This window comes from Diadema antillarum, unplaced genomic scaffold, assembly GCF_040938485.1.
Source record: "Diadema antillarum isolate AM-2024a unplaced genomic scaffold, OU_Dant_1.0 scf00000147, whole genome shotgun sequence".
NCBI classification, from domain to species: Eukaryota; Metazoa; Echinodermata; class Echinoidea; order Diadematoida; family Diadematidae; genus Diadema; species Diadema antillarum.
In genome coordinates, this window is record NW_027271036.1 from 1,510,165 (window position 1) to 1,582,253 (window position 72,089).

General features: G+C 38.4%; 2 protein-coding genes across 2 annotated transcripts; one reads left to right on the forward strand and one right to left on the reverse strand.

Moving 5' to 3' along the window:
- Positions 1 to 14,508: 14,508 nt before the first annotated feature.
- Positions 14,509 to 34,760, forward strand: LOC139721690 (uncharacterized). The gene is made up of 4 exons (XM_071633020.1): positions 14,509 to 15,206; positions 15,246 to 15,432; positions 32,290 to 32,500; positions 33,613 to 34,760. Exons 1-4 carry the CDS (start codon positions 14,509 to 14,511, stop codon positions 34,758 to 34,760), a joined length of 2,244 nt encoding a protein of 747 aa, XP_071489121.1.
- Positions 34,761 to 45,699: 10,939 nt separating this feature from the next.
- On the reverse strand, positions 45,700 to 52,279 carry LOC139721691 (uncharacterized). Its single transcript, XM_071633021.1, has 3 exons — positions 51,518 to 52,279; positions 50,347 to 50,557; positions 45,700 to 47,534 (listed from the first exon to the last, which is right to left on the reverse strand). The coding sequence occupies exons 1-3, from the start codon at positions 52,277 to 52,279 to the stop codon at positions 45,700 to 45,702; spliced, it is 2,808 nt and encodes a 935-aa protein (XP_071489122.1).
- Between the last annotated feature and the right edge of the window lie 19,810 nt (positions 52,280 to 72,089).

Consider the following 72,089-nt stretch of genomic DNA (forward strand, 5'->3'; position numbering starts at 1 on the left):
ATAGAGGGCGTATATTACGTGACCTTAGCAGTGCTGGTGCTGTAGGCCTGCAGCACTGGGCCCTAGATATGGAGTGATTTCTGTCTCCCTCTCATTTTCGCCTATTTTAAGGGGCACACAAAGGAAGATTAAGTACTAATAGTAAGGATCTCATTTTTTCATACAGAAAATCATTACAAGTGTAAAGGATGACATGCAACTGAAGAAATGCCCTTTTCCAATCTGCAGTCACACACATTTTTAGCTTACGTTTACTTACCGTGGCATCGGGCGTATCTTCATTTTATATAAACCATCGTGTTTTGGGTTTTTTTTTTTACGTTTCAATTACAGTGTATCAGTGGTGTGCATGGCAGTACTCACAGAGCTCCAAGATTTACTCCCCGCCCTCCCCCCCCCCCCCCCCCCCCCTCCCCTTGGCTCCCTCTCCCGGCATCCTTAAAGGAATTTTAATTCCTTACAATTCGTATTCTCTCGAGTCCCCCTCCCCCTTTTTTTTTTCCCGATCCAGTCCCAAGCCCTCAACGGTTTGTAACCGAAATAAACGCCATTGGGCTCCATGTTGGGCTCCATGGCAGGTATGTTGATCGTTTATGTACGGAGCCATCCTGACGAATGTTCATGATAAAGGTGTTTGCGTGTGAAATCGCGAAAGTACACCCTCTTAGCGCTTCTATATAGGGCTTACACCTGTAAATGTGGAATATCCCTGACCGTGACCCCGCCACACAACACTAAAATAAATGAAGAAAAAATAATAAAAAAATCAGAAAAGGCAATCTGCTCGACAAAAGAAGGGGTGCACGTCACGAGACCAACACCCACGAGTCATACAGCCCATGAGTTCGACACTATTAAAGGGAGCAAAGCCTACGAGACAGACACAATTCTAAGCGCCGCGTTGTATCTTTCGAACTCATGGGCTGTTTTTGCCCAGTGTCGAACTCATGTACTGTATGATTCGTAGACCTGTTTTCAATGTCAAACTCGTGGGTGTCGGTCTATATAGTGGGATGATTCCAAGAGAAGTAGTATAGGTTCAAATGGATGGTACTTCAGATTCCTCTCAGCCTATTGGTATGCTATACAGAATGTACAATGTAATTCTTATTGCATAAATGATTTTTAAAACTCAACAAATTCTTTACTTTTTATAGATGGTATAAAGCAATCAATGTATGCAGTGGCCACTTCAAGGAGGAGGATTATGTATTCTCAGAAGTCCAAATGTACAAGAGGGGGCTGAGGAAGAGATCGCCATCTCTTCTCAAGTCAGCCATTCCGTCCAAAGATGTAGCAGAGCAGCCGTTCCCTCCTGAATGGTTCACACCGATAGTGCCAGCTTCTCCCATCCTCGAGGTGCCATGTGTTGAGGAAGATAACATTGAACGACATAGTGGTGCTACTGAACCTGAGGATACTGAAGGAACTCAACCAAAAAAGAGGAGGGAATCGAGTTACTCAAGAAAGAAGGTAGGCAACTAACAGAAAAGGGAACATTATATCCAGACTTCAAATATTCTCAATGGAATTGAATTATTTCAATCTAAGGAAACATGTAGGCAATTTGGCATCTTTTAATTTAAAAACGAATAAAATGCCAAGATCTTTCTGTAGTCACAGCTGCAGTATATGGACTATGGTACTTATAGTGGTGTAAATTTGGTTAGATAGAGCTACTACCCATTCATGCAGCTAACGCAAGGACGTTTTCTGAACGTTCTTGAAACATTCCAAATTCGTTATTTGGACGTTTTGTCACAACGTTTTCAGAACGTCTCTTTGTGGAAGGTTTTCGACGTATTTAAATCGTTTCAAATTGACGTTTTTTAAACGTTTGGAAAACTGATATAAACCTTTTGGAATTTTTAAGAATCTGCAGAAAACCTTTTGAACGTTGTGGACGTCAGTAAAACCTTTTAAGAATATTCAAACGTTCTGTGGACGTTTTGCGGACGTCCAGAAAACCTTTGAAAACCGTCTGGAACGTTCAAAATACGTTTAAAGAACGTCTAAAAAGTCTTATGACCCTTTCCAGAACGTTCAGAGAACCTTCCATATCCGTCTAGAACGTCCAGAAAACCTTTTAAGAATGTGTAATGTTTATTTTTATAGGGCATTTAGAAAAAAAAATTATAGTTATGAGATTACAGACACAATCTGAGATCAGTGTATCCTAATCCTAATCCTATATAATCCTATCCTAACCTATTATGTTCTACCACCTATACTACACCCTATTCCCTATTGACGAATCTGTGTCATATCCTTTTATATACCACCAAAATGTGATGCATGAAGACATCGGTACTTAAATTAGATTATAATTATGCATGAATATTCATAATAAAGAGACATACAGAGGACGACATAAAAACGTTTTTTAAACGTTCATTAAAGACGAAGTCGACGTAGCAGACCTAATAAAACGTTTTGTGGACGTTTACAAAGAACGAAGACATTGCAGACATGAAAAAATTGTAATTAACGTCCGTTGATGTTTCTAAAACGTTTTCCAAAAAACCTGTGCTTTGCAGTAAATGCTAAGTCTCCAATTTGACGTTGTATGTACGTTTTAAAAACGTCCACTTTATACGAAGACATACGGAACCTAAAAAAAAAAAACGTTTAGGAAACGTTCTGAAAACGTTCTGTGTTTGCTGGGTACAGTGTATATCCCTATAGATGTCGTCCTTATTCATGGAATAGTACAAAAGTGTAGATATACATAGAGTAGATCACTGGCTAATGAAATAATATTGGCTTCATACGACATCAGAAATAATATTTTACCAAAATGGATTTTATATTCTATTTTAGGATGCTGAGAGCACATGTGAAGAATTCTTCGAAAGCGCAGAAGAAGGAGTGTACGAGGTGGTGTACGAGGTGGTGTACGAGGAGGATCGAGAAGAAGGAGAAGGATGAGAAGGAAAGGAAGATGCTAATAAATCAAGTAATTAATTATCAAAATACTGAAGAGAGAACATTTACGGACAAAATGATACTGATGGAGTGGCTGCGTTTCATGATATAGTTATCTCGATATGGAATAGGAAGTAATAGTGATTCAGACAATATTTACAAAAACATGAGACAACTTATCGTTTTGGTCTACAAATCATACTTGATCCACTGTTATTCCTGCTGTTTTGAAATCATTTTCCAAAAATCAGGTATAGTTTACTCTCATTCAACCTTTTATTTAGCTAAGGACACAAGTGTGTTTCATTCTTACCAGAACTGTTCTGTACTTGTGACTTCCTGTTGATTCTGAATACTAGTAAAATGTTATTATTGACAAATTTTCTGCAATGGATAAAAGCTGACAAAATGTCACTAAATATTTCAAGTGTAGTAATAATTATGTTTTCAGTAAATGCAGTATCAATTTACCTTCTGTACATGTGATTTGCTTCTCCATTTTGGATCTTTGATGTTTCACACGTATACGTGAGTGATTCTCCAACTGCAGTTTCAGTTATATACTAGTAAAAGAAAACTAGAAATGTCGCTATTGCGTCTATGCCACTGAGATATTAGTGGTCTGTATATGTTAGTCCCTGTGTCTTGACAAAGTGAGACAAAAGTTTCACCCAATTATCAAGAAATAAAAGTTATATGTTTGTTACAAATATTTTGAGTGTTTACTTTCCTTGGACTATATGAGAATCATCGTCGAGCAGATCTACGTCTCATTATGTTGAGCTATTTCTGAGATATGGAAAATTAGTGGCATTTTAGCATTGTCACTTGACCTTTGGCCTTTGCCCCAATAGCCCCAAGCTTTCCCAGAGAATCTCCAGCAATCATACGAAGTTTCTAGAAAATACTTTCGGGCATGGCATAGATATCGGGAAATAGTTAAATTGTGTGAAGTTCACCTTGACCTTTGACCCCATGACCCCCATGATTATAGAAACGCTGTCAGACATTACATGCATATGTAATAAATTTCGTGATGATACATTGACCAATTTCGAGATGCGGAGAGAAAAAAAGTGAAATTGTAGAACTTTAAATTTTGACCTCATGGCTTATGACTTTCCCTTATAACTTTCCCTTAATAAACCAGGTGAAACATGCATACACTATATAAGTTCCAAGAAATAAAGTAACTTCAGGCATTGCAGAGATGTTGGGGAAGTGATTTTTTTAGTATTTAAACTCGAGCATGCGCTTCCAAAAGTTTATGTAGGCATAACTTCGTCCACTCATACGCTGTCTGCCAAGTTTCATCAGGATATCTCAAACTGTTTTTAAGTTATGCTATCTACAAACTTGGTAACGGACGGAGGGACGAACGGATGAACGGACGGACAACCCCAAAACATAATACCTCCGGTGACCACTTCGTGGCGGAGACATACACGCCGTCATGCCCTCTTTTATTATAACTCAATTACGCTTCCACGAAACTTGTTCCTTACTCCTCATCCATGCACCACTTTTGCTTAAAAAAAGAAGAAAAAAATTAGGGCCTAATCAATTCTTGTCCTAAGCTGTGGAATGATTTGCCAATCGATGCTAACCCTGCATAGCCCGGGTTAATTTGACATTTCTATAGCCCGAATTTGGGGGGGGGGGGGGGGGGGGGCTAGTTTCAAATGGCCTAATTTGTGCTCTAGATATTCTTTTAGCATTTTTGAAAAAAATACATGAAAAACCGCGGTATCGGGTATTGAGTGTATATATAATATATATATATATATATATATATATATTCATATATTATATATATATATATATATATATATATATTCATATATTATATATATATATATATATTCATATATTATATATATATATATATATATATATATATATATATATATATATATATATTATACATGGGAAAAACAGGGGTATCTTACCCTTCATTCATCTTCTTATACCCTTCTTGTAAAACCCATACATTGTATACACGATATTCATTTTAAACTGTCACTTTCGGTGACATGAGTTATGAAAACGTGCTATACTCGACCAGCGTACCCCTGATTTTCTCGAATATGGTCTCAAAATGTGCGTCTATTTATATGCAATGAAAAAAAGTCATAAGATTTCAGCGTATTAGGGCATAACATGTCGAGGTGGAGGTAATTTAGCCTCCCTCTCCCGCTCCAGTTCATCTGTATTCAATCTGTATTCATCTGTATTCAGCGGTATTCAGGGGTGCCCCCCCCCCCCCCATCCCATCCCGGGGGTGGGGGGGGGGGGTCGGTGAGAGGGATGCAAATGTGGGCCTTAAGTGTGCATTTTCATCTTCTTCTTGAAAACAACATGATGGATTTTCTCCTAACATTCAGGCAACATTCCTCGGGGGATAGGATCTCAATTTCTTCCTATGAGCATTATGCCCCTTTGGGGCCCCATCGGGCCCAAACTATCCAAAGTAAGGCATTATTCAATAATGTTCTTCTCTAGAATCAGAAGTGATAGAGCTTTTGAATCTTGTTTTATTTTTCCAAACTGCATTACTTGCCAGGTATTTTCTACCTGTGTGATGGAATATGCGAATGGACACAATGCCTCCAGCTCTCAAAGCTGTCCCCGCCTCCCAAGTTTGCAATGTTCATAAGTAAGAGTGTGCAAGAACGAATGGAAGGCGAACTTGTGACGGTCGAGTGAGCGCGAGAAGCCCGGGTCTCTTGTTCAACAAGCTTTGCTTTATTTTTAGGTCCCATACACCATTCTATGTATACATAAAACCTTCAATTTTACAATTGATATTAATTGCATGTATGGGCATACGTCACGAGTTCGCTACACCCAAAGATCATACAGCCCATGAGTCATACAGCTCAGAGAGTCATACGGCTCACGATTTATACAGCCCACGAGTCATACAGCCCTTGAGTTCGACACTATAAGCAAACAAGGCCTACGAGACCGACGCATAAGCCCCGTGTTGTAATCTCGAAGTCGTGGACTGTTCTTACCTGTATAGTGTTGAACTCGTGGGCCACCTTATTAGTGTAGTGTCGAATTCATGGGTTGCGTGTCTCGTGGGCTGCAGGTGTGACTCATGGACTCTGTTTGCAATATCGGACTCGTGGGGGCTGTATGACTCATAGGTCACGGTGGGTGACGGTCTCGTTGGATGACCCCGTATGTAGGCCTACATAATGTTATTCCCATGACGTGTATACGTAAATGCCGACTATGGCCGACTATGTGAATGCTTGTGAAATTGCTTATAGTAGTGTCGCCCTCTGCATTAAGCAAAAACGCATATTTCTTTTTTTTTCTTTCATTGAATATCTATGTATGGCCTACATCATCAGTATTTCAAAGGTTTTATGTTTTATCACCTCGTCTTTTTTATTGCATACATTACTGTCCTTTCAATAATCTATAGTGAAATAAATACAGGGAAAAAAGAACTTGCAAGGGAGCGCGCAAATCAAGATACAGTGGAAACTCGGTATAACGAACACTGCTATAACGAGATATCGGTTATTACGAGGGAATTTTCCCGGTCACAAATTTCCTTCCACACAAGTCTATGTAAAATGCTACTCTTAAAGCGAGATCGGCTATAACGAAGTAACTGCTATAACGAGATAAATTTTGTGATTTCCAAACAAAGAAAAACATAGCCTGTTATAGTAAGGTAAAGCAAAATGTCTTCGGGTAAAGCTTTACCTCGCCTGTGCTATCATCATGTTCCGAGATTGTAAAGCTCGATGCGCCAAATACTGTCTTGTGTTTTCTTCAGTGCACTCCAAGACCAGCTAGCAGCGCATGTTGTACGTGTATATTGTGTGTGTGTGCGCGCACTGATACATGCAGAAAATGTGGTGGGACGGCCGTATGCATACATGACATCATCATGACGTTTAGCAGGTGTGAGGCAATCTGATGCTGTGATTGGCTTTCTATGTAGGGAATTCCCCATCTTCACACACACGCAGTCATAATGTACATACAGAATGTGTCACATATACACACACAGCATTGTGCAGACCATATTCAAGCTTTCACACACAACACACACCCATACCATAGATAACCACATACAACTGTACCAATCCACAGACGATCTTGACACAATCGCAAGCTGTATAAATTTACTAAGTCAAACATCTACAATTGATAAGAAACACATTCTTGATATTGGATTTCAGGCATTGGGGAAAAATATCTTCTTACCCATAAAGGTGAGTAATTCCCTCACACACATTACCAAGTTATCAGTCTTGATTGGAAGATGATGGGTAGTCCCACAGGTGCAAATTAATGTCTCTATGTTATGCTTTCTTTTATGCCTACTGATATTACACAAATGATGCACAGGATAGAGTGCGTTAGTGGAGATGTAGCGCACTCGAGGGTATTTACAATTGTGAAACATGCACGAGGCGAAGCCGAGTGCATGTTGCACTACATTGTAAATACCCGAGAGTGAGCTGCATCTCCACTAACGCACTCTATCCTGTGCATCATTTGTGCATCATTTGTTTTATAAAATGGGTCGAAAACTAACAGCATTTTTCACGTACCTTTGTGGGTCAATACCAGTCAGCTACATGTAGCACTCGTTCAAGAGTCAAGATGTCCGAAGATGTTCGTCCCAAACATTTACGCACGTCGCACTCAGAAATCCAGCACAAGTACTGTACGTATAAGAGTATACGTACGCCACACATGATATGCACACAAGAAAGGCCGGCCGGCAGCCCGAACTAGAAGTTATTCACAGGATTGACAGCGCGTATAGTAGCGCGCGACGCACTTGTAACAACTAATTGAGTGCGCACTGCTAGTGTAAACATTGTGACGTCAGGCCGTGCATGTTAGTGAAATTAATGCACGCACACGTGACTCATTTCAGCGCTTCCAATTGGCTACATTCTTGAACCCATTTTATAAAACGAGATATCGGCTATAACGAGGAAAACGACTCGGTTCCGACCATCTCGTTATATCGAGTTTCCCCTGTATATCCTCGATCATACTCACTTTATTTTGGGGAAGCTAATAGGTCAAAGCTCTCTTGGTGTTGTATGAAGTTATTTTTTTATCCTTTGTACATTTTCTGATATATTTTGATACAATTACATATTGTATCACGATCGACACACAGTTTTTGTAGTTCCTATATTTAGAGAAGGCACGAAATGAAATCGTATTCAAAACATTTCGAATAGACTGCGTGCGTTTTCTCAGACTCTCGCTAAGAAGTGTACCAAAAATGTTTTCGTATCTTTCTGCAAATTTTGCAGGTGATTGTTTGGTTGTGAAAAACTTCCCCTGGAAAATCATTTAGGTGATCTTATTTCGACGGCATTTAGAAAACTTTTACTCTGCTTATTTTCTTTAGGACTAGTTTACATCTCTCACAGTGAAAATTGTAAATGCTAGAACTAAGCATTGCTTTTTTTTTTAACTCGACTCTTTTCATAATATTATGATGCACACGCGTTCATATCCAGTCAAAATAACGACTATATAAAACACGAGGCCTATACTATACAATACCAGTCTTTTTTGCTTGTCATTTTATATTTTGATTTTGATCGATATATGTACAAAATAATGAAATGCATTCTGTTTCTAGCGCTTCACAACAGTGTTCACAAAAAGGGTAAAACAGTATGTTTTCTATTGCTTTGGCAAATTAATCTTTGAACAATTTCCCATTAGAGATGTTTTCAAACATTGCAATTTACAATGATTGCCATGGCAACAACTCTACTCTTTGGCACCGATAGCATACATCTTTACGTGATTTTTAACATAACGCATATACGGATCTCGTCCAAATTCAAGTTTATTTCCACAAATTCGTTAAAAAAAAAGTGCACACGGAAGCAATGAATCATACAGTACACCAAGGTGTATTGTACACACTGTATAGATGGAAAAAAAGGGATCGCATCCCTCAGATATCCTGTAGTCTGATTATATTGCTGCCAAATTAATTATCATTAGTGTATAGCAGTACACACCATGTACTGTGCAGTTTTTATTGTATACCTTTATGACAACGGCCCTGGAGTGATTTTTCATATACCTGTAGTTCGAAAGGTTTTCATTCAATGAGCGTTACCTGCTAAGGACTGCATGGTTGGGGCATCCAACCTTTGTTACTGGATCGTCCAAGGTTGGGGGGGGGGGGGGGGGTCAGGAAATATCCTGATTATACAGTCAACCTTGCCTATAAGTCGAATATATTTGGACTGAAGAAATAGCCTCGCCTCAGAGAAAATTCCACTTACGAGGAATAAAAATCAGTAAAATATAAAGAAAAGAGGACTTGAAAAAAAAAACAACGTTCGACTTAAACAAGCTTGACTGTATATACATATATATATATATATATATATATATATATTACTAATACTTGTACGTCATTCGTAATAATTTACCCTATAGATTATACTACAGTACAGAGAGCTATATATACTCGGAACTATTTCTTGGTAATGAACAGGCCCTATATGACTAACTAAAAGAAATACCATTTTCGGATAAGCGAACCATCGGAATAACGAACTTTTTGGTTTTGTTTTCTTTTCGGATTAATTACCAATCGACAGCATTCTTAGCAACAGAATTCATTTCATTTTTTTTTTTTTTTAACCAACGAGCATTTGGAATAACAAACCTTCGAAATAATGAACTCAAACCGTCGATTCGACCATAAGCTTGAGCAGAGTATTTCCTCAAGCATAATAAAATCCCCAAACCCCAGACACCATGTTAAAAGGACCTTCCGATTTCAATGGGACAAGGATTAAACGAATGCACGTTATTCCCATTGAAAGACAGTTCGTTGCAAAAAGAGGGCAACAACCGATTGAGATGCAAGTGCGAGATGGATAAATCTGGAATGAACAAACAAGCAAGACGGTGAAAACTTGGTGAAAGGTTCTTTAACATCGGACGAAAAAAAGAAGAAGAAAATGTTGGAAAATTGATGTTGAATTTGATAGCTGCTCTCAAAGATTGTCATCGATGATAATGGACTTTAAAATTCACATCGACGTGAACAAAAATCTGCATCTTAAATGGCATCTATAGGCCTAGTTCCCTGTGTCGCAAGAACTCAAAATTAAAAAAAGATTCTAATCTCGTCATCTTGTTCTATAGTTGTACTCGAATACAATCCGACCTCTGTAATCCGGCCATGTTGGGAGAAGTGCCTGCCGTGCCTGTCCGGATGAGCAATTTGGCCGAATCTGTACTTTTATAGCTGTCGACCCAATGCCGACCTAAGTAGGTGAGCGTACACAGCAACGATAGTGTGAGCAATATAGCATATACTTCCGGTGACTTCGTTAATCCAAAAATGAACTATGCTGGTTTGTTGTCCAAGGTGTTTGTCGATCTGAAAATGAAAGTTGTTATTTTATTCGTTAATCAAAACATGAAAAGCAGATGCGTAGAATTTTTCGGATTAACGAGCCTTCGGAATAATTATTTGTTTTAGGACTAACAAATCTACACACTGCAAAACCGGATGTTTGCTTATTCTGTAATGTGAAAAAGAAAAGTATCTGTCAAATATAAGTTTATTACTTTGAAATGCATTTGTGAAATAGCTGACGTTTATGTTTATAATACCACAGGCTATATGTGGTGGGTCGAGAGCCCTTCTGTGCGACGAGAGGAGTCTATATTTAGGTCAGTGATATGCGATTGAGAAGCATGTCTATTACATGAGCTGGGCTGACCAGATTTTGTCACCATCATGGTTGGACTTATATTTCCCTTTAAACGTCTGAGAGCAGACTTTTCCCCACACAGAAATTAATCACTTGATAATTCATTGATTTTTTCTGAGATATTCTTCTTCTGTAAAGTATCGAATTTATGAAGATAAAGGCGAAAAGATGAAGACCTGAATATAAGAACGACCCAAGTCCAATTTTTGACCAAATTCAGTTTGACATGGGAAATTGTAGCTTATGCATGGACTCATCTTGTGTATAAATGATAAATCCTAATTACCCCCGGAAGTGCCTGAAATAAATGAGTTAAATCTGATATGAATGTAAGAATGAAGGACTTGGGTCATTCTTACATTCATATTATAGCGCCCTCTCTCGTCCTCTCATCTCTATAACAGAATATCATGTATATGAATCAAAGAACGACCCAAGTCCATCACACAAAATGGCCTCTCCACAATTAATGTAAATGTTAATTGTCATAATAATATATGTTCTAATTTGTATATACAATGTTGCCTTCCCATCACAGTTAAATAGAATATTATTGGACAAATAAAAGAGATATGAAGTTTTTTTAAGTTTACTCGAAAATGTCTTCCACGGACTTGGGTCGTTCTTATATTCATATACTCAAATATGAATGACCGGCCTCTTAAACTATACCAGAACAATAGATATGACGCCATTTCGTCTAATCCAATCTGAACATGCATACTTAAACAATAATACAGCGATCGTTTTTGATCGGCACCCAGATACAGGGCAAGGCAATGTTTATTACACGTCGTTTTAAACTGTGTCAACAAATACAATGAAAAAAGCAATTATGTCCCTCATTATTGTCATATGCACAAACAAATTAGGCAGATCTATAGTGCCCACTGTAGTCACTCTAAACGCAGTAACATTCAAATGATGGGGAGACTAAGTGACGAGAGGGGTCCACAAGGGTAATGTGTTGGAGGAAATTACACACTCTTTTCTCTTGTTTTGCAATCCATTCATGGCTAGATCAATCTATGGTAGCATTAATATGGTGCGATATAAAATTTAGATGAACAATAAAACAAGACTAAGACTTGGTATACTGTTGAGTCACATGGAGAACACCCCTAACACTGAAAGGGGGTCAAAGGTGAGAATACATAGAACAATAGGCCTATATACATACACAATTATCTATATAGCGATAAAAAAAAATGATTGAAGCGATAACGACACAAATATTTTGATAAGGGCATGTACAATTGATGTATTGGTTAGGGCTCGAAATTATGCGCACTATAGAACAGCATATCAACTAGAATCAACGAAGACGACAGACAGACACAAAGCACTTTTCAGAGTGAACAGATCAGGGGCAGATCCAGGAATACCGTAAAGTCGGGGGGGGGGGGTGGGTGGGATGGGCGCCAAATATATATATATATATATATATTACATTATATTTTATATCACATACAGGTACTTCTCTCTAGTGCCATGCACTTCCGGGTTTAATCAGCTGACAAGCGAAAAGAAGTGCTCCTGTGCAACTTTGTGCGGTTTTTTTTTAGTGCCACTTCCGGGTTTCATCGTACAAGCAAAAGGAAAAAAAAAAGAGAAAAGGCTTTGACGAAATTTTCCGGTGTCACTACAACAAAAAATCAAGGGGGGGGGGGCACGTGCCACATTTTTCTTTTTATTTCTTTTATTTTCAGAAAAATTTCATGGGTACGTGCGCCCCTCCTCTGGATCCACCACCGAGGATGAAATTCACGACATTTTTTTATGGTGAATTCAGCAAATTTTATTCATCATTCACATATACTTGTATCAACTGTAAAAACAATAACAACGTCAAATTATTTTGTTGTTCAGGGAGAGGCGAGAGGTTTGGTCAGCCTGAGAAAATGAAGAAGGGATTTTGTTATGTCCGAAATAATGTTTGGAATTGATTGAGTTATCATCTGTATTTTCCATTACTGAATTGTATTAATGCGGTGTGTGATAATGTTATTTTATGTTCATCATTATTTTGCAGTTTATGTAGAAAAATTATATACACCATATATATATATACATATATATGTATGTATATATATATATATATATATATATATACTATATGAATTCATCATTATTTTCCAGTTTATGTATAAAAATTATATACATATGACTATTTGTATATCTTTTTGTTTTTACATCACGTGTATCAATCTTCAACTTACAAAGTTACAACTTTTTTGTGTACCCTGTCACATTCTCACCTGTATAGTCCTCTTTAAAAAAAGATTTAAAAAAATACTCCTGGATACTTTGCTTTCATCAAATGCGTTGTATTTTTAGCACACACGATTTGTCCGTTGCATCGGAATTATTCCATCCATTATTTTGTTATACATGTGTTCAGTATTTTAGAATGAAAACTTATTCTCTGCCTGGATTCTGAATTTGAGCTTGCTCCATTCGAATCATTCTCTACACACTCGACTGCGGCACACCACGTATATTGACCTTTGGGCTATATCCCTTCTTTTGTGCTAATTGTTGTTTATGTCGCTTTTAAGTTATGTAATTATGATTATACTGTAAGAGTTTATAAGAGTCGTATAGAATTCAAACGGGAGTGAGAGATAGATAGGTAGATATATATATATAAAGATAGAGAAATAATAGATAAATAATAGATAGAAAGATAGATGGATAATAGATAGAAAGATAAATAGATAATAGATAAAAAGATAGATTGATAGATAGATAGATAGATAGATAATAGATAGATAGAAAGATAGATAGATATAGATAGATGGATAGATTAAGATACAGAATTGAAACTCATACGTCTCTTGAAGACGTGGAAGCATAATCAATGCTTTGCAGATGATTATAATGATACGTCTTTTTCTTTCATTTCTTTTTATTCCTAAACATACCATGAAATAATCATGAAAGAGAAATGAAGGTTTTGTGCAGCTCCTTAATAATTCATGCGTTAATGGCGAACGAGTAAATCGCCAATGGCACTACCGTATTATATACACAATAAAATGTATTTTCTTTCTCGGGACCGCTCAATATTTTTTTACATGTACCTAATATTATATGCCCCTCGTCATTCATGTTTTAAAACGAATAATGGATATTCCAAGAACACCATATGCTCACATTACTTGTAACTCACCAAGTTTGGCGGGACTTATCTGGTTGAATCATTGTTATACCAGGAAGAGTACGTTACCTGGTGTAATGAGGATGTTCATTTATTATTCAATAAATATTTACGAGGCTTGATGGCAACTAGATGATTACGTCATCACGATAGCATATAGTGTCAGGTTCTTCATATCATTTCTTTAAACAGAAAAAAAACACGGTTAACAGTCTGTCACCAATCCCCTTGATCATTTGGCGATGTAACGGATGATAATAATGGTGCCAATAAGGCGGAGAAGTGGTTAGCCATTTTAATAAAGTCAGTCGAGACCAGAGTACACCATTAGGACAGAATGACGCCGAGTGTTTGTGTGCTGTGTATAGATTAGTATAGCCGCGGATAGCTGGGGAGGGGTGGTTAGAGCATCGCCCTGGTACTTAACGAGAAATGGACGCTGTATATACTAGGACTATAACACTGTATTATTAACGCTTTGTGATCACGATAGTGCAGAATGACGTTTTTTGTGTGTATGTGCGCAGTTGTGTGTGTATACGTTGACAGACGACCGCTCAGTGTCAGTTAACCATACAGTGCGCAGTTTGTGATGTCACGGTGTAGGAACTCTCAGCTCCCACCGATAGTCGAATGAGCGTGGCGCCACTTTCACAAAGTCGCCACAAAACAAGAATGGGGACCGAGAATACATCGTCACCGGCCTCACTCGACCCGCTCGACGAAATACCCGCCGTCGTCGATGCAACCGTCATCGTTGTCCTGGCAGTTCTGGTGAACTTTATGAGCTTCTGGACGCTGCTCGTCGTCCGCTCGTTCAGATACATCACGAGCCCAGATGTTCTGATTGGGGGTCTGGCCTTCGTGGATTATGTTTCATCGTGGACAATGTACCCCCTGATTGCTTACGTTTATCTTTCCAATGGGCCATTTGGGCCTCTTGTTTGTGACTTCTTCTACGCCATGTGGGCATTTTTTCAACTCGTTTCCATGTTTATAGTAACTCTGATGGCCACCGACAGGTATCTTGCTATTCGTAAACCCATTTTCTATCGAGTCAAATTCAAAGTGGACTCTGTCAAGTACGTTATACTTTCCTTTGGAATCGCTGCTCTCTTGGCTTGTTTTACACCCACCATTATTCTAAACTTTGCGAGATCGTCGGAACGTGATGGAACCAGATTGACTGCACAAGCCTGTGTTGGCACCAATAATCAAACTTATCGCTTCCTCCAAATAGTGATTCTTGTCTTCAACTACAGTCTCTGCGCAATCGGCCTTTTTTGTTATATGAAGTTTCTCGTCGGAATTCGCAATTTTGTGAACCGCTCGATGGGGAGCTTGGAGAAGAAAACTGTCTCCGCTTCTGCAGTGTCGGGGAAGGGCTTTGGCCGCGGAGTCTCGACCAGGAGATCGTCATCGTACTGTCTATCGTGTCTGTGCTGTCAGGAGCAACCGCAGAGATATCTCACCAGAGGGGAGTTGGTGGAGCACACTCTACAACTGATGAAAACCATTCACATCAAGAGATGCACACGAATTACCAAAGCCATTGCGGTAGCCGTCGGCTTCTTTTATCTGACATGGCTACCGGCGCAAGTAAGAGAAAATAACGTGATGTGTTAATGTATATGTTTATGTATATACATATGTATGTATGTATGTATATATGTATATATATATATACATATACTAGTATATGTAATGTATTGTATATGCAACGCTGCACACTGGCACTAGCTGGTCCGACGGTCAAGTACCAGTAAAAATCAATGTTGGACCAGTAACTTTTTCAGGAATGGACTCGTAAGAAAAAAAAAGTGTGCAGCCATATATATATATATATATATATATATATACAATATTCATGCATATATATATATATATATGTATATATATATTTGCATATATATATATATATGCATATATATCCAGCTTTAGGAAGACATTGTGTAGATATGCAATGTCAGCTTCGTAAAGTATGCGATCGAATAGAATATGAGTTGAAAATGTTATTTAAGAGGACACAAATTGTCTTCCTAAGGTGATTTGTAAATATGCGCATAAATTATAGATTTAATATTGTCTCCCTTGAGATGGATATGAAGCTGATTTATGTACAAAATCATATATTCTTCTTCTTCTTCTTCTTCTTTTTCTAAACTATACTCCGGTACAAGACTATGCATGTATAAGCTGCGATAGAAATGCATTATGTGTTTCTATCCATGTGCTGCCTTGGTAATATTCTCTATTCTCTATACTGTCCACTGAGAGCTGTATATTATGTGTACTATATACCCGGGTACAAAGCTCACAACTGGTTCTGCTGTATCACGAAGCCTAATAGAAACGACCCTCCTGATTTAGCGGTACCGCCGATTTGCCATTAGGTCACTTAATCGTTTCACCTTGTCACATATTCAGTAGCAACCAGGGAAAGAGAGTAATTATTAACCTATCAAATAGATGTCTGCCGGTTAGATGTCATGAAGCCAGCCGGATACAATCATCATATCCCTCCCTTTAATATCAAAACAATGAAAACAAAACACATCATATTGCATCTCAAGCAAAACTTAATTTTCCTAGTAATTTCCCCTATATGCTCGCTCCATCATTAGACTTTCCTTGCCGCTATATCGGAAAGATCTACAAAGAAGCTTGTTTAGCTGGCGTGACTTGCCAGGAAATCGAGTTGTTTTGTGGTATTTTGAGATCAGAAGGGTGTGAAATACACTGTAATAAAAAGTCGGTACACCGACTTTATCTTCCGGCAGCACCCTCGCTCCTCCATTCTGTAGTGAGTGTGTAGAACGCTGCTTCTACAATGTTGGAGGTGATGATGGAATCGTGTCCTATAAAATAGCAGTAGTACTGAATCGCACGCAGAATAAACTGCACCCATGAATCTCGCAAGCGATGGATAACGCTATAGTATGATGGTCCGATACATTGTAATCGATGTTATCGAATATGTCTGTGAATGTTCTCAGTCATCCAGGTAAAGTATCTCATGAACAACATTAGTAAATCTGGTCAACTGGACTTACTTGTAATTTGGAGTAGCGACGTTTGACGTCGTCTCTGGGACGCTTCTATCATCAGGCCGACTGATCTTTGGCGGCAATTGGTTGTTGACCCGTAACAGGGTCGGGGGATTTCGGAAAGCGCCGAGGAATCTTCCGGCTAGTTCGGAAACTTGTTCGTAAACTCTGAAACTGTCTAGAACTTTCGGTGAATTTCTTTGGCTATTGTTTAGCATTTTCGTCATTAAACAATGACAATCGTAGATATCATGGCGTTTTTTCCACACATTTATTTCCTTATGCGTAAGTGTATAGATTGGAGCAAAAATCGACAGTAGTTCTGCAAGCACGCGAGAACTATGTTTTGGCCTTAACTATCACATCCGCTCTTTAAGTCTGCCGGTAATCCCTTCACCAAAATTGTGCGCTCATTTGACATTTCCAAAGGTTGCTCTATAATCATAATTCACATGCAATCCTTATATAGAGACTAAAAAAGTGCCCAATATGCTTCATAAAAGTGACTTTTACAGAAATGGCATTTGATTTCAATAATTTAATTCAATTCAAACAATATAATATCCATTTTGCTTGCCTATATAATAGCAAGCCACAATGACGCTTAGTTACTGAATTCATTTTGATGTCTCCCTTTCCAACAAAATGATTGAAAAATGTCTTCATTACAGCTTATTGACAAATGCCCCTACATCGACATAAATAAACACTGAATTGATCAGTTCTTTAGTAGTAGCCATAATAAAAAAAAGTCATAGGCGTACGTACTCGAACCTACGACCTGATCTCCGGACAGGCGTCATCTCCACTAGACCACCGAGCTTCCGCCTGACAGCAAGTGTTGGTTGTGATGCTTATAGCATGCAGCCGGTAAAAGCCCTCATGATGTTTTTGGCTTGATCATTGGAGAGGGCTCGAAATGATAAATTTTGGGTGGAAGAAGGCTTCACGGCGCACCACGTATTCTTTCTGGAGTATGTGAGTGTAAGTGGCCCTGAAAGAATACGTGGTGCACCTTGAAGCCTTCTACCACCCAACGTTCCACCACCACGGAAGCCTTCAAAGATTTCAACTCATGAATTATTCTTCATCGTGAAACTATCCTTATTGCAATTAGCCTTCCTGAAGACATTATTAGTAGCCTCAGAGAGTTTCTGAAATTTTAAAAACATACATTGTAATCATTTATGTGACTCTACTAAAATCTCTCTTCTGCAACGAAAACAAAGGAACTTAACGCCCAAAAACGGCGGAAAAAAAGAATGAAAATTGCAGAAGGTAGATTTAAAGACAGGAGTGTATTGACTCACAGGGATTCCACCCAGACAAACTTTGCACACTATAAACAATAATTGCACAGAGAGAGAGAGAGAGAGAGAGGGGGGGGGGGGGGTCAAATACACGCTCCACCCTACTCTGTGTGTTATAGTTACGTACCATTATTGGTTTCCTGGATTAACTTGCTAAAAAATATTGAAGGCCTACCGCAGAACGAAAAGAAACGCGAAAAGCAATGATTTTTTTTTCAGCTAATGACCGCAGTATAATATTTCACGATACTCGTCTCCCAGACATCGCTTTTATGACTACCATAAAGAGATATTATAATGGATGAATTAGTAGGGTTATGATCATCTTAGGTAAACCCGCGTCGGAGATGAACTAGCAAACAAAGTAGATGTTGAGATTGAACATAAGCAACTGCTCCTGTCCAAGAGAGCTGATTATTAAACGCAGACACATCAATCAGGTATATAAATCTGAGACAACCTAATACCATATGTTACATAGATTTCGATTGCTCTCCAAATATTAATCTTTTCCCAAAATCTCGAAGAGAATAGATTTTGATATAAACCAAATGTAAGAGCTCGATCTGCAATTCATGATCACGTGTCTACCTACGTTGCAAATCAAATACTCCCCTTCCCCCGACATCTCCGGGAGATTAGTGCAAATGTAATGCTCTTTGCTTTGATTTCGAAGCGAAAAAGAATACAATGGTAGTATTAATATTTGAAAGGTTTGAAGAGGTTTTATATGAAACCACTGTCGAGTTGTTATTCAGATCAATTTGTCAAATATAAGTCATCAGTGTCAAGATTTTCGTTTACCTTTTAAGCTCCCCTATCTCAGACTAAATAAAACCCTGTGCAATTTCTTCCTTACACGGTATCAATTAATATGCAGATCATAATATCGACGTTTCTTTGGAAAAGGCCAATCAGAGCTCCTTCCACTGTCCATTGCGTCAAATAGATATTTTTATTTCATTTCTGTTCAAACTACTAATGTGTAGCTTTAACTCATTGCTCATGGGGACAGAATGTATTTACCACACCCATGAAGCAACTTATTTTCAGGCAGTTGCTTTGCCCTGCATCGAGAGTATTTAACTAAAATACTGTCTACCAAAATGCCTCACACCCTCCGAAAAAGATACAGGCAAACACATAAACCAGCGTACAACAGCGATATTGATAAAGACACCAGCTGTATCAAATTACGAATTTTCTCGGCCTCAAATTTCTAAAGTGCGCTACAGTTCGAATTCTGATTTCAAATTGCCCGTTTAGTTTTTCGTGCATGCGGCCGTGCAATAAACAGGATACAACTCCGGGGTACGCCATTCAGCTGGTACAGTATTCTGACCTTGGTGAATACATTAGATGTAAAATTTGGGCTTTGTCTTTACCTGCGATGGATCAATGCACACGTTGTGTATATTACTACGTTTATCGACTCGACGTTCTCGATAGGATGAATACATGTGTATAGTGTGCGTGGTTGTACACGTGTGTGTGAAGGACGTGGACTGGGGAGGCGTTTATAGGTAGGAATAAACGATTTTTATACTCCACATAGATTGCGTTCATGCCAGTTCCTGTCGTGCTTATCAATGTTCATAATGATTGATATGATAATCAAGCTGATTGACTGTTACCGTGGTATGCTTAATTGATTGCATATGTATCCTGAGTTAGCGCATTGAAGATTTGCTGTGTGGACATAGAGTAAATTTACAGTACTATGCTTTTAATCAGAAACTCTTTCACACGTAAAAAAACCCCATAATTTCATGTTACGTATAATTTTGGTGAAAAGCATGGATTGTATGAAACCGTAATATGCAATAACATTGAAAATGTTAAGAACTTATATTTGTATACATATTTTTCCCCGGAAAATGACTTATAGTATTCAGAATTCTCACATAATAAATGATCGGGGAAGTGAGCGAGTCTTCACCGGATTTAGCAGATCTCTCTAGCTGACTGAAAAAGGCGTATGTTTGTTTGTTTGTTTGTTTGTTTGTTTTTTTAATGGAGCAGACGATATTTATACGTAGATATTCATACATCAGAAAGGAATTACTGAAGCGAAACCGGTAAGAATACAGTCTTTAGTTAGACATGACTTGATTTATAGAGATATTCACTTTTCCTTGTAAACATGACGTTAAACATGTATTAAATGAATGAACTCTGTATCTCTCTCTCTCTCTCTCTCTCTCTCACTGTATATAATTATATATAATTATATATACATACAGTATATACAGTATATAATAGGCCTTTTTAATATGTATACAGTATACATACGTACAAATCTTTGTGTATGTTTGCGTTTGTAATAAAGATACAGTTCACGTCAAAATTTTGTTCATCTAAATAATAGGAGCAGCCGAAATGATCCTAACGTCACCTGCGTACAAAAGGCGTAAGATCGTCAACGCCCTATACCGTTGTGCTTATTAGTGATAAGAGCGTATAGGCCTAATATAAAGCGTATCATATGCTAACTGTGCAACAATTACAATCATATCACTACAAAAATGCATTATGATATTGTTTTTCTAATATAACAGCGTTATATGCTAACTGTGCAACGATAACAATTATATCACTACAAAAATGCATTATGATATTGTTTTTCTGAGAATTCCGGGGAATAACTAATTGTCCAAAATCGATGTTAGACACCGACGCTAATTAGTAGGTTTGTTATACTCATTACGATGGGCGACATCAGGCGCTTCGACGAGTGGACGAGGACCATTTGTTTAGTGCCATTACTATTGTCAATGCCATTCATGACTAAACAAAGGACAGGTAAAAGTTCCTCTATTTTTTTTTTGCTTTAATTTCTCTGTTGTCGGAGAGTATGACATAAACTGAAGAGCATATCAGAACACTCACATGTCAAAGTGTTCTGAAGTTACAACGATTGAATATCGATGATTTTTATTTGATTTGTGACATGATTTATATGATTTCTGCATTCATTCTTAATACAAAAATGTAACACAAAGTTTATCGAACACAGTTATTAAGTAATATTTGAATCTAACAGCCACATCGTTGCTTGCAATGGACACAAGATATAATTGGGAATCACCAAAATGAACTAAAGTCTTTTGAAACGATTTTCAAAGAGCCAACTCTCCTTTGCCATCTCTTTTCCTTATATTTAATTTTTGACCCAATTTGCCCAATACGTAATATTTTATATTAAATTTCCATTAGAAAGGTTAACTGTGGCAAATGGAAATATTTTCCCTGGGTTTCTTCGGCAAAACAACAAGTTGCAAACTTGATTCCAAGCATGTAATTGAAGAGCTTGTTCGCAAAAACCGATAAGTCCTTTTTTGAAGATTTTGAAGTACGATCTCTGTCATAAAGTACAAAATAATACCCTTTAAATGATATATTGGTCACTACCAGTCATATAAAGGTACATTTTTAAAGTTATGGTCAAAAGAAGCAAAGTACCGGTAACTTGATATATTCTAGATTCTAGATTCTAGATATATTCTTCTAAATAAAATGTTAATATATAAGATTTGCCCTTGATACAGGAATATAATACTAAGAACACCCCTCTTGTGCTCTATATCTCACCTTCCCTGTCATCTGAAATTTGTTTTCTTCAGCCCCAAACACGCCATTTTCTGGTGACAATGATGGAGGTTCATTGCCTATTATAAAATGACAAGAGTGTACAGTATACACGTGCCACTATGCGTGTTCCCGAATGAAATGGATCAGTGACGTCGTGCTATCCTCACACTTTTTAATGGAGGGAAAGCAACCCTAAATATACACTGAAGCTATAGCGGTGACATTGGGCTTTACTCGAGCTGAAGCACCTACTTCAGAATCACAGCGCCTGCGAGATCAGCCTTATATGACTCCCTCACTATACAGGCTCTTTAAAGGCAAAGATAAATCGTCGTTCATGATTACCGATGAAGCGACTTACCGGTGACCGACTGTTCATTCTTGGGTGACCCTAAGGCAAGTAATCATCTGTTATTCAGGAGGCAGGGCTAGCGTAGTATATTGGCGAATGGAAATAAAATATTCAACATTAACTTTAACCAGAATCTTTGATTACCAGTTAGAAGGGATGCAGCTGTGACTGGAGTATTTTCTTTTGTATTGTCTTCCTTCTTAAAGACATTATTTACCATTTGCAGATGAAACAAAAACCCAGCTTTAGCGCTTCAAAATAGTTCTAAGATGTGAGTTAGGGTTAGAAACGACCAAAGTAAAATGTTAATCGGTGTTAATCAATGTTAAGTATCGTTAATATATGCAGAATATGAACAATAGTTTTACCAAAATTGTTACTACATTAAACTGTCCATACTATACAGTTATGGTTTATTGAGAAAAATAGTGATATCTACTTAAATTTTAGGCTTTATTGCGAAATTTTACATGGCAGGATATTTTGTGATACAACTGACCTATGCATCAATGTGATACACAGTCTGTAACTCAAATATTTCTTGAACCATGCTGCTCCCAATGGTAAACAAACCTAAGAGTCTTACGTATAATGGTTGACAGTTAATTATCTCCTTTCACAGTGAGGTTAGCAACTCAGTAAATGCTAAAGTCAAATTTAACAAACAGCATCCAGCTATTGACCAACTAAGAAAAAAAAAGAAGTCTCCTGTTCGTCCCTGATTAACAGCTGATGGTGACACAGCTGATCGGCCTGCCTATTGATGACCATTCAATATCTACTGATTATAAGCTGATTAAGCGTTTGCACATCTGTTCCTTTCCATATATCATATGCTTGCTTGTTATAGTTATTTTGATTGTTATTTTCTTCCCTGTTCTTACGTTTTGTACATGTATATTTCTTGAAACGCCATGAGCACCTTAAGGTGGATCCCCAGCGTGCCCGATAAAAGTAGCTACTTTTATGACTATTCATATGGTTACATACTTCCACATGTAATTCTGTATGTAAATACAAAATATAAAGAATTTACTGTATATACAAAACCCGATATCCATTTTATTAACTTGAGAAACAACTTGAAAAACAAAATACATATTCTTTAATTGAGTTATTTCTGATAATTCTGATGATATCTTCAAAAATGTATAAATCTTACAGTCTTGTATTGAGTTCGATATTACTGACAAGATATTTTTTTCCCTGTTGGGAAAATATTCATAACCAAACAACAAAACGTTACGAACTCTCTTTTCGTTCAATTTCCGTGATACAAAGGAGAGACGCAAGGACATGTTTTAAAGGACAAGTCCACCTTCATATACGTACATGGGGATTGAGTGATGGTAGCAACATTACTCAAACACATCAGTGAGAGTTTAGGGACAAAGCGTTCAAAAGTTTTGAATTTTTAAAGTATCTGCGCAGTCACTGCTGGAAGAGAAGACTACAGTGTCTGATGTCACATGCGTAGAAACATATAAAGAAAATATGAAGAGAATTTCACAAAATTTCATTTTTTTTTTTTTTTGGGGGGGGGGGGAAAGTGCACATTTCCTTGACTTGTCACTGACGTATATGTTAAGGGTGATATTGTTCCCCCTGACTTCTGAAAGAGGCATGTCAAGTATGCGAGAAAAGTGAAAACATGTTGAATATTCTCTATATTTTCTTCATATCGTAATACAAGTGTGACATCATAAGCTGTAGTAGTCTTCTCATCCAGCAGTGACTGAGAAGAAACTTCAAAAATTCATAAATTTTAAGATTGTCTAATTTTCCCCAAACTCTCACTGATGTGTTTGACTAAAATTGCTGCATTCACTCAATTCACATGTCTATGAAGGTGGACTTATCCTTTAAGCGCGTTAAGTTTATATACCTAAATCGGCCAAAGGTACCTCAGGTCAAGATGGATATCATACCGGCATAAATCATCGAACAATGTCCTTCCGACAAATCCCGCCTATATAAACACGCAAAACACAACATAAGTGAAGAATACATGGCATGGCACAGAAATTATCAAATATGTAGGAAGTGGCATATAGGCCTATTCCAATCAGCTAGAAAAAAAAATGAATAAATAAAATAACGTCGGGCCACCAAACTTGCAAAAAAGAGCTATTTATGCAGCTAGCCTAATCAAGCAGCTTATATTCAAAATGAAGTTTAGAATTTTTCCTTTTATTTTAGGCCACCACCTTTCTTTTTCGGGCCACCAAAATTTAAAATTCAAAGCTTTCAGTCGTCCGAATGGGCCACTAGAGAAAAAGGATAGTGTCGAGTCCTGCGTATATATGCATATCAAAAAACAAACATACAAACAAACAAACAAACAACATTGATCATCAGCAGAACGGTCTTGTTTCAGTGAGCAAAGAAAAAAAAGTAATATATAAGCGAGGCAAAGTCATTGAAGAGGTAAATATAAACAGCAATGTTAATCTTCTTTCTGTTTGTACTCTTTCTTTTCTCACTGCATAGACGTGAATTTTCATTATGTGGTCTTCCAGATTCTTCATATCAGTGAAGCCGCCTTTCTCGAAGGCCCTGACTCCCAATAAACCCCTCGTTTATTGTTCTTCTATATAGTTGTTTTTTATTGCAAGCAGCTTATTTGAAAGCATAGCTTTGAACTGAGTCTCTATAATTTCAATTTGGGAAGCCATGCCAGATTCATGCAGTCCTTCAAATATCTAGAGGGAGGATGGTTATAGGCGCTGCATATTTATTGATTAAATATTTGATAAATGTTCCATATTTGTGAGACCTTCCCAGCAGCAGTGCTTTTGTGTGGGACTCTGATTTCATTTACGGTGTGAATCGCCCCGAAGGCTGGTGATATCGTGATGCCCGCGTTAAATCAAATTGCTCCTTAATGGTTCCAGGGTGAAGATTCAAGGAAGAAACAGAATAAAAAAAATGGTCGCACACGTTATGCTATCATACCGCCATTTCGATCAGTGTTCTTCCTGTTGAAAAGACAATAACGATCAATGACTAATTTCATTTAGATCCATACGAGATATGATTATGATGTCACTGACTTATTGAAATCATACTCGCTGAGGTAATTGTTATTTGTTATGACTCCAACTCTCTCTGCCCCTCCCCCCCCCCCCCCCCCTCCCCCAGTGGGTGCGAGCGGCTCCAATGAAAACAAACACTATGTTGTGGATTTAAAATGAGAGGTGAAGGACTTCAAGTTTGGGAGGTTTGGAAGAGAGTGCATTAACTCATCTCATCTTCTAAAGAGTTTACCTCTAGGAAGCTGATCAGCAGTAAACGATATGAAATTCTATGCATTTTATTTTGATCTAAAATATGGCCAAAAAAAAAGAGTCAAACCTGTATATAGCGATCACCGTATGTAGCGACAACTTGCCCTATATGCGACCATTAAACACAGTTCCTCCAAGAGAAAACCATGTGTTAACGACCCTGTCACCTGTCTACAACGGCCACTTTTTTCGTCTCCTTTGGGTGGCCGCAGTAGACAGGTTTGACTGTATAGTGTCTCACGAGTGTACCTGATACTCCTAGTCTATCGAGGTAACAGGTAGAATATCATGATGTAGATATAAAACGATTAAAGAAAACCATGACAAAGAACGTCTTTAGTTTAGGCTATTTAAAGTGCACAGCATGATGATAATGGCGAACCCCGTTTATAGCGATATAATCAGGACGGCGAAGGTGTCTCTTATTACAGCAAGATTTCGTTAAAACGAACATCCATACATATAAGTTGCTGCATGGATACACACAACATCCCGTGTTGGATCCAGACGTTCACGACACACAAAACTCCTATAGTAATCACATTCTAAGCATATTGTAATTTTTTCTTTGTGAGTCTGCGAGTGTAGACGGTTACAGTTTGTAATTCAGAAGGTTCCTCATTGCGAAGGATCGCTAATCCGAAAATGAAATAGTGTTAATCACTCCGAAGGATCGTTATTCCAAAGGTTTGTAGATCAAAGAATGGAAGAAGGTTCGTTGCCCCGAAGGTTCGTTAATCCGAAACTGATTAAGAGGTGTATAATTCCGAAGGTTTGTGAATAAAAATTAAGGTTCGCAATTCCGAATAAGGTTCATAAGTGCGCATTTTCTTTCCATTTTCGGATTAACGAACCTTCGTATAACAACCATCACTCGTGTAAACATAATAGAGAGAAGGTTGAAGGAGGGAGAGAGAGAGAGAGAGAGAGAGAGAGAGAGAGAAGGAGGGATAGATGGAACGTTCTACTCATTGCCAATGTCAAAGTTTCTCGGGTTTCCTTCCACTTGTATACGGGGGTGGAAGCGTCCGCTCATCCTAGCCTATAATAAAAACGGCTCACATGCTTACCCACGTGTCAATGTCAATCAATGCTATAACTGGTTCGCATCGGCAAGAAAGTATCACGTCATTTGGGAAGTGTCCTGGTTTTTATTATCATTATTATTTTCATTGCAGACGGGGCATGAGATTTGTTAGATCGATACACTTGCATCTCTCAAGTTTGTATGTTTGGCTGACTTCACACTGTTCCGAAATTCACTCAAGATGGCCATACGAATATACAGTGATATACTAAGTATAAGATACATTGTATTTTCAATTTCGCATGAAGTTTGCCTATATCCTGTTCAAAAGCCGATCAAGAGCCGACGAAAATACGATGTCCACAGAAAGTCACAAGAAGACACCCGAACCGTATATAGAAGGCTTCAGTGTTCACGAAGATGTGATTCCTTATCATAAAATGAACCTTCGCAAGATCTTTGAGCTTTTTTTCGGCTTGTCAAAGACTTCGCTCACGAAGTTGCTGCGGTAGAGCTTGAGAAACTCCATAAGCGGTCCTACAATGACTTTAGAAAATGCCCTCACAAATGATCCGATGTTTATACGATTAGAGCCAAAAAAAGAACATTTCCTTTATCGCGAGTCCTTTTTTCTTTAAATTCGGGATAGTGGGAAGCCTGAATCAATTACCGCATTTTGGCTGATGAGTGAACTGATTGGCTATGAGCTGTCCTGCGCCTCACAACCTGTAATGCTTCGTAAACAATATCGTTAACATTATCCTTTAGATATCCGGGACACTTATTACCTGTCGCCTTTACGTTGTAAAAAAAAACCAACAATGACAGTAACCCGCTAACCCTGATCTTTACTTAGAAGTTTCTCTTCTTAAAAACAAAGAAGAAAACAGATAAAGCTTACCGGGGGGAGTTATCTAATCATGTTGGTAAATGTTATATTCTGTGTAGTCATTACATTGGTAGGAAAGGTTTCATTCTGATTATGATATGCCAATTTTCAAATTTTGATAGATTGACCATAGTATTATTCTATGTTAGTGTTATTAATAATTCTACGACCAAGTTGAATAATATATATAATTCTATATGTTTTGTTATAATTATGATGCTCTTTTTGTCCCCGCCGAACGAGTTCGAGCAGGGGACTATGAAACGGGCTCTGTACGTGTGTGTGTCCGTGTGTCCGTCCGTCCGTGTGTCCGTGCGTCCGTGTGTCTGTCCGTGTGTGCGTCCGTGTGTGATCAAAATGTTCAAAATGCTACTCCTTCGCCATTTCTAACCCGATTTTGATTCTGCTTGCTTTATATGATAGCACTACATGAGAGCTTTGAAACTTCTATACAGAATTTCAGTTGTGACCTTTGACCTTGACCTTTGACCTATATTGTACATTTTGCTTCAAAATGCTACTCCTTCGCCATTTCTAACCCGATTTTGATTCCGTTTGCTTTATATGATGGCACTAGGTGAGGGCTTCAAAACTTCTACACAGAATTTTGACCTTTGACTTCTTTGACCTTTGACCTTGATTTTTGACCTATATTGTATATTGCCTACAAAATGCTACTCCTTCGCCATTTCTAACCCGATTTTGATTCCGTTTGCTTTATGTGATGGCACTAGGTGAGGGCTTCAAAACTTCTACACAGAATTTTGACCTTTGACTTCTTTGACCTTTGACCTTGATTTTTGACCTATATTGTACATTGGCTACAAAATGCTACTCCTTCGCCATTTGTAACCCGATTTCAATTCCGTTTGCTTTATGTGATGGCACTAGGTGAGGGCTTCAAAACTTCTACACAGAATTTTGACCTTTTACTTCTTTGACCTTTGACCTTGATTTTTGACCTGTATTGTACATTTTGCTACCAAATGCTACTCCTTCGCCATTTCTAACCCGATCTCGATTCCGTTTGCTTTATGTGATGGCACTAGGTGAGGGCTTCAAAACTTCTACACAGAATTTTGACCTTTGACTTCTTTGACCTTTGACCTTGATTTTTGTACCTATATTGTACATTGGCTACAAAATGCTACTCCTTCGCCATTTCTAACCCGATTTTGATTTCGTTTGCTTTATGTGATGGCACTAGGTGAGGGCTTCAGAACTTCTACATAGAATTTTGACCTTTGACTTCTTTGACCTTTGACCTTCATCTTTTTACCTATATTGTACATTTTGCTACTAAATGCTACTTCCGGCGGGGACATATATTACGCACCGCGTAATTTCTACTTTTCCTTGTTTCATTGAGAAAGTATAAAAATGATGTGCATTGAATTGAATTGAATTGAATTGAATTGAATTGAACGTGTTTCCCGTCAACAGTCATTTATTGATAGTAGTTTGTTATCATTATTATACTACTAAATGATCTGTTCTTTCAATGGATATTTTCGAGAGAAAAAAAAGATAAAGAAGAAGAATAGTAAAGCTGCATTAACGAGTTAGCACAGACTTATGTGACAATCGAATCGGCATAATATGGAATAGTAGCATAAAACGAACAATGCACAACCATGGAGCTACAAACCTTGTACCCTCATCGCACAACCAAAGGGACGTTTTAGGAATGGGCCTATATTGTAAGCTCTTGTCAATAAACTTCGAAATTGTCGTTGCAAAGAATATGATGGTTGATGCGCCTTGCTCTGTATACTGTACCATGAACTAGAACCCAGCAATGCATGCCTGCATATTCTTTTACCGATCAATAAAAGACACGTGATAAAACATGGGTGAAAAAAAATAGAAAGACAGAAACACAGACAGAAAGACAGACAGACAGACAGACAGACAGAACGGGGAATGAGAGTCAGAGAAATGAATGGATGGAAGTTAACTTTTCGACATTGCAAAATGACAGTCGTGCCAGATGAGTTTTTCCACGTATTATGAAGTGCATGATGGTCGTGGTTTTCACAGAATAATTCCTGCTGACAAAATTTAATGCAACAACATGAATAATGCCATTAGCTGTGCCTGTATTGTCACTCCGGCTCTCTTTATACTGAGAGAATATTTTGGCCCGAATTCACGAAGGTGATACAATCTTTATCCATATTTTAAACCATGGACAAATACCGTAGTTTTGTATGGGGCGCCAAGTGTCGCATGGCCTATTTCGTTAAGAAATCAGTCATTACATCGTCGACTAGATGACCATTTCGTTAACGAAATGATCATTTCGTAATGAAATGACTGATCTTGACACCCACTACCATGACTACACAGTTCGCGTGTTATCTTTGTATTGGTAACACACAGCCACACCAAACCGAAACAATAAAAAAAAAAATTACATTTTCAAAACAAATGACGCAAGACCGGTTGAATCATTTACAAACTGTCATGAAAAATTGAACGTGCAAGCTTTTACAGAAATTGATCTCGGAATATTCAAAAGCTTGACTGACTTTGCGTTTGTCGATGCATTTTATTTGGATTCTGAATTCAGCAAAGAGCGATGTTCAAGACGAATTCTAAGATTGTGATCCGGGCAACTGCCGACTCGCTTAATTTGCATAAATTCGACAGACGTAAGTGACCAACATCAACTTTCTTTTTCGGGGGGGGGGGGGGGTTCATTTATCTAAATTCCGAATTCCATCATTTGTACGTCAGATTTCAATTACTGTTGCATGGAGTACTTTGTTTAGGCTGATTTTACTTTATGAACAAGGATGAGCCTCTTCCACCCCATTTTTTCTGACCATTTCTTTTGAAAATTCTAATTCACTAAAAAAAAAAAAACCCGCTATGCAAAATTTCTATCAAATACACGTAATTATCACCTTGTAAGTTTCAGTGAAACAACAGCTTCCTCAAGACTGTAACAAAAATACATCAGTTAAGGGTTTGATGTACACATTGGATAATATGATTACATAATTAACAAGTTTTTTTTTTAATTTTTGGGAAAAAACTATTTCCTCCTGTCTTTACCCAATCTCCCTTAAAGCAACAACAACAACAACAAAACCCACACAAAATGTATATATTAATATTGCATTCAGTGCAATACAGTGTATAACAGGCAGATTAAATTCGATCTAAAATGTATCGAACATCGAGATGCGAGATCAAGCATCCATGACATAATGCGTCATTGTGCACATCGGTAATATTTCATTTGCTGCAGCCATGTGACAGACACACCCTTCTTTAAAGGAGCTACATGTATGCAATGCAGATGCATGTTGACTTGCATTCACACATATTACGTAGATGATCATAGAATATCTTGATATGTGCCCTATTTGTTTTATGATATTTTCTATTCTGTCAGATTACTTGGATTCGCCCGCAATAAAACTTTCCAAACCAATATTCTGCCACTGACATCATCTGTCAATCATTACCGAAGTACTAATGTGATTAACAAAAGATATCGTAATGCACTTTCCACTGTATTTTGTTAATCATAATTATTAGTAACAAGGAAACATCCAAGTTATGTTCAATCTAAGAAAAGATGCATTCCTATCGCTTTTATCGATCACATTTTAATACTAAAGCAATTTTTGACAGATGATGTCACGGGCAGAATCTTGGTTTGAAAGGTTTGTTTTTGAGTGGGCTTATACAAGTAATCTGAAGAAAAAAACAAAAAAGAAATTATTATAAAATATTTATGGCACGTTTTTATATTTTCATTAGGCCACATAATTGATGCTGAGGATATCGAGAATCTGCACAAGTCAACAAGTATAATTATTTGAATTGCATTGGTCCTCTCATCACAACTTGGAGGCAAACGACGCACCCAAGCACCACTCTTACAAAATGCAAAGAAACATTCAAACGGACCCAAAAAACAAAAACAAAAACCGACATGTTCGTTGCAATAAAATTGTAATTGCTTTACAAATTTATTCATGTTGCTGCAAGCATCCGACCAGCATCACGATCAATTTATCTGCAAGGCCGTTTGCATAGCTTGCCATCATGTATAATTCGAAGATCGGCAGCAGGCGCCTCTTACTTGTATATGTTAAAACCTAATTTCTAATCCTTCCGTTTCCTCACCTACAATTTTAACGTTATTGATCTTTTTTATTCCTGTTTTTCCTGGCACAGTGTGCATTTGGAGTGTTGTTCATCATCGATCTCGTTTTCTTTTCTGCTTGCGGGAAAAAAAATTCATCTATTCAAACACCGGAAATGTACTTCGCTTCCCTTTATAGAAAAACGTAATTTCCAAAGCGTTTGTCTGAGCATAATATATTCATATATGTATGTATGTATGTGTGTGTGTGTGTGTGTGTGTGTGTGTGTGTGTGTGTGTGTGTACTTGAATGTGGGCCTACGTGCCCGGGATGTGTGAGTGTTAGGTGTAAGGCTATGATCATTCTCTAGTATTATCAGATTATTGCAATGAAAGTTTTTCAATTCTTTTGTTATCATGTTTGTTCGTGAATGTTGCAGTGTCCTGTTTAAATGTATTTAAAGGGATAGTACAGTATCGGTGGTGATGAGAATTGGGCTTTTAACTTTTTGTGAAATACCAAGCAAACACTCGTGAAATAGTGCAGAGCATACCATTTTAAGAGGAATTCAATGTTTATTTGATGAAAATGGGGTTTGGAATGACTGAAACATCCAAAAATAAAATAAAGCAGAGCCATCGTAATAAAATGTGGGTCCCACACTTTATTAGAATTGCTCTGTTTTGGATATCTCAGCCATTTCAAAACCGATTTTCCTCATCGAATTTTATGCTCTTTCATTTCTCATATGAGGTTACTCATTATCTCACAAAAACTTGAAATTAGGTCTCAACCAAAACTATACGATCCCTTTTAATTTGTCTTTATTATTTCCATTCTCACTACTCAGATTTCTGTAACTCTTCACCTTGTTGCATCCACCCACGTGCCGATTTTGGACTACATCGTCACGAGGCTGATTTTGGCCGGGCCAATTCTAAACCCTCTGGTGTTCGCGTTCTTCGCCAAGAGTTACCGCTTTGGCTACCAGCGGGTCCTCTTCTCGCCTCTACGCTGCTGCGGCTATGAATGGCGGTCGCGGAAGCCTCTCGGACTCTCAGGTACCGTGATTTTAAAGAAGAAATCCACTCAACAATAGTATCAATTTCATGAAATAGAAAAAAATACTTCTTCATCAGTCGTTATGAATATTCAAATAAGCAAGTTGTTGACATGCTCTCACAACTTCTTATTCATTTCATACTACATGTATATAGAAAAAAAAAAACCCTCTTAAAATGGGAATTCAGCCCCAAACACACAATGTCAGTTAGGTACAGCAACTGGAAAATGCAATAATTAGAACACATCATTCAGCGTTTGGAGAGTCATAAGATATGTTCAGCAGAATGGGGGTAGGGGTGGGGTAACATTACCCTTAGCACTTAAAAGTTACACGTCAAGGTATACCATAATACCAGTGTGCATTCCTTAAATTAAAAGATACAAATTTAACCTTTAAACAATTCAAATGTTAGTATACTTCGTAATAGTTATGACAAATTATCACATTTTATAGCCTGATCATGTTACAACACTAAAGACGAAGCAAAGAAGAGTTATATTACTGAAATAATAGATATTTGATATTAATAAAAAAAGAAGAAGTTAAAGACAAGCTGTTTCCTGTCGTAATTTCATAGCCATGTCAAATGTTACGAAAGTTGAGCACATTCGATGTACTATCGGTTGTAATGAAATTACATAATTGGTATGGTGTGTTGTTAAGTTACACAATTGATTATACTTTGATCATACAATTTGTTGGTATTTAATCTGCGAAAAAAAACATTAAAGGGGATGGCTAGTAACTGATCAGTGGGAATCAACGGGAATGCTGGGGGATGATTGTTGCAATTCTTGTGGGATTCATTTAAGATTACATTATATAACTATTGTGTGAAAAATTATTTGCTTCAGAACGGTCTCATGTTCAAGTAATATGCAGTTTAATGCCCCGTCACTGTACAGGCATGCTAATCTGGAAACATTGAACTGCACATTACTTGAATATGAGACCATTCTGAAGCAAATGATTTCCACAGAACAATAATGTACTCTTAAATGAATCCCACAAGGATGGGAACAATCATTCCCCAGCATTCTCACTGATTCCCACTGATTAGTTACTAGCCATCCCCTTTAAGTTTCATTGTATCTGTTTTGTTTGCAGCCAGCGAGATGCAGCGAATATCACATCGCATGGCTCTCGAAGAATGGCAAAGCCCTGGACTGATACGGCGGCAATACAGCAAGCGGAAATCGGTAAAAAGGCGCCAAGGAATCATCCGCTGCCATGGAATCTACAACGTAAACGATGAAGCCAGAAGCACGGATAATATGGAGATGAAATCGTATGAACAGAGTACCCCTACTTCTGAAGATGCAGTGACGCTCATTGCGTCTAAAAGTACTGACGTTTCGACGCCTCCATACCATGACAACCCTATGTCATGTGATGGCGCTCTAACCATGTCTGGGGAAGATGCAAATTGTTCCGCGACTGTCGCCGTCTCTGGAAGCGATAAAACCGTCGCGGACTTTCAATACACCAGCCCTGACGACGGTACACTAGTCGTGTCGGCTGCAAGCTCTGAGAACTGTGTATCCGATGGAAGTAGCATCGATGACGAGTCCGGGTATGGCGACGCTTCTTCTTCAAATGAAAGTCCGAGTAATCCTAAAACAAGAGTTGAAAAATCAACTCAACTATCTCTCGCCAACTCTGAAACTAACCACTGCGGCAAAGGAGTAGCAGACAACCAACTAGAGCGAAATAGAGCGGGCCTGGCCGCCCGAAGCGATAGATGCATCATCCGAGCCGTCGTTAATGAAAACGGAGCGTCCGCGGACGGACTCGCGAGGATAAACGTGGAGGTAATCGAACTAGTCAGTCGTGATGAGATGAGACAGGCAGACGGTTCAATTACGGACAGCTGCAGAAATTGTCGATTGTCCAGCAATGCACGGAGCTATCGGCGAAGCGTGTCGCAGCCAGCCTCATTTGTGTTTTCATTACGCGAAAACCGATTCGTTCCCAAACAAGAAGATGATGAGGAGGAGGTCTCGAAGAGTTTTTCGTGCTCGTACAGTGACGATCTCTTCCCTCGATGCCGCGCCACCCTACAAGATTCGAAGCCAATCTCAAACCCTGTCTTCAGGAGCGACGAAAGGGAAGAGCAGGGTTCTGCTAGGAAGGCAAGGCAACTAAATGGCCCTAAACGAACGAGCAAAGCTCTCCGCGACAGTACTCATTACGTTGACGACATTGTCAAGCTCAACGACTTGATTCAGCGGCGACAGAAGGCAGAAGAGCTCTGAATATTATAACATGTCGACTGGTCTGTGACACTCTAAAAGTCGCTTCCCTCCCCCACCCCTCTCCCCTCAGAAAAAAAGCCTCCCTCATCTCGGAGTATTGTGTATAGTATATAATTGACTGAAGGATGATGACGTTAAAGTAAAAGGAGTTTGTATAAGTGCTAAATGATGAACCAAAACTCATACGAGAGTAACTCATGTACACGCAGAGGCGGATCCAGAGGAGGGCGCAGCCGGCGCACGCCCCCCTTTATTTTTCGTTAAAAACAAAAGAAATAAAAATAACAAAATGAAATGAAATCCGGAAGTGGCCCCAGAAATATTAGTTGCGCCCCCCCCCCCCCCTTTACAGAATTCCTGGATCCGCCCCTGACACGTATGTGTCGATGATATGTCATCAACTCATTTATTTCCGTTATGATTGCAACTTTTTGTGGAGAAAGTAAAACGGAATACACCTAATGTTAAAACTACAGAGAATCGAAACATTCTTAAAATATGCTAATTGTCTAATCTGAAAGAAAGTTGCACTATTTTGTTTAGCTTGTTTTTAACTTTATATGATAGTCACGAAAGTCAACCGGAGCAAGAGAAGTGGAGCTTTTACGAGTTTGCTGCTCTGCTCATGAAGACTAGCACCCGGGAATACTTCACACCCAGTTTTTCAGAGGATAGTTTCATGCCTTATTGAAAAGTCCACTCATTTACATTGGTCACACGAAGTTGTATAATTAGCATCGGACAGCTTTTATTATTCTATTCTCTGCTTCATTGTAGGTTTGACGTCATAATCATATGCAACTGTCAAACACTTATAAAAACGATGAAAACTTAATGGATCGTGAAAAATCTTAAACATTTAGATTTATTTAAGTAATAACATTTCGAGGGGATGCAAATTTCGCATAGATGATATCAATAATGATAAAAATATAAAAAGTTTATAGCGCGTAACTATAAAAAAGAATAAATCAATGTCTCTTTGCACATTGAAGGGAGGAAAATATGAAAATAAAAGTAAAAAGACATAAGAGAGAGAGAGAGAGAGAGAGAGAAGAGGAGACAAGGTTACAAAACTTACGACATACAGCGCAGAACTTAATCCAATGTTAAGTTAAAGAAATATGTTTTCAAAAGACTCTTTATCTACTGCATTTATATATCAGCCTATTTAAGATGTCTTTGCGATTTGTTCTATAGCTCTGCGGCTGCCAGAGTGAAAGATCTTGCTCCGTAGAAAGAAAAAAAAAAGTAAATAAATGAAATTAATATTAATTGAAAAAAAACTAATAAAAATGATTAACATGCAACTTCACAAGTGAAATCATCTAATTTCTAAGCTTCGCCCAGAAGTCGTAAGTTTTAACAAAAGGGGATATATATTTCATACACATTAGATTTCAAGAACGCATTGATAAAGTGATGAGCTATGACGCCGTAGGTGAGAGCTCATATACATTAACAGCTTGATAAAAGTAGAGAACGCCCTCTGCGGGAATACCTTTATTTTCGGGATGTCAGACGTGTCGACTCTAATTAATATAGCTCTAGATCTACTGTATTATAACTAGGGGCTAAACAGTGGATTATTAAAAAAAAGTGGCAAAGATAGCTACAAAATTTGGTATTAATTCAAGGCCAAGAATTTACGGATATGGTGACTTAACATAATTGCAAAATGATAATTGTCTGAACAAAAACGAGTTCTTTGTGCGGTCTTATGAACGGTACTCTTTATGATCATTGTATATAAATAATAAACCACATTGTATCTTTCAAATGGCAACTTTCGATGAATGTGTGTGCGAATTCATAATCCTTTGGGTTTTCCAAGTGTGCTATTGTATATTAAACGGAACTGCGAAAGTGCAAAAAGTCATGTTTGAGTTGGAGATAAACTCACGCAAAACTTATTCCCAACAAGAAATATTGCTATCGATTACCCCTATGGTGTGATATCGAAAAAATCATTAAATAGCCACCCTATACTCATTTTGACACAATATGGCTACTCCCTGTGGCCCACTGTGCGTGCTCGTGGTAACTTACACGATTAAAAGTAAAAGAAAATAGCAAAAAGAATAAGAACAGACAGAAACAAAACCAAGAATAATGGAAAACGGAGGAAAATAAACAGCCTCATTCACTTTAACAAGAACAATGAAAACAACACAAAAAACAAACAAACAAACAAACAAAAAACAAACGCAAACTGAATACCGCACAAGTCGGATAGAAAATTAGTGCTGTGTAGTATGAATAAGCGTCACATCCATCGCCGGAAAGAAACAATGAAAGAAAGGAGTTTTATTAGACTTTAAAATTCATAAAACTGCAAGGAAATCCCAAAAGGGACTATGGAATATTAATTTGATTCGGCGGTCGTTTCTATGGGTGCCTGGCCAGGATTATCTCATTTCTGTGGAATATAATCATAGAAATTAGGCTCGTTAATCATCCGTGATATTTGTCTCACCTTTTAATAATAATCCATCTTTTTAATTGTCATTGGTCATGTTGTTCGTGGTCGTTAAAATAACAATATTTGAAGAGCAAAATCAGGGGTTTTTTTAATTCTTTTTTATTTGAGAGCGGAAGCAATTTATTTCTTGTTCGACAAAATTTATTGCAAAGTATAACTTCAAGTAAAATAGTGGTTTCTACCTCTCGTGCTATCGAGAGCAATAATTGTGTTCAATGACTGTGTGTGGTTCAGGTAGGAAATAATTCCCTACATTTCAACAAGGCATACTTCCGGAAGATTATTCAACATATTATATAGGTCATCTTTTTTTTCTTTTTGAAAGCAGTTGGAGAATGGCTGTCAGACACGTTATTCACTGCTATAAATAGATATTTCTGTGAAAGAAATTGTATATTGTGTATACGAGATTGTGTATAATCGTGAACGACAATAAAAGAAGGAAAACAAAAGAAAAGACCCTCTCTTTCCTTTAATATGATCTCAGATTCAAAGTCAACCAATGAGAAACTTACTCATTTCATACACCTCTTTACCAAGTTAAAGGAGACCTCCGGATGATTTTCAGATTTTTACATTTGAACAACTATAAATTAGTTATACTGAGGACAGAGTTTCAGAATTTGTGATGATTGGGATGAAGAATAAGAATGTTTTCAAAATTTACAACAAATTGCAATGAGCAAGGATGATGACATGGCAGAGTCACCGTAAGAATGCATGATTTGGGGCTCAGGGAAGCAGAACAAAAGAAGAAGGCATGCATAGATTATACGCAGGTGAACTTGCAAGCAAGCGGTATTGTAATGGAATTACACTGCTACAATTCTGAAATATGTGAACCTCCTATGTCATCATCCTTGTTCAGTGTAATTTGTTTAAGGTTTTTCAAAGTATTGTTTCTCTGATCAAGAACCACAATAAATTCCACAAATCTATACATGGAGTTGTCGATTTATGTACTACATGATGTGAAATTATGAAAATCGTCTGGAATGTCCCTTTATTAAAAAGTAGGAAATGATAGTCTTATGTAGCCTGTAATGTCGTGACGATAATGTTTGTATTTTGTATCTTATTATATCATCGCATAGAGAAGCATGTGCTTATTATGTCCTATATAAAATGTATTATTGTTATTATTATTATTATTATTATTATTAGTAGTAGTAGTAGCAGTAGTAGTAGTAGTATTAGTATCATCAATATAACAACCAAAGGCAATAGTCTTTATCTATATATAAACATGTTGTGTATCTCTCTCTATCTATTATAATAGATAGATTTATATGTTGTATATATTTTGTATGTTTAGTATACATGATTATATTATACATATATATGTATATATATGTATATATATATATATATATATATATATGTGTGTGTGTGTGTGTGTGTGTGTGTGTGTGTGTGTGTGTGTGTGTGTGTAAGCTTTGTGTGTGTATGTTTATATCTGCCTGTCTCTTTATCATATGAGAATGGTGAATGTTTGAGGATAATGTACTGTATATAAGAATGATTTCGTATAACATTATTTGTTTCATTCTTCATCAACAGAATACACGAAACACCATCAGCATGATCAAATCAAAACACACATGGAAACACGAAACACCATCAGCATGATCAAATCAAAACACACATGGAAACACGAAACACCATCAGCATGATCAAATCAAAACACACAAGGAAACACGAAACACCATCAGCATGATCAAATCAAAACACACATGGAAACACGAAACACCATCAGCATGATTCAAATCAAAACACACATGGAAACACGAAACACCATCAGCATGATCAAATCAAAACACACATGGAAACACGAAACACCATCATCATGATTCAAATCAAAACACACATGGAAACACGAAACAATGCTTTTTAGCGTGACGTCGTCTGTAATGATTATGATTACGAAGATTGCATTTTGCTGTGTAGACGAGAGAACGCACAACCGATTTACCCGTGACATGCAGAGTTTGTATCGACAGCTCTTCATACGACATGATGACGACATAACAACATTTCTTATACGGATTTAGTGAAATACTGACGTATACAAAGTGGGCAGTGGGCGAGTTTAGAGCTTCGGTTTCAAAGCGTACCAATTCCCACAAAATCTGGTCTTACCAGCCCAGTTTGGTTCCCGAGTTTCATTCCCTGCAATTATAAATGGTAGTATTTCGGAATGTGAAAAATGCTTTCCGTAGCTTGCGGGAGGAATGCTTCAAAATCGAGCTGATTATTGACTTGACCAATGTTTCATGTTACTTCACAAAGCGCACATCTAAATACCATTGCCACATCAGCGCTGTAACCAAAATATATGTTGCGTTTTCCATGATGACCGTTAAAAAGTGCAGTAAATGATTGTGTTTTGTTTGATATACAGCAAATCAGAACGGCTCCAGAGATATACAATTTTCAACGCTCAGCAGAGTGTGGCCTACAAAGCGTTGTCCCAGATTATCAAGATACATGTTTGAGGCACAAGTTGAGTCAGTAAATGTCTGATTATCTTTATAATCATACATTATGCCGCAGGTGATTTCCATTTCGGTTTGCATAGGATTGCATACAATACACTTGACAACGACAGCACATTCTGCGCACACTGATGGGTGTACCAGACTCATACGTTGTATAAAATGCAAGAAAAAAAAAATGATATTCGCAAGCAAACGGACACCCTTACTCATTTAGGCACAGCTTGTGATTTGCCAGGGTTACATTTCTTGTGCAGTACTTGCTTCACATCGAGGGCTACGCATTTTTTTCGCAACTTACTATTAATTGTGAGATTTTCGTCACTTCTTTCCCTTGAGAAAATTAACTTCCAACCTGATGATAGCACCTCAAGAACGTCGAACATGACTAAAACTAATATAAACATCGCTTTGGCGACTGGTGTACCTCCGCCATATCGCGTTATTCTCCCAGTAGGTCCACAATATTTACATCTTGCCAATGTGAGACGAGACGACAGTGTCACATGACTGATAAGAAATCATTATCTTATAACAATTAATACACCAATTTTCATGGCCATGCTTTGATTCATTTTCAAGATATATATAAAAACATGGAATTTCAGCATTTTCATTTGATTCTGACCAAGTGGCCGAATATTTCCATGCAGGAGCAGTGTGCGGTAATGCATGTATGATACCACGTTTGATTAAGTTGATTCATTCAATCATATCCAAGGTATGTGGAGAAAATAGTGTAATATCAGTATCAAAACCTAACCTTTAACATTTGAACCTATGACCCTAAACTTCTAAAAAGAATCATTGTTAGCCAATGCATGTACATATTGAACATACTAGATTTCATGAAGATACCTAGACCCATTTCCAATACGATTATAGAGGGAAAAAAGTGGAATTCCAACAAATTCACTTGACTGTTGAACTTTGACCTTTGAACTCATGGCCTAAAACTTTCTCTGGAGAATCTTTAGCTGGATAAAGATATATACACTAGGTTTCACGACAATGTCTTTAGTTATTGCCGAGATATTGGGGAAAATGGGGGAAATTTACAATTTGACATGGACCTTTGACAAGTAAGGCACATTCAGTTATATAAATACATATGCCAAGTTTCATTTGGATGCCTTAAACTGTTCTGAAGTTACGATGTCCACAAAATCGATTGCCAGACGGACATACGGACGGACGGATGGACAACCCGAAAACATAATGCATCCGGCAACGCTTCTTTGTGATGGCATAAAAACATTCGATGAGTCACGGATATGTTTGGGAGATATTCGTCATTTCCCTCCTTTGAAAAATAAAATCAATGTCCAACGTGATCATAGCACCTTGAATAACGTCAAACATAACAAAAACAACAACAAGATCATCCAAAGAGTCACGGATGATGCAAAATGACTTTAAAAAGGACTCCTTTTACACGCAAATGGTTAGAAAGACCACGCTTTTCCATCAAGCTTCCCTATAATGATCTCTAGAATTTGCGTTTACTTTTCCCTGCATTTCTTTCAAGGGTGAGAATGTTCAAAAAGGCAGCTTTGACAAGGCTGAGGGAAAGGGGAAAATAATTGTTCTAGCTCGTCGTAGCTACAATAGCATATCTTTATTATCTGCTCAGGCGAAAAAGAAACATCACATTAACATGTCTTCGATATCCTATTTTACCTGATACCAGAGAATTGTCTTGTAATTGATGGGCAGTATTATCGATCTACATATCATTATTATCCTTATACATTAACTATTGATATTGTGACGAAATTTATTGTGTTTTCGTCATGAGACGCAATGAACTGGGATCGATTGAACACCAATCAATTTCTCCATTCGCATGTCTTGCATGATCCTTGCATGCCTTGCCACTGGTTGCACAGCACACCAGTACACTACGTTAATATACCGATCGGCCTTGGCAGAAAAGCCGCCATTACTGCCGTGTCCCATGCGCGCACGCGCACGCGAACGCGAATGCATGTTACATTGTACAACTAATAATAGGGAGCTTTAGATTTTCGCGACGGGGACGTTCAGAGGGGAAAAAAAAACATGTTCTGAGCATGCGCAAGTCGTTTTATTAATAGCTAGCGTCGTCTGAGTTTTTCACTCTGCGTTCTGGGCTATTTTTACGTCCGCTCAATTCACGACATAGAGAGCTACCTAATGTACCGATCATAATTATTATTTATGGGGCGCCATTTTATTTTTTATACGTTGCGTCCCAGCGTAATCTTAAGCTACTTTTCAACACGACGCAGGGGAGAGGAGAACGTCCAGCGCAAGCGTCATCTCAAACGTCCGCGCCGCAAATCTAAAGCTCCCTATACATTGCCATCGGCTCGCGCCTGCCACATTCATGCATTAACCATTATAGCAAACTCGTGCGCGCTAGGGATACCGTAGCAGTGATGGCGAATTTTCTACCAGTTCGGATCGGCCTCTCTTGTACGCGCTACGCACATGATAGGGCTTTTTACACTTGTAAATTTTTGCTTAGCCCCGGACCAACGGTGGGGCTAAGGGGGGGGGGGGGGGGGGGCTAAGGGGGGGGGGGCCTTAGCCCCACCGTTGGTACGGGACTATCCTTAGCCCACTTTAGGGCTTTTTACACTTGTAAATTTTTGCTTAGCCCCGGACTATCGGTGGGGCTAAGGGGGGGCCTTAGCCCCACCGTTGGTACGGGACTATCCTTAGCCCACTTTCTGTTTACACTCGTTTTTGCCAAAGTGGGCTAGCCCCACCGATAGTACGGTACTATCTGGCCCTGCAAAATAGCAGGGGTTAGCACCGCAATTGCGGTGCTAGCACCGCAATTGCGGTGCCAAGCAAGTGAGTGTAAACAGAACGAAAAAATAATCCTGGGCTAAGCGACGGAGACGAAGTCCGACCCTCACTGACCAATCAGAAACGAGGCAATCAAGTGCTGCCGGTGCGTGCGTGTACGTGTACAGTACACAGCGTAATTATGAATATTCATGTGGTTTGGAAAGTCCGGGGCTAAGAAATACGAGTGTAAAAAGGTCAGTTTTCTCCTTAGCCCCGGACAAGAGATAGTACGGGACTAATTGGCGAGTGTAAAAAGCTGAAAAAATTGGTACGGGACTAACGATAGTCCTGGGTCAGAGAAAGTCCGGGGTTAAGAAACACAAGTGTAAAAAGCCCTTTTCTGTTTACACTCGTTTTTGCCAAAGTGGGCTAGCCCCACCGATAGTACGGTACTATCTGGCCCTGCAAAATAGCAGGGGTTAGCACCGCAATTGCGGTGCCAAGCAAGTGAGTGTAAACAGAACGAAAAAATAATCCTGGGCTAAGCGACGGAGACGAAGTCCGACCCTCACTGACCAATCAGAAACGAGGTAATCAAGTGCTGCCGTTGCGTGCGTGTACGTGTACAGTACACAGCGTAATCATGAATATTCATGTGGTTTGGAAAGTCCGGGGCTAAGAAATACGAGTGTAAAAAGGTCAGTTTTCTCCTTAGCCCCGGACAAGAGATAGTACGGGACTAATTGGCCAGTGTAAAAAGCTGAAAAAATTGGTACGGGACTAACGATAGTCCTGGGTCAGAGAAAGTCCGGGGTTAAGAAATACAAGTGTAAAAAGCCCTTATGTTAATCCCAAATGTGTTCATGGCAAATACAAGCAGACGGTGTTATGTTTCATGTCGGACTGCAACAGGAGGTGATGAACTAGAGCTCTGAGCTACCAGCGACGGTACCAGTAATCAAAACAATTATATTTGATTTGCTAGCAGGGTTACATGAATATGGCACATTGCTTCACATTACAAATGTCCAGAGTAGGAAAAATTAGCATAAGTTCGCATACAAGCCCTAAATATATCATTGTATAAACATGCGATACCAGCGCACATTCGATATTTACAAAGTTCAGAGAGAGCATCAATTGCATCTACAATTAAGTTATAGTCAGTAGAACAATAGATAATAGATCGTTTTGCATATCGCCGTATATTATACCTTTTTATCTGCCGTAGCGAAACACACACATAAAAAAAAAATAAACAAACGAAAAATCGATATTTACAGCAAAACTGTATAAAGTCTCACCATCGGAAATCGTCAACTCAATGAGAAGAGAAAAGATAACAAAAAAGAAGATGAAGAAGCAAAGTATGAACGGTTATAGAAAAAGATGTGATGATTATATACATTTCAAGTCTTACAAGACAGTAGTGTAATAATACGTGCATGATTTCAAATTTGTAACAGGAACAACCAACCCACATAATATACATTTCGCATCATATCATTGCCATAATTCCGTTAAAAAAACAACAAAATGAACGCATACATAACCTTTCAAGAACTGAAATGTTGTTGCCATCGTTGCAACTTTTTGCAAATTTGCCCCTTTTCAAACCGATTGTAATCATGATAATAAACATTATAATTTTCCTTACAAGAAAACACTCAGATATGTTTACATAATCAAGGCACGGTCAAATTACACGCATCTTTATAATAGGTGTTATAGGCAAGACATGCAACTGACTTTACAGTGCCATCTGGTGTTAAAACGTGTATACCACAGGTTAACATCTCATTGGATAAAAAATGTGAAGTAAAGGAATCAACGGGTGAAGGGGAATGTTGAGCACTGAATAGCATAATAAAAAATGTGAAGTTGTATAACATAGACGGTTTGTTGGTATAGACTTAGCGAGCACGGAGGAGTCCCGTACTAAGGTCTCATCTTTATAAGTTTGGTGTCAGCTATGAACAGCGCTATTTAGCTGTATCATGCTAATAGTTTTACTATCTTTTCTTGCGTATACTCCTGTGCAGCAAATATATGAAAATATTAAAGTAATCCTCTACGGCACTTTTGTTTGCAATGAAACAAATGTTAACATGAACGTCTATATAGTCAACGTCAACATAAACATGAAAGATGAGACACCTACAATTAATAGATTGAGAAATTTAATGAATCATAAGAAATAAATTGATATCTATATAGGATAGTGGGATGGTTAGAACACCGCTTTGATAAACTGTAAATAGGTTATTACTATTCCCTGAGGTGCTATCTTCCGGAAAAGTTAAAATCTATACACGCAGTGATTGTCAATAAATCCAAGCATTGTATAGAAGCAAAATAAACTAAAAGGACGATGTGTTGAATAAGACCGATTTACAAAGACATAGAATGTCGGGCGTACGGGAAATGGGACATTCAAACACAATGGATCAGATTAAACGTCGGTATATAGAATTATGTTCTAGTAAAAGAAAATCGATATTTAAATAGGTTTTGACCTTCGTTGAACTTGAAATTCGGAAGTTATATCAAATTCAATTTCTGATGAAAAATCTGCAATTTTCGTGTTGGATTGTGAGGAATCATTTTCCTGGCAAAGTTTTTTATTCTTATTTTTTACTACTATTATCAAATGAATATGATTAATTGAAGTATATTTCATTTGTCCTTGTATTTTTTTCTTTGAAGTTTCTTGGAAAATCAGCGGAGGTAAAGAGCAGTACCTGCCATTTTGTAACTTGATTAATTTCTATCATGTCGGGGAAGGCACATTGCTTTGTCTTCTTTCTGCTGGAAACTAAACATAAAAACTGTCTTTTCATTCAAAGGGTGCCTATCTGGGAGGTGAAGGTAGGAAATATAGTCGCGAAGGCATCATACCAAGGTTCCAATTGAATGTAATGTGCATATTCTGTCATCGATCATTCTGACAAGAATAAACAGTGACTGAGATACCAAGTCATTAATACTTCTACACGATCAGCGACGCACATTATCATACCATAATAAAATACGGTGGAATTCTACTGACGAAATTATCATTTAGCGCAATGCCCAACTTACATGTTGAAGAACATTTTTGTTTGTATGGATTTGCATATTGAAATCAGTCGCAGTTATAGGCACAAAGCTTTTCCACTGTACATTCTTTTTTTTTTTCTCACGCTCACAAGAAGACCACTTCATGTGAATCGTCACGAATGCTTTCAAATATGGCGGCCATGCTGAGATGTGACTTGCGATACATTTCCCTCATGTCCTTTGCCGACGGCCGGCCGCCCGTTGAGCTGCTCTTGCTGAGCTGAGCTCGATCGTCCTGTAAACCTTCGCCAGTTAAGTCATGATCTGAGGGCGTCCTAACCAACAAGGACTGCACTTTCACAGAGGTCCGCTGCTCCGAATCCTCCTCGCCAGGTCCGAAGCCATCTAGGTGGGAGCCACCTACGGCAGGTGGGAGGTTATCCTCGAGAATGATTCCCTCCGCTGCATCCGGGCTAGTTTCCCGTTTCCTGTTTTTACGCAAATCTTTAGCAATGTAGTACGTCGTCTGGTCATCGTTCAAATCACTCTCGGTCAGATTGATGTGCAGTGTCGATAGAGGAGTGTTTCTCTCTTGATCATAGCTGAAGGCGCTCGTTGAGTCTCTGCTTCCTAGCTCCGACATCTCTATCACCCCAGAATCGAATGACCTAGTGTGGTCCTGTGATAGCTGCCTACTCAGGGCTCTTCTCGGCGGTTTTCGTTCCCAGGCCAGAGGGGCAGGGGTAGGTGTTAGGTCCGGCGCGGCACCATTCCTCTGCCGTTGCTTCTCTAGATGTTTCTTCTGAGCCAATTTCTTACCGCCACCACCTGTGGGGCTACGTCTCCCTCGGATTGGACTCTTATCATCACGATGTTGCGCCTTCAGGGCGTTGACTGTCGTCGGGTTCCATCCAGAGCTTTCCCCGAGCATTTCCTCAGGCGATTCTTCTGGTATGTCATAGAGTTCTCCCGATCCGAAACTTGAAAAGTCGGAGTTGTAATTTTCGCGCGGCATCTCGAAGCGTGCTGGTCGATGCTTACCACCCTCGCCAGTATCTCTTTTGTCACTATGCGTTGGTGAACTCTTTGGACTCAAGGTTACTATATGTTCTTTCTTCGTTGCAGTGATTGTGCAATCTTTCTTTTGACTACTCGCCGTGGCACTGCTCTCCTTCTTCGTAGACGTTTGGCTTCGTTTGTGATTTGAATGTAATTTGCTTTCCGATTTCTTTGTTTTTGACGAAGAAGATTTTTTGTCTACCAAAGGTTCTGCGTAACCTTTCCTTCCCACTCTTGCGGTCTCGACTTCAACTTCAACAGTCATTGTATTTCGATCTTGATCAAGGGAGCGCGACGACACGAGTGGTCGTTTTCGTTTCGTCGGAACTGTCAAACTGTCAAGGGAATGGTGCTTGGTGCTGAGACGCTCGAGTTTCCTGTGCCGATTTGTGACCGGCGCTTCGACGCGAAGATTCTTGTCCTCGTTTTGCTTTTTACTCCCGCGTTTTTCCTGATGGGATTTTGACTTCTTGCCTTTCGATGAATGCGCTGATGCTGCTCGTTCGGCATGTGCGTGCTTGAGTGCTTCCAGCCGCTTGCGAGCGCCGCGGTGACCCTGCCACATGGCGCGTTTTTGCTCCGGAGTCATCTTCGGGCTCTTGTGTCTCTTCCCTTTGTTCTTTTTGCTCTCTTCCTCGGATACAAAGGCCTTGTTGTCGTACACGACCGTTTCTGTTTTAGGCGATGACGACTTGCTGGGTAATTTGCCGTTTCGTACCGTGTGCGAATGTTCCACTACGGTGACTGTCTGGATCGCTGTCGAGGTCGACGCAATGACGACATCTGTGCTAGGTCCGGCGCCCTCATCGATGGACCCAGAAAAGGACTGATCGGACCAATCGGGTGTGGGGAAATGAAGCTTGTCTTCCTCGTCTGATGAGAAGTCATCCAATGAGTCAAACGTCTCCTGTCGTGTTACACCTGTATTGGAAATAGTTAGAGAACATAAACATGATGGTAATCATAAACACCCAGGTATGCTGAATAGGTAAGCACTATCTGGGCACCCGTCCCGCTTCATCATGAATATTCATCATCTACATGTATCCGTAATACCGTGGAAATACATAATTTGTTCATTTCCCGGCAGCGTTTTGACATTTCTCAGCAAAACTGAACATTTTTCCATCTCTCGGCGAGACGTTTCAACATTCCCCGTTGATGCAATTTTTCGAGATTTTCACATTTCCCGGCGATACGTTTTACACGTATCCAGCGTTCTGCCATTTACTAGTACAGTATCTTACTGCCTGATGAATATTCATGATGAAGCGGGACGGGTGCCCAAATAGTGCTTACCTGCTGAATATTGATTATTGAAATGACAGAACCAATTCCACTGCAGGTGATAGTCTTTTTTTTTTTTCGTGAACACACTTGCCAAAAAGTATTCAAAATTGACCTTAACTGCATCGGTGTCTGATTATTTGAAAAAAAAAAAAATAATTCTTTGGTTATTTGTAGGGGAGAAGGCTTTAATTAGGCTTTTTCAGTAGTTAATGTATGGTAAAAGCTGCTAGAACAGTTACAGATACGTCATAATAAAAGAGGCGATAAGCACCTGCTTATTGGTAGTACAAATCGTAAAATATCGATGGTATTAGACAAATTGAATCAAGTGGCAAGCGAGATTAAATACAACTGTTTCAGACATTGAAAATATAAATTATCATATCTGGTAGACTATACCAAATGAATTCGCAAATTTCATTATGTAGAGTTAATTGAAAAAAAAAATCTTCCAATACCTTTATTTCCCTTATACCGATGCTATTTCTATGAAGATATTACAGCAGGACCCTACGATATTCGTTGGTTGCAAGACATTTTTCATAACAAAAAAAAAAACACACCAAACAAACAAACAAACGAAATTACCACAGGAATCTGATACATAATCTGATTTGGTACGTGAAGTTTGAATTCTCCAAGACAGCCTTGGCAAAAATTAGTTTCCGTTGAGAGAGGTAAATTAGCTGATTGCGTACATAAAGCCTAGCTCACACCTTTGCGTTTTGAGCTTGCGTTCAGCTGCGTATTGCCCGAACGCAGTCTAACGCAGCCCAACGCAGCACTACGCAATGAAACGAGCTAATACGAGGTCAATGCGCAGACTAACGCAGAGGCTTTGCGTTCTAGCTCGCTAGTTTGAAATTTTTTCAAACATCCGCAACTGAACGCAAGATCAAAATCCATACGAGCTAAGACGAGGGACAACCAGCTAATGCGAGCAAGGACGAGCAAGGGCGAGCGACAACGAGCTGCTTAACGCAGGCCAACGCATCTTTACTTTGAACTGCGTTTCACTGCGTATGGTTACGATACCTGCTCGCTTCACCTCGACTTACCTCGCTTCAGTTCGCGTTACCTCGCTTTACCTCGCATCACCTCACTCTACTCCTAGTACTCTGCTCGCATTAACAAGGACCATTGCGGATGTAGCTCGCTATATTACGAATCTAGCTCGTCCGTCGCTCGCTCCCCCTCGTTCATCCTCGCCTTACCTCGTTCCTCCTCGATTCTGTTCGATGCTGCTCGCTTTAGCTCGCTATGACTGCGTATACATCTGTTCATACAAAATCTAGTTAGATTTAATTAAAATTCACTTAGTTGACTAAGAAACACAATATGCTTATCAAATCATGAAGCTTTTGGAATGATTGTGTGCTTTCAGCAACATCAGATTCAAACATATCAGTTTTTGAAAACACCTCAAACTGAGTTTCCCGCTGTTATTGTAGGTTTTGTGGAAAATCTTTTTTTTTTCTTCTCAGAATTGTATTACCACACATTGTGTATTGCTGAAAAGTAATTTTTTAAACACAGTAATATGCTCTGTTCAGTCCTCAACAACTGCAGGTAATGAGCAAGGTTGTTTTTCCTGTTATAGTGACCGTAGGCAAGCCATTTTGAAATAACCTGTAGTGAAAATAATGTCCTGACCCAAAGCGACATTAAGGGTGACCCTGTATAAGGAAAAGCTGACTTCAGACCATGAAAACAACATTCAGAATTGATTTCATTGACCCAGAAAACCTATAATACAGATTTTGAAAATTATTGTGAAATGTTTACCTTTTTAAACAATGGAAGTGACTTTTGAATTTCAGATGGCGGCCATATTGGATTTGGCCAATATGGCCTCAGGGCGCCCTTCTTGGCGGCCATCAAAATTGAAATAGTATGGTTTTGGCAACACGTGTACCAAATTTAGTGCTTTTTGAAGAATTTGAACCAAAAAGTACTTGTGCCCCCCGTAACTGTAAAATGTCAAAAATAATATACCAGTGAAGCTCTCTACGAGCTTATACGCAGCAGGGCGAACTGATACGCAGCGGATCGAGCAGGCACGAGCAACAGTCGAGTGGATGAGCAGTGAAACGAGGAGAAACGAGTTCATGCGAGCTGCTACGAGCTAGTGCGAGATGCCAGCGAGCAACGAACGAGTGGCGAACGAGGTACACGCGCAACGGGGCGAGCAATCTTCGTACTGAATCGTACTGTTACGAGCAAAAGCGAGCAGGAGCGAGGTGAAAAGCAAATTAAGGCAACCGAAGGCAACCATTTTGCACAAAATATACGAGCTACAACGCAACAGTGTGACTGCTACAAAATATTTTGCCGCGGAGTGCTGCGTTAGGCTGCTTTAAGGCTGCGTTCGACTGACGCAGCTATACGCAGCTAAAACCGCAAAGGTGTGAGCTGGGCTTAAGAGCATTGTAGACATTACTACCGTTTATTGATGTCCGTGGTGGTGGGGGTTTAACGCAGCCGCAGCTTTCACCAACGCTCCTAAAGAGTCTCTGGTAGACCTTGCGGTATCGGTTGCAAATCAAGACGAGGAGCGGAGGGTGCAGAAATGCCGTCAGAATGCTACACCACGTGATTGCCACCGACATCCATATTGAGGGCGTCCCCAGCGTGAAGGCAATGATGTTGATGACCTGATTTGGGGAAGGGAGATGGGGGGGGGGGGGGGGGGATGGGGGTGGGTGGGAAGAGTATGGGAGGAGGGAGTGTAATGGTGAAGGAGAAAGATATATTATTCAAAGTCCGGAGAGAATACTAGATATTCAACGGTATATTTGTGTAAATCAGCACGCCGAACAAGCCTTCCTGAATAAAGATATTTCATTAAAGTTAGTTTAAAAACAAATAAATATAAAGTGCAGGGAGGGGTTGGATTGACAGAGGGTGGGTGGATGGAAAGAAAGATGGGAAGAGAAGGACAGAGGAAGAGAAGAGAAGAGAAGAGAAGAGAGAGAGAGAGGGAGAGAGAGAGAGAGAGAGAGAGAGAAGAGAGAAACATTTTATTTATCCCCAAAGAGTGATACTGTAATGCCAGGCAAGATAGAATGCTAGAACATAAAACAACGACACAGAAAGAGTTATAGCAAGGGAGAGACAGAGTTATAGAGAGGAACAAATTAGACACTGCTTATTAAACTTAAGTTACTTTATAGAATTATCTGTTGCTGAGATTTCTTTGGTATTTTATGATAATTCCATATGCGTGAAAGCGTACTTGTCCTTGTTTGTTTGTTTGTTTTTATTTCCGTCTTCATATAAAAATACACACATTACAAGTTGCATATACATTGCATATACGTACAGAAGAAACGGGGGATTGCCTGTTCAGTCATATTTTCAAAATATGTCTGTTCTTCCACAGGGTCCCTTCTATAATATACATAAAGACTGAAAAATATCATAATTTCTAAATGAAATTGCGTGTCAACAAGAACATGATTTCCGTACCTATGTAATGCTAACGATGTAAAATGTTACTTTCTTTATTCTGAAATAGGTTAACCGAAACATCTATTATATGCCACGGGAAAAATGACCCGAGATTATATAATTTCATCATAAAATGAATACATCATCAACGTGGTCCATCTTACCACAAAAGGCAATCCGTTGAGACAAAAATAGAGGATAACTACGGATGATACTAGGAGATATATCTGCTGATTTTGTGAGTCACGTGATCCGGCCACGGCGGAGGTCCTTTCTCCGGTTTCGCTCTCGATGACGATCTGGGGAATGCTTGACTTTGGGTCGTCCGGCTCCGGCAGCAGGGGCAATACGAACACGACGTTGACGACGATGGTCACGATACAGACGGAACTCACGATCACGCTCCCGAGCACGATGATGACGATGCACATCGCGTAGCCGTAGCCGGCGATGTTGAGCACTAGACTACACGTTTGACCCTCCTCCAGTCTGGCCCAACTGATGAGGGGGATGGTTCCTATGGCAACGCCGAATAGCCACATGAAGACGGCTGTACGTGCGGTTTGCCTCGACGAGTTGTGCGCGCGGTATGAGCTGGGCCATTTCAACGTCCAGACGCGATCGAGGGCGATGAAGGCGATGTTCACGGCACCGACGATTCGAAAGCTCATGACGCACCAGACGAGAAATCGACAGGAGTCGTCAGTCCACGTATTGCTGACGAAGACGATGACGGCGTAGAGGAGCAGCGGGAGGAGGAGCGAGAGAAGATGGCCGAGGGTGATAGAGAAGAGGAGGACATCCGGGCTTTTCCATCGCTTCCTCGACGAGATGATGATCAGGGCGAGAAGATTCTCGACCGCCACAATGGGGATGGCAATAAGCCACCCTAGCGCGTTTCTGTGCAAATAAGTCGACATAGACATCGTCACAATTTGTCTATGAATGTCTACGAAAAAAGGTGTGGTGTGGATGCTGGTCAAAACTGCCCATGCGCCAAGCCAGTTGGAGAGAGTGCTAGCTCTGTACAGGTGGATTCACCACAGCAGACACACCGATTCTTTCCCGCGCCATCTCTTCATCTCACGCTATCACCGACGTCATTTGGGCGGGTCGTAGATGTGGGTGGGTGCTTACCACGGAGAGTAGAAATCTGTAAGGCAATGATGAGAAACCGTGTCAATGATCCAATCATCTGATACGCAATGAATGTTCGGTAAGAATGCATGCGTTTGTGTTGAATAGGATCAGTTAGCTCGGCATGTAAATCAACATGCTGGATTGTTTTGCAAACAAGTAGATATGCCTCGTCAGTCTAGGCGAGCACACCAGTGCATTTCATCGTCTTTTTCTTCATTTGCATTTATTAAAATGAGCAATTTGCTTACTATTTATAATATATAGTTCTGAAATCTGTACAGTATCATTAATGTACAACATTTCAAAAGTTCACACAATCAAGCAAATTCCTGCAGTAAAACATGTGTGTGCCCAAACGATATTGTTGAAATAGAATGTTCAGCAAGTGGATTATCAACACTGTCATAATGTTTACCCACAGATGCCTTGATTTTGGCAGCATAAGATTCAAAGCAAGTATGTTTGAGTTGTTTTTTTTTTAATCCATCATTCCATAACTCAAGCCGCACAGTTCGACAATCGTTTAGATTATTCACAAGAATGTTATACAGTGTTTCCAATCTGACTGTCTGAGCCTAATATCTGTATTTAAAGAGCAACTGTAAACCTGAGCAGATATCAAATACAAATATTATCACCCGCTCTCTTAAGGTCAGACTAATTACTACACTCTCTATGTGATTTGCCATTTAATAAGGTAAAGGTCACATTTTCCATGAAAGGAACTCAAAAGCCTGATATCGAACTCTTCCATGATTGTAGTTAAAGATATTTCATGAATGATACAAAATGATAATGATAATGTAGGAAAAAATGTGGCGATCACTGTCTTATTAGAGCAAAAGATACACAATTTGGGGCAAGTTGACGCTCTTCTGAATCGCTTGTCGTTATCATAGTCATGATCGCAACGCACGATGTATAAACAAGAATACAATTTGTGCATTCTGGATTGAAATTCCAGTGAGAAAAACCACCTCAATCACAGGAATGTAGAAAAAGAGTTAATGTTCGTGGGCCGTTTCAAGTCGGTTCGGTTTGGTTTGATTTATTTCAGCATTCAATCAAACACAAAGTCAAAAAATATTCAAGGACACAAAGACAAAGAAATGACATTACACAAGTATAGATAGACATAAGTAATGATATCGTGCAGTAAACATATACAAAACATGTAAATAGTAATCTGGTAATAGTAAGTATTTTTCCAGTAAATATGAGAGATAACAAAATGCAGGAGACTACCATCGTGAGTGGTTATGGTTAATCTGGGCCCTGTTTCATAAAGCTGTTCGTAAAGTTACGAACAGCTTATGAGCGACTGGTGATCAGTTCTTGTGCTGAATTATGGAAATTCTGATAAGTACAGCACATCAGAACTTTACGAACAGCTTTATGATACAGGGCCCAGGAAACTAGTGGTTGGGGCCTCCATGGGGGAGGGGGGGGGGGAGGGGGGAGGGGGGGGGGGGCTATTTCATCCAGCCAATGAATATAGAGTGAGGAAGAGTTTGCCTCAGTTATCTCTATAATGGTCATTTTATACATGCCTGAGACACATTCTGCTGGTGTAGATCGTAAATGAATGAAACACTATCATGCATTTAGACCATAACGAATCTCGCTTCCGGAGCAGAGACATATTCATGAAATTTGAAATTTGTATTACACCGCTTAAAAGTATCGGTGTAATCAAGTAACTCCCAATGTCCTAGTTCTTCTCATTTCTAAGTCTGACAAAGACACATCCATACAGTAGGCAACGCCATGTACAATCTTAAGCTTACAATTATTGACCAATTTTTCCTTGAAATATGCGAGAAACTATCGTTACTTTCATTTATGACTAAAATACTACAACTTTTTACGCGCGTAATATTGACATTTGATTTTATCATGACGCACTGTCCACAGCGACTGTTATATAGCCAGATACCAACTTGCGACGAGCGGTCGAGTTGCATGTTGTTAATATTTCCCCGAGGAGAAATTCGATCCTTTTTTTTTTTTTGCGAAGGAAACCCTTGCGTTCATGTTCGGCTTCGTCTTTCGGAAATGCAACACTTACTGATAGCGATACGGTTTCAAGGAAACCATTTCATCTTCATCAGCGGCATAATTTCACGTTTGCCTTCGCCTTCATGCAGACGTACCAATCTGTAACTGTCCACTTTCACTGGATAAATATTCACAACTTAGAAACAGTATCACAGAAGTGCCAACGCCAATACATCAGGATGTATAACATTACAGCTACATCACGTATCGCATATTGCATAAACAGCTCTCTCAAACAGATCAACACAAATTGATGAAATGAGGCACAATTTCAGGCGACGAATGTATGCCATTTAGGTATCGACCTTTGCTTAACGGCTTAGTGGTCGTCGATTCTTAGCGTGATAAATTCTGCCCGTCACAGACAACATTGCCTAGATAAAGTTATTATGCCCGTCGCTATGACATTGGTAGTTTCAAGCAAGTGGGAGATGAAAATCAAATATTCATGTACACAATGGCATCTTACATGCATGAACATGTTTATAAGCCCATTAAGACGAGCATGCATATGCGGAGCGAAAAAAAAAAAGACACGTGCATAAACACGCACACGCATATCATATCGTAATAACGAAAACTAAACCGAAGCCGCATTTTTTTTTTTGAGAGAGAGAGAGTATGCATTCAACATGCTCACACAATTTGTTACGACATAAAAACATATTGGTCAACTGAACTTCTGACTCAGTACCACCTTACACACAAACGTAAACAGACAAAACAAGCAAGTAAACAAGCAAGTAAATAAGTAAACAAACCGACAGAGAGCTATACTGAAAGTTTTGTCTTTTCAGGCTTACCATCGTATTCATAATCTTCTCAGTTATCGAAAGATGTGTAACCTCACCATCTATTGCAATTGACACGGATGCGGAAAAGACTTACTGAGTCAAAATCTTTTTGCGGCTCTCATATTATATACACGCATCCATACTACAACACATGGTAATGAACTGTATACATTATTACAGCCCCACTGTACCTTACTACGATGACCACGCTTACATCACGCAGTACGCGGAACGACTGCAATAATGAGCAACAGGTACATTTCCCGTGTATTTTCACGTGGCCATTATCATTAGCCCAGTATCTAGCCATTTTCCTTACAAATGAAGGAAAAAGAAAATCTTGTGAAGCAAAACAACCACTGTCTCATCATGAAGATTTTCCAGATAAAATGCAAGGCGAGAATCCCCCGGGGAAGATTCTATGCATATAAATTGAAAATTTAAGTGGAAAGTAGATGGGAGCCTAAAACCGTGGAAAATATACAGGTTGTGTGCGTAACGTGAGTTTGTACATGCACCTTCTTATTTTTTTCAGGTCAACACAGCAATTTTACGTAGGTGCTGTGGTTTTTATGAAATCGAGCAGCGTTTTAAGCAAGGGGAGAGAATGGATTTGCCCTTTCTCTGCTAGTTCATCGCTATCATTCTAAGGTCGTCGGTCAATAAGGTTTCGCAATACCGAGAAATTTACCAATGAATACAGTCATGTCCGTCGATTTCACCTTTCGGCTGTGATATAACACACGATAAACTACGTCCTGATAAAACAGTGGAAAGGGTAATAATAGTAGTTAGCAAAAATCGAATGCCGTTGTGAAAAGCATGCGCGAGTTTCTTAGATTCTGTTAACCGGAATAGATCCGGCCTTTAAATTTGTGGCAAATGAATCCCGTCAGCAAAGCATCAAGAGCTGATACATGAAACTGTTGTCGTTGTTGAGATTTGTAAATTCCTGATTACGAAGAATTAGATCGTAGAGAGCCAGAGTTTTCCGGGAGTTTACATTATTATTATCATTATTATTATTATTATTATTATTATTATTATTATTATTATTATTATTATTATTATCATCATCATTATTATTATTATCATTATTATCATCATCATTATTATTATCACTATTATCATTATCATTACTATTATCATTATTATTATCATTATTATTATCATCATTATTATCATCATTATTATCATCATTATTATCCATATTATTGTTATTATTATTATTATTATTATTATGATTATTATAATCATTATTATCATCCCTATTATTGTAATTATTATTATTATCATTATTATTATTGTCATCATCTTCATCGTCATCATCATCATTTTTCTTATCATTAATTGTATGTTTTTACGCCATTGTTCTTCTTAAAGTAAGACAAAACTACTAGATGGACTTTTCCCTTTCAAACAGTTTAGCAAAACCACGACTGTGATTCTAGCATACTGCCTTCATGTTGATACATAACATTTAACAATGACATCAACATTCCTTCCCTTTTGAAAACCATTTGTGCCCCCGATATTACTGGGGAAAAAACACATTTGTTGGATTTTGACATGTTGTGGATTGCGAAAGGTCCAAGACAGGGTGGATAACAGATGAATATTGATTAATAATCCACCAGAAAAGTGGAAGATCAATACATAACTTTCTTAATCGAACCCCCCCCCCCACCTTTCCAAAGGAAAAAAAAATCAACACATTTTCAACGCTTGGTATCAAAAACCTTTGAACCTCATACACGGTTATGTCTCGGAGCACTTCAATAACAAAAGTGTCCTTTATACCCCACCTCCTATATGCACAGCAAGTGACGGTAGAAATATTCATACAGTAGATGGGCACCCTGTGTCAACACCATTAGTAGGTGTGCAAACAGCTATCATTTCTTGTCAATCGAAAATGTCTCCCCTGGAGCACCATGCCGGGATAATCTGCAAAGCAAATGCTCTTAACATTTTGGAAAGACTTCCTAAACTTAGCCTGCAAAATGCACTTCCCCATTTTTGTTTTTTAACACGGAATTATTTGGCGTTAAAAATCATAATTATGTCACATGCATCGACCTTCATAATGAATATTGATGATCTGTATGCAAGCATGCCAATAGAAAACTGCAATATGAGAGCTGAATGTCTGTCGGGAAGAACGCATTTATTTCACGTAATCATCTATCGTCATTTATGTAGAATGTCAATAGTATTATTGTAATCCTATAGGCCTATTGTTTCAAGCAACCCAAGTGGTTGAATGGTGATTTATAGGTAACTATCTTTAGAGGACTACACGCTCGATTATATTGTCATTAGAACCCTGTTTCGAACAAGTATAGTCACTCTTGCATAACGTATCTGATAAGTTCCATTGCAGGGATTGGTCGATGCATGTCACGTGACAAAGAATAGTTCAGTCACTGATTAAAAGTGCATGAAGTAGACATTTGCCAGGGTAACTATATCTGTGGCATAATATCAATTTACTACTGGAGGAGGATCATAAATGTAATGAGTTGACTCTTCTTTTTTCTGTTTTGTTTTGTTTTGTGTTTCGTTTTTGTATTTGTTTTTGTTTTTTACCAAAAGGGCTGGATATTTTGATGAGTGTCATTGCTATGAATGAATACAAAAAAAAAACACATATGCCACACTTTTCTGGCTTTCCTTATTGGAAGACAGTAGGGTGCTATATTCCTCAATGCAGCAGCCATGGCAAGAATAGTCGTCTTTCTCTACATTACCCTCAAGATATACATGACTTTTCTAAAGGCTGATCAGTAATTTGTCCCTTCGCCAAGAACGACTGATAAGAAATTAGTCAAAAAAGAAAGAAAGAAAAAAAAAAGAAATGAAAAAAAAAACTTCTTTTTTATTTCGGTATTTTCAAGTTGTCCATATCGCAATTTTCTTTAGCTTTCCTGTGTTTTTTATTATTCTCTTTTGCCCCTACATTTTTTGGAAAAGAGAACTTATTACAGAAATTTTCGTTTTTGTATAAAGATATCAAACGTCTTAATATTCAATGAAATCATTGACATATATTATCTAGTTCTTTAGTTCTTTCTTTACTTTATCAGAGTGTTAAGGTTAGGAGCTATTCTGTAGATTCAAAAACTCAGATGATGAAATAATTTTAATGCCATGATCTTATCACAGAAGATGCTTCTAAAAGCCAAAATATTCCATGAACTACTTGAGATTTCATGCCGTGTTTTAAGCCCTTCATTATGATAAATCTGCCTCACATGTTTCGGCATGGTATCAGAGATTATGGAGACAGTCTGCCACTATGTCAATATAGATGGCCCCCTTGTTGAATGAGTTCTGGTTTCTATAGACTACAAGCCTCCTCCATTTCGCTTTTGACCACCAGGACGTAATTGATTTGATCATGATATCATAGAAGGTTGAATAAAATGCCTGACAAGGTAATTTCTTTTAAACGGGCAGAGGTGATGAAAATGGGTTAAGGAATCAATGTTCAATTAGATTTTATTAAACCTTGGTGTACTTCTTTTTTTTTTCGAAACAAGGAAGCCAACGACGAAGTAAACAGTGATGACAGGCAGCAAGAGGCCATGCAAGTGAAAAAGAAGACAAATGTAAACGACCTTTGGTATTCTTGGCGTTACAACATTTGTGAGACTGCTGTTTCTTATAATGAGATAAGGTCTCAACGTCTAGGTTTTTTTTTTCGGAGTACTGCTTCCGGTATTTCTGTGCAAATGTCACCGGGAGAGGGCAGTCGTGGTGCCACGCGAGACGATGAAAGCGTGAACGCTTCTTCATGTACTAGTAGTCGTTGCCCGTTTGTATTGATGTGGCAGCCAAGGGACCCATTGCTGTCATAACTCGATGATGTTCACCGAGCCTGACTAATGGAGAGACGTGCTTGTGACACCTTATCGCCTTCTAACGCTCGGGGCACATCAATGACCGTATTTATACCGTCGATGTTGAACTAACCCATAGACTACCGCCTTCCTCTCCCTCAATCTCCGACTATCTCCATGATCGCAATGCATGGAGGAAGGAGAAGTTCTTCTCATGCAATTGACAGTCTGAAGGACGAGAGATGTAAAAAGGGCGTATCTCCACTGGCACGCACCAAATATCGATTTAATGCACATTCACGACTGTTTGAAATCAACCGTGCAGTCATAATATCACGATTTATGCCAAACCATAATCGGCAGAATGGGCGAGGCGAGGCGGTGAAATCGGGGACGGGTTGAGGATTCAAAAAGGTATACAAAAATTCCCTGTTGTATAATGGACATAATAATGGTCAGGCACTAATCGGATCATTATGCAAGGATATAAACACCGAGAAGGATGCAAAGCAACCCCTTCCCGTCGCTTTGACGACTGATTTTCCAAAGAATTATAAAATGAAAGATTTAACAACAACAAAAAAACAAGCTTCCGAGTTTATTTTGTTGCTTGTAACTTAGTAAGCTAAGCGACATCACGAATTCGGTAACGCATATACCTGTGGAAACAAAAATGTGCCGGTTGTGTAGATGAAAGTTCCTAAAGGCATGTTTTTACTCTTCGAAAGGAACGTTTGTGATTGCTAAACTATTTCGTTTCGTTTCTTTTCGTTTATTTCATTTCAATCAATGAGTGACAATGTACAAACATAGCACGAGAAAGAACAAGTAATACGAAAATAAAAATGCACATTCTCAATACGTCGAAATATCATATAAACACCATGAATTGAGGAAGAAATGAATAAATGCTTACATGGTATTTAATGTAAAGACAATGTCTTTGCCATTCAATCTGAAATCAATTCAGCAAGTTGCGGCTTTTACTGTAATAGAATGAAAATTGATTCTAAAACTACATTATGATGCACAAGCCAAATCTGCATGGGGACACAAAATGTGAGTGTTCTGAAGATGATTAAACGTTTTTTTTTTTACACAATGTGGAAGGAACGTTTAGTGATACCCGTATACCATGTATATTTGACCCTACATCACAAAACAAACAAAAAGTCGCCAGACATGGATTTTTAGTTAAGAGTAGATTCTGAAAGAGCAGACTCTTATCTTTAAAATGATGTATAACTCAATTCAGAGGGACTCTCCTAACCTATCTAAATATTGCAAAGAAATGACACACTCTGGAAAGTGTGAACTGAGAAAACAGGCTCTGAAGTACAGGGTTTATTCAAGCACTTAATCCTCACAAGCTATACGCCAGCTGTGAGATGAATTGAATAAAAAGCAGGATGTTGACCACTGGAGCAACAACAGTGAAGAGATTATCAAATTAAGCTGAAATTGAGCATGCTTCATTAGCAAATTTTGTTCATGTTTAATACCAACTTTCAACGCAGTAGCATAATTTTTTCAAAAGTTATTGGAGTTGAAAGTGAAGTGTATGTACAAGGTTTTTGAGAAATGGGAAGAGCGTTCTATGAGAAACATCTAATCACACTATTCTACCAAAAAATGTTCGAGAAAAACTGCTGAAAACACAGGTTCCTGTTTGTTTTATGATCCCAAACTTTGATATAATATAGAAAAAGACTTGCTCTTTCAGAATATATGAAAAACTCAACATTGGTTATGTTGACCGATTTCACCTATTTTCAGTCCTCATACAAAATCACTGTGTGCGACTTTTTGTTCGTTTTGTGGTGCACGGTCACATATTTCAATCATTTAAATACAGTGCCATTGGCATAGGATTTGATACAGATGAAGAAAGTTGCTGCTTTTACTATTGATTTAATGAAAATGTTTTCTAAAATATCCTTTAAGACTACAACTTAAAGGGGTGGTACAGTATTGGTGGAGATGAGAATTGGGCTTTTAGCTTTTTGCGAGATACCAAGAAAACACTTATGAAATAGTACAGAGCATACCATTTTAAGAGGAATTCAAAGTTTATGTGATGAAAATCGTGTTTGGAATGACTGAAAAATCCAAAAACAAAGTAAAACAAAGCGATTGTAATAAAAGATGGGTCCCACACTTTATTAGAATCGCTCTGTTTTGGATATCTCAGTCATTTCAAAGCCAATTTTCATCAAATAAATGTTGAATTCCTCATGGAATTACATGCTCTTTCATATTTCATAAGAGGGTTCTCATTATCTCACCAAAAAATATTAGAAACCTGAAATTAGGTCTCAAGCAAAACTATACGATCCCTTTAAGTCTCCCCTTTATCCTTCGATTTTGTTCCCGCAGATGCCTGTAATGCTGAAGCTAAGTTTGTTCACCGTTAAGAGAGAGGGAGAGAGAGAGAGGGGGGGGGGGGAACCAATCCTGACACCGAGTGCTGGTTTCTCTTGGCGAATACATGCTAAAACGCAATTTTAGCATTTTATTGATTTTCTGGTTCATTAACGTAATTCATCGAAGCTGGGAGATTTATGACAGAACATTTATTTATGCGGAGTTGCAGTGGTGTATATTCCATGTGATAAAACTGCAACAGCTGATCTTGAAAAACCGAGTTTATCACTCTTCTAGTGTATAGAATGCTCAAAAGACGAGAGCAATAATTTTCTCGTTTCCTTGACATTAAGTTACATAAAGATTGTTTATTTTCTCCCCCCCCCCAAAAAAAAAAAAGAGAGAAAGGAATTGACTACATCCTCCCATATTTGGAGATGAGGGAATTTATACAGCAGGGGCCGTGAAACGGGGGCATTCTCCTTCAGACCCCCCCCCCCTCCACACACACACACACACACACACACACACACACACACACGCTCATACAGTCACACAAAAGTGTAGCTCTTAAAAAACAACAACAACAGCAGCAGCAGCAACAACAACAACAACAACAACAACAACAACAACAACAACAAAACCTATGACTTCCAGAAGTTTACGTCAGGTCAATTTTTCCCGTCGAAAAGGGGTGTGTGTGTGTGGAGGGGGGGGGGGGGGGTACCATTAATTTTTAACCAGTTATGCTACTAAAGTCTTACAAAACCTACTAAATCGCATACTGGTTTCTTTGCCACATACTGCGTAAGATTGACGAAACACGTACCTCCTCTAGGTTAATTGCTTACCTTGTAGCCTTATGTAAGGCTTAGTATAATAATATGTGTGTATGTATGTATGTATGTATGTATGTATGACTGCGTGTACGTGTGTGTGAGGGTGTTTGCGTGTATGTAGGGCGCAAACATGATGGTTCTCTTGGTCGTAACCAAGTCATTTTATCGATGATTTTACATACTTGTAGGTATCTGTTCATTTTTGTTAAAGCATAATTGTAGACATACTCTTATAATCTCGGCTCATCTTGTACCTTTCATCGAACGTTGCTGTGCTTAACACAGCGGAATACACAACTGCTACCCCTGCGTATCCGTATGTTAATACATAATTTAGAGTAACGTACGCTCAAGGTGATTTTCATTACATGTATATCATAAACATATATATAATTATATGTATATATATATATATATATATATATATATATATATATATTATGCATGTGTGTGTGTGTGCGTGTGTATGTGTGTGTGTGTGTGTGTGTGTGTGTGTGAGAGAAGTAAAGGGAAGTCCATGAGCGAGACCAGCAACACATCCACTGTAAACACACAGCGCTGAATTTTGAGTTGTGGCTGTGTGTGTGCATGTTTTGTGTGTCTACTTCTTCCTTTATCTGTATTCATAATACGTATTTAGGCATTGATGTCGATTGTGACGATGCATTAGTAATCGGGTTAAAAAAAAAGGTCGGAGAAGTTTGTATGAATGTGTGTGTGTGGGGGGGGGGGTGCTAGCCTTTCACGGTGTTAACTCAGGGGAGCGCGGGAAAGGTTTCTGTCCGTCCACGTCCATGGCTTATTCTGCATTCTCGTGGCATCAATTATAGATGATATTGAGTTCGTGCATCCCTCGAGTGTTCATGCGCATGCTTCTGCCTGAAGCAAAAATATCAGCCGATGCAATAAAAGCACAAACAAACAAACAAATGAACAAATAAACCACGCAGATTCAAACAATGACCGCATATAACAGACTTATTTAATCGCCCCATGCACCAACCGGTGGGTAATAAATGTACTGTTGGATTGCTCGGCAGCTATTGCACTTAATCGATGATGTAGAGTGAAAACCTTTGACATTTACGATATGATTGATAAACGTCAGCCATTTAATGACCATTTCACTCCCGTCGAGCGTAAGAGGAAGGGAAGAGATTGGCTGCCCCCAACCGAGATTATCGCTAACTCACGCTTGAAACATGGAATCGCTTCTATTTTACCCTGCCCCTGTTGATGATAATAATAAATCCTACGGACAGTGTACAAGGTTCGAATGGTTCATGATGTTGACGGCGTTGGGCGACTCGTGGAATGGAATACAAGACGCATGACTGGTGTATTTAGGTATGATCTTAATAGATGTTGGGAAAATAAATCGCTGGCATGATTTACGAATGACCAATCCTTACGGAATGGAAATCATTGTATGACTGATCAAATCGGAAATCCGCATTTGTATAATTATAGACTATAAACGTTCTATTCTGCCGGTTGCAAAGCACAACACTCTTTCTTACATGCTCTGATAAAGTCATGAATTCCTATCACAGGCCTAGTTGGCGCAACGAGATCGATAGGAAAAAGGAACAGTTAAAGGGATTATGTTCACTTTCACCATTCCTAAACGGAAACGAGCTTTATTGTATATATATATATATATATATATATATATATATATATATATATATATATATATATTTATCATATATCATATATATAAACTGGTTCCATGACATTTGCTCCTGCGACAATTACTCCCATGATATATCTGCATGCTAAGCCAAACGTAAATTCAACCCATAAACATAACCCTAACCCTAATCCTAATTCTCACATCAAACTAAACCTAAAACCCTATCACAACCCTAACCCTAACCCTAAGTCCTTAGAGAAAATAAGACCGGAGCAATTATCGCAGGAGCAAATGTCGTGTCACCATATAAACTATTAGCTCACCAAAGATGTATCAGGACGAGTCATTTAGAAGCAAAGCGTTCAGAATTGCCGCCATCCCGCCTCTACCAGGTCTGCTAATGGTAAATTCTTTATCATGTATATCATGTGTTCTAAAAAATCTTCACTGACTACCAGTATCCAAGAGGATAGAGTTTAAAATTCTTCTTCATACATGGAAAGCAGTACATTCTTCAGCTCCAACATATTTGCAAAACCTTTTTTCAGAATACGTTCCTGGCAGAAATCTCCGTTCATGTAATAGTAAACAATTAACGGTTAAAAGAACAATCTCGACTCTCGAAGAAAAAGCCTTTGTTTCTGCAGCCCCATCTCTCTGGAACGCTCTTCCACTGAGGATCCGATCAGCAGAGACCATTGAAACATTTGAAAAGCTTCTGAAGTCACATATGTTCGCATCTTGTTTTGGTTGAATTTTCAACGAATTGCTTATCGGGTGTGTATTTCTATCTATCTCTTTCTTCTTTTTCAACCTTGTTACGTACAACTATGACTATAATGTATGTTATTCTTTTGTCCCTCTGCCAATGTCTGCGCCTCAGAATAGGCTACTAGATCGAAGGCGCATTACAAATGCTGTACTTATTAAATTGATATTATCATTGTATACTATTGCAAAAAAGAAGAAAAAATACTATTTTTACTCAATGAATGCAAGCTGCAGTGCATGAAGTTGCAAACATCGGAAGATAATTGTAGCCATTGGTGATTTATAAAGACCGAAAGAGTGCCCCCCCCCCAAAAAAAAAAAGAAAATCGCACACAAAACCCCCTACTAATTAATGCACAAAACAACCACAAAGCACTTTAACAGCAAAAGTGCGCTACATTTATGTTATGTAAACATGGAAAACTTTTGTAAAAATGCATATCTCTTTCGTTATCAAATAATGATAGCCTTACCAATTTAGCCCTCAATCGGTCTTTGTGATTTGCCCGGTCTCACTAATGTTGACAGAGCCGCATTTATACGTATCATATCTTCATTGGTCTGCAGTGGCGGCTGCTGAAAGCACAGCGTTGCGTAACAACCTGCTGCCATGGCGCCACACGGCTGTAGGCCTAATGGGCTGTTAAAGGCATTTTATACCATTTGCAGATGGAACAAAAACCCAACTTTGCATCTTCAAAAATAGTTCTAAAATGTGAGTAAGGGATAGTTACAACCAATGTAAACATGTCTATCAGTATAATCAATGTTAAAGTGTTGTTAAATATACAAAATGTGAATTATAGTTATAATGAAATAATTGATATTTTTAGGCTATATGGTAGGATGTTTTGTGATACAACTGACCTACACGTATGTATCCAATACAATAACTCGAACATTGTTTTAAACACTGCTTCCAATGGTTAACAGTACCTTTATAATGCTTTTTTGTCCTGTTGTGTGTTTGTGTCTGTTCAAGTTCAAGTTCAAGTTCAAGTTCAACTTTATTTTCATTTCCATTAAATAAACAGGAGAAATTATATTCGATGCATAAACAAAACAAATTTGTAGTAATTTCGATAAACGTACATCAACAAGATACATGTGATGATGAGTAACGACATACAATTGCATTTATTAGGTATATACATATGCATATTACACGAATGGTAATGGAAATGGAGGGTCCCACTATAAAAAGCCAAGCTTGTACGATATGGGACCCTCAGAAATACATAAAAAGTGTATGTGTGCGCGCGCGTGTGTGTGCATGTTTCAGTTTATGACAGGTGCTTTTATACTTTCAGTACATTACATGTGAGATCGGTAGAGATCGTACCATAGAGATAAAAGAGGTCATTAGAAAACAGGTTCAGCCTGATAACAAAATAATAGATCGATGAAAATAGATGCTTGCGTTGAGTTTTAGGAGATATTAATATTGCGACTTCTGATAACTACATACACAGTAAAGCACATCGTCACCTGCACTTGTTGAGAGAGTGTTTAGCATTGTGCCAGGTTACATCATCTAACGCTTTTGTCTAATCAGAGTCCAAATAACTTTTGAAAAAAAAAATGGATTTGGGGAATAGAGGGAGTGAGCACGCAGTAGAGCATTAACTTGTAACCGCAGCGAAACATTATAGTCGAGAAAAGCATATGTGAAGTTAGGGACTAATAATGATATGTAAGTTATGTTCATGTTGATTTGTTTTGAATCCTGATACATTCAACATCCCTTTTATGGCCAAATAAATATCTAAATACGGGCCTTATATTTTACAATATTTTTTCTGTTTTTTCTTCAAATTGATTGGATACGGCCCCCGCCAAAAAAAAAAAGCACACACGAAAAACAGCCAAACCAAGATTCTGTCAATGACATCGTCTATCAATCATTGCTAAAGTACTAATACGTATTATGATTAACAAGTGACATTGGGGAGCACATTTGCGCAGACTGAGCATTATGTGCATGTTTCCAGGTTATTAAAATGATTAGCAAAAGACATTACAGAGAAATTACATGCAAGTGATGCTCAGTCCAGGGGAAGATTAATTCCATAATGTCTCTTGTTGATCATGTTAGTGTTTTACTAGTAATTTACAGATGATGTTATTGACGGAATCATGGGTTTGGAAGGTTTGTATGTGGGCGTATATCAGGCAATCTGAAGACACATTGTAAAATAAAAATATATACATATATCACACAATATATGGCATATAGTTAGATATTCTTTTGGCCATGTGATAAGGGATAATCAGTGTATTATGAATCATGCAACATGCATCTACACTCAGCAAAAAAAGAAAGTAAACACTTTTTTGAGTTCATAATTTTCAGAGAAGATTTTGATGAAAATCAATGTATTATATACCATATTAAAGGTAATTTAATTGGCTACTAAGCTCATAGGTTGATTGAAAAGAAAACTTTACGCATGAGTGATTACATTCGTTTTTGTCCTCCAAGGCACAGAATTAAAAATTGCAAAAATTGACATGTTCTCTTTCATTTGCAAATGCCCTTCACGATAACATTGACAACAAAAGACCAGTTTAACACAATGAGAGACATGAATAAAATAGCAAAAACAAGTTTTCCTTCTCTTTATCTCTTTATAACCCCTAAGAAAAGCAAAGTGGGAAACTAAAGGGGGAAATAAGAATTTTTTGTCAAATCAAACTTCAAATGACGTAGGGAATAATAAGCACACAGATAATTAAATGAGCAGAATGTCTAGTGTTTTAAGAATTCATGAGACAAATTCAAGAACCAAACAACATTTACAATTTCCTAATTTGAAAAAAAAGCTCAAATTTCTACCATTTTAGCTAATAATCACTTCTCTTATTTCATTTGAATTTCTAGATTTGACATAAGATTCTTTCCTCCATTATTTTTAGCTTTCATTGATCATTTGGGCTTTAAAGATATCATAGAGATCAAAGGTTTATTTTTGCAACTTAATTCATGTTTCGTTTTGTGTGAAATTTGTCGTTTGTTCTTAATGTTCTATGGGAGAGCACATACGCATGAATGACAACTTGTTCAGTTTTGCAATTTTTGCTTTTGTGCCCTGGAAGAGAAAAACAAAGGTGTTCACTCATGCGTGAAGTTTCCCTTTTTGTTGACCTACCAGGTTGATAGCCATTTAAATTACCTTTAATATGGTATATAATACATTAGCTTTCAGCCAATATTCTATGAGAAATATAAACCTGAAAAAGCGTTTACTTTCTTTTTTTTTTGCTGAGTGTATAATGCATAGTCTCTTTACGGGACATAAGGAAAAGCGATGGAAATTTGAAGGTTAGCTAATTATCTCATTTTGTTTCCAGAGGGTATTTTAAATGAATTGTCTCTAGAGACAAACATGAGACAAAGGATTATTTCATAATGTCTTCATCAGAGCCATCCTCGGAAAATATTAGTCTCTCTGCTGTTACATGTCATTTTATGATGTTTAGTGTATTTTTTCATTCATTGAGAGTTATAGTGTTTGAGGGTATATATAGCATTTTCAAGAACATTAAAATGCTGGACTTGTTACTGATCTTACAATGGCAACATATTTCGCTTGATTTAAGTCTTAGATTTTCTCTTAGATTGTCGTTTTTGGGGTATCGATTTCTTACTGACTTTACAAATCAGTTATTATCTTAAATATGTTCTTTCTCTTTCTCTATGCAATATACCTTAAAGATACACAGAGGATTCGAAGAGGTAATCTAAGGATTAAAAAATGATAATAATTGTAGCAGATTAGCCCAGGACTTATATCGTTTTTGTTTGTTGCATTTATTTGTTTGTTTGTTTGTTTGTTTGTTTGTGTGTGTGTGTGAGTGTGTGTGTGTGTGTGTGTGTGTGATTTTTTTTTTTTAGTATGAAGGTGTTTGGAAGATGATCTCAGTAATTGGGAATTAAGAACGGAATATTCGCACTAGACTATACAAAAAGTAATAACATGAGTTATGACAGAAGCGGAAAACTTAGTCTCTATAGCAAAAAAAAAAAAACAACTAAAATCAACTAAAACAACAACAACAACAACAACAACAACAACAAAACAACAACAACAACAACTCAATGTCAGTTTGACATTGGTCGCTGCATGCGACAGCAAAACCTGACCGTTAAGGACCCAAACCCGAATTCTTACAAATAGAGAACTGACTTATATTATGCTTAAAAAAACCGAGAAACATCTACGACAAAGCAGATTGGCAGATCTCAGCATTTGCAACTCTGATAACGGCATGAAAAGGATGAAGACTCACGTAATTGAAATCATGGTATTCTCAGGCATGATAATGAAAGTAGATCATTGTCTGTCGTAATTAGATCATGCCATTTCTTTTCGTAGGTTAAAATGCGACACAACACAACAGGATAAAACTGCAATTTGTCGATGTGATTTAATAAGTGAGAAGATGATAACGTCTGTGCACATTAAGTTCAAGACATTTCCTTAGTGCGAGAGCAATGCAGCGGAAAATGGCTGGTTATTGTAACGCGAGGTTACCTTGGGAATTCTATGCGGTATCCCCCGGTGGCCACGCACTTCACGTGCCACACTGCGAATTGCCGCGAACCGCCATAAAAATTTCCATTGAAAAATAGAGCCAACGTGTCTACAGTCACTCATTGCATTGCGATCATGGTGTAAACGCGTTTGCCGTGTATATAATCATGCGAGTTAAGTGCACTTTAGATGAAGATTTTCGTGCATACTTCTCCTCGGCATTGATTGACGGTATTAGACTGCATTTATTATCTGGGAACTGCCCAAATCTGCTTGGGAACTCCCCTGTGAAATATCATTATTCGGTTAATTTCATAACACGGTGAGATATTGTGGCAACACATCTTATCAACACAGTCAACTTACAAAATGGCACATCCCTAACGCACGATCGGATCAATCTGATTTAATACCGGGAACGGTATCACTGTCATAATCTTTAATCATATTTCTCTTCTCTCAACAATATCACGCATCATGAAAGTCCGGACGACTGCTGTTGCAGCTGTCGACTTTATTCCCAGCTGCTACGGAAATAAAAGTTAGTCAATGACAAGATTGTCAGAGTAAAGATGTGTATAGGCTGATGCATTATCAATGAAGATATTCCCCGTCAAAATGAATGACGGCAAGTCAAAAATAATACAGGAACTATACCATTGAGAAGAGGAGCCTTGAAGCTAGACTAGAATCAAATGCACTGTCACAACCTTTACTATGTGTATGACAATAAGATTTAAAACTTCCGCACATAAATGCAGGAGTATTAATATTCACCAACATGTGTATTAACTTTCGTATCTACTAATATGCATGTAATGAGACGAACAAGTACTCATACATTCATGAATTCATTCATTAATCCATTCATTCATTCATTCATTCATTCATTCATTCATCCATCCATTCATTCATTCATTCATTTTGGCAAAATATTAAACAGTATACAACTTACGGGTCATTACAAAGAAACAAATACATGCCAGGATTCCTAAGAAGCAATTATGTTGCTTGTAGCTTGCAAGCACATAAGTATGTCCATACTCATGCCTATGAGCAATGATAGTCGAGTATAAATGGAAAAGATGGAAAGGCAGCTAGAAAACGAGGAAACCCCATGCTGTGCCATCATCTTTCTTGCGAAAGGAAAAACAAATACGCCCCAGTGAATTCATGTCCGCGTAATGTCACTAATAAATCCCACGGTGGCATAATGCGCAGGGAACGACCGGAGTAACACGAAGACAATGGTTCATGATTTCCATAGCAACAGGTCGCGAGTTGCAGACCGGCGTTTAACCCCATTGTATTCCCGTTTAGTGCACTGAAATAGCAGCACGTAATTATAGACACAGGCATTATAATACTCGACCGCACAATGCGTAGATTACACCCATTAACTGTCATATCACTTGGGGATGATCAATATAGGTTTCACCTATCTTTACTCGTGCCAACATAACCACACACACACTACGACATACATAACACACCAAACTCACACACACACCCAAGAGTATGCGTATGACATGTGTATATCATACATATTATAAATATGAATGTAACATCATCTATAACAACGCATCCCTCTTTCTATATATAGATATATGACCATCGCTATGAGATGCAACCTGATAAATTTTGATCGCTAAATTCGTGTGAAAAAAAAAGATAGCTGAATCATTGCTTGCTTCCTACCAGTGTTCCATTCGAATATATGTTTAAGCAAGCCATGACAAGTCAACATGTCTCTCGGCTAATTCAGTGTGGTACTTCTAGAAGGAATAATATCTATCACAATTCGATCGGTGATTTCTTCTACTCCTGTTAGCTAAAGCTCACTTTACTGTCACTCACGGTTGCGTGCAGGAAAGTAAAAGAGGCATTAGAGGGTATTTTCCGTCTTCCATTTGAAGAGAAACATGTTGGCAAGACCAGAGGAGCGACCCATATTGTTGTGCGAGCAAACAATCGCTTTTCAAATCACGTGACATTGCAGCTAGAATTCCCTCTCTCGTGTGAACGTGCCCCAAGGCACGTTCATATGATTAAAGTACAAAAACGATAATGGATGCCGGGGATACCGGAAACCGAGCAGTTCTCTCAATGCTGCGGGTTGGATAAAAGGTATATCACTTTCACTGCAGAATGTCAGTGATTTTGTACTGCCGACAGCACGCAACCATGACTATGTATCTCAAGAACTTAGTCTTCTATGCATGCATGGCCATGGGTTCAACTTGGTGTTTAAAGGAGGGCAATACAGGTATTTAGGCAGTTTCATGCTATCTCGACTATTATTACGGCTGAAGTATTTACTGCACTCTATCTTTTCTCTGAAACTGGCTCGATGCGACCGAGGTCAAGATCGGCCTTTGATGGAGGCTCCCTTTTTCTTTCTATTATCTATTCTTGATAAGAATGAAAATGATGCTGTGTGTGTGTGTGTGCGTGTGTGCGTGTGTGTGTGTTTAATCACGCAAATGTGTTGCCATTTACTTTTTATTATACGTTTGGGAAAACATTCCAATGAATCAGATTTATAAAATCTATATCTAAATCATATTCCAAATTTTTTGTATTCTTACACTTCACTTGAATGTCGTTATACCATAAGATAGGAGGAAACGAAATCAAAATGTTTAATCCGTTTCATAATCCATAACAGTAGGGACCATTTTCGCAGCTTTATATGACTTTGACAATCATCAGGAATAGGGTTAACAAATTATCTTTGCAGCATCATGATTAACAACT

Excerpts from the sequence above, each read along its gene's own strand:
- LOC139721690 (XM_071633020.1), top strand. The coding sequence starts at position 14,509 with ATGGGGACCGAGAATACATCGTCACCGGCCTCACTCGACCCGCTCGAC. Across the intron at positions 15,433-32,289 it reads TGACATGGCTACCGGCGCAA|ATTTCTGTAACTCTTCACCT; the intron begins GTAAGAGAAAAT and ends CTCACTACTCAG. Across the intron at positions 32,501-33,612 it reads GAAGCCTCTCGGACTCTCAG|CCAGCGAGATGCAGCGAATA; the intron begins GTACCGTGATTT and ends TTTTGTTTGCAG.
- LOC139721691 (XM_071633021.1), bottom strand. The coding sequence starts at position 52,279 with ATGTCTATGTCGACTTATTTGCACAGAAACGCGCTAGGGTGGCTTATT. Across the intron at positions 50,558-51,517 it reads TCAACGGATTGCCTTTTGTG|GTCATCAACATCATTGCCTT; the intron begins GTAAGATGGACC and ends TCCCCAAATCAG. Across the intron at positions 47,535-50,346 it reads ACCACGGACATCAATAAACG|GTGTAACACGACAGGAGACG; the intron begins GTAGTAATGTCT and ends TTTCCAATACAG.